At 42.9% G+C, this 72089-nt stretch overlaps 1 long non-coding RNA gene across 5 annotated transcripts; it reads left to right on the top strand.

Moving 5' to 3' along the window:
- The first annotated feature begins 14710 nt into the window (after nucleotides 1-14710).
- LOC144221204 (uncharacterized) lies at nucleotides 14711-61289 on the top strand. Of its 5 annotated transcripts, XR_013331984.1 has the most exons (9): nucleotides 14711-14826; nucleotides 15296-15521; nucleotides 16058-16827; nucleotides 54556-54670; nucleotides 55157-55566; nucleotides 56989-57103; nucleotides 58338-58517; nucleotides 59816-59981; nucleotides 60738-61289. It is a non-coding gene; the product is annotated as an uncharacterized LOC144221204 (long non-coding RNA). The 5 variants fall into 5 exon arrangements; XR_013331986.1 differs by having other exon boundaries at nucleotides 54556-55566; nucleotides 60941-61289; XR_013331983.1 differs by having other exon boundaries at nucleotides 54556-55566.
- Nucleotides 61290-72089: the final 10800 nt, after the last annotated feature.

Genomic DNA, 72089 nt, shown 5'->3' with positions numbered 1-72089 from the left:
GTAGTGTTGTTGAAATCTTCTACATCTTTGCTGATTTTCTGTCGACTTGTTCTATCAATTACTAAAAGAAAAATGTTGGAATCTCCTACTATAATTTTGCATTTGTCAACTTTTGCTTTCTTTTTTTTACAATTTTTAAAGGTTTATTTATTTATTTTTGACAGAGTGAGCATGAATGGGGGAGGGGCAGAGAGAGAGGGAGACACAGAATCTTAAGTAGGCTCTAGGCTCTGAGCTGTCAGCACAGAGCCCAGCATGGGCTTAAACCCATGAACTGTGAGATCATGCCCTGAACTGTAGTCAGATGCTTAAATGACTGAGCCACCCAGGTGCCCCTATTTATTCTTTTTATCAGCTTTTGCTTTCTGTGTTTTGAAAGCTCTATTATTATGGGCACATATTTTGGCCTTCTTATATCTTCTTGAAGAATTAATCTGTTTATCATAATATAGCATCTTCTTTTTTCCCCAGTTTTACTGAGAAATACTTGAGATATATCACTGTATATGTTTCAGGTATATAGTATGATGGTTTAATGTACATATACTGGGAAATGATTACCATGACAGGTTTAGTTAGCCTCCGTTATCTCATATAGATACAAGAACAAGGAAATAACAAAAATGTCTCTTTGTGATGAGAACTCTCAGGATCTACTCTCTTAACAACTTTCCTTTTTATCAATCAGTAATGTTAACTGTAGTTACCATGTTGTACATTATATCCCTAGGGCTTACTTATTTTATAACTGGAAGTTTGTGCCTTTTGACCACCTTTTCCCAATTCTTCCTCCCCTGTACACCTTAACATTCATATTTATCCCTGATAATATTCTTTGTCCTGAAGTCTATTCTGTCTGCTATAATTAGAAACTCTTGAGCTTTTAAAATTAGTGTTGTCTACACACCATATAGTTCCCCAGACATTTACTTTTATTTTAACCTATCTTTGCCAACTTACGACCTGAGCCAAAGTTGGATGCTTAACTGACTGAGCCACCCAGGTGCTCCTATTTAAATTTTTTTTTTTAAGTTTATTTATTTATTTTGAGAGAGAGAGCATGGGAGAGGGGCAGGGAGAGATGGAGAGAGACAATCCCAAGCAGGCTCTACACTGTCAGTGTGGAGCCTGACATGGGGCTTGAACTCATAAACAGTGAGATCGTGACCTGAGCCAAAATCAAGAATTGGACACTCAACCCGCTCAGCCACCCAGGTGCCTCTCAGTAAATTTTATTTACAAAAACTGACAGCAGGCACAATTTGACCTGTGGGTTATAGTTTGTGAACTCTGCTTTAAATAATAAAAAATTGTATATTAAGGAACAAACTGTTTTAAACATTGAGCCCATATTACCATACCTGTTTCTCTCTTCCACACCTCCTTGTATTGAGATTGTGAATTTCATTTGACATCATTTTCCTTCTGCTTGATTAAATTTAATATTTCTCAACACATCATCTCAGCTTTTGCTTATTTGAAAAATCTTTATTTTGCTTTCAATTTTGAAAGACATTTTTGCCTCATATAGAATTCTAGGTTGAAAGGTTTTCTTCCTTTCACTACTGTAAAGATATATCTGCATTGTCTTCTGGCTGCCATGGTTTTAGTCAAGAAGTCAGCTATAATTCCTATCATTTCTTACCTTATTTAAATTATTTTTTTTCCTGGCTACATTCCTAATTTCTCTCTTTATCTTTGAGTTTTCAGTAGTTTGACTGTGATGTGGTAGGTGTGTGTGTGTGTGTGTGTGTGTGTGTGTGTGTATTGGTCCTGCTTTTGGGATTCTTGAAACTTCTTGGATCTGTGGTTTTCCATCACAGAAAAAAATCTTGGACATTATATCTTCAGATATTTCTTCTGCTCCATTCTTTCTTTTTACTCTTTCCGGAATTCCAACTACATGTTTGTTAGACTGTTTGAAATTGTTCTATACTGTTTGGAATTTACCATCATTACCACCACTACCATCATCACCTCCACCACTTCTATCTCCACCTCTTTCTCCATCACCCCCATCACTATCATTACCACCATCACCACCACCTCCATTTGAATTATCTTGACCTCTACTTCTACTTCTATCTCCACCACTGCCTTCATTACTATCACCACCATCATCTCCACTTATATAATGTTTACTAAGGGGCAGCTCTTATTCTAAGCACTTTACATATATTAGCTCTTTCAATCATCACAGCAACTCTGTAATATAATTGTATACATATTACTATTACTCAAATTTTATAGGACCTGAGAAAGGTGTTTGGACTAAAGTGGAGGAAAATAATACAAGTTGTGGAGCACTCTAAAGTATGAGTCTATGAATGATATTGGAAATGTTCCAATATTGAATCTAGTGACTCTGTTTCAGAAAGGTTCATTCAACCAACCATCTCTCATCCAACATGTATGGGATGTCTCCTGTGTGACATGAAGGGACAAAGATGAATAGCCAACAAAGGTTGGTAAGCCCCATCCCTCCCCACATCTCTCTCCTTCCTCTCTCTTGACCAACACACAAGAAGAATTAGAAGAATCCGTTGCCAGCACTTCACCCACTTATCTAAGAATACAAGCTTTCAGCTTTGGGCCTGGGCCCCATAAAGGTCAAGATTGCTTGTGAGTTTCAAAGCTCCTTTGGCTACAGGTATTGCTTCCCTGCCTCTACTTCCTTTCTTCTTCAGAACTTTTCCTGCTTTGGAAGTCCAAATGACAGAGTGATGGGCAAATCGCTTTGTGGTTCCAGGCCTGAAACTGGGCAGCTCAGCCACTTCCTGGAATCTAGGCTTGTGAGGTTTCTATTTTCTGTGTTCCACATTCCAAAGTCCCAAGAAATAAGTTTGGTGGTATTTGATTTGCTAAGAATCATATACATTGAAGTTTTCTCATTCTGGTTGTTCTCTAGAATACAGGTGTTTGTTTTGAGAGAGACAGACAGAGAGACAGAGAGAGAATGAGTGGGGGAGGAATGGAGGGGAAGGGAGAGAAAGAATATCAAGCAGGTCCAACACTTAGTGGGATCTCAGAAAAATCTAGAGCCAAAATCAAAAGCTGGACACTAAACCATAAGCCACCCAGGTGCCCCTGAAATATAGTCTGTAAAGTGAGAATTAATGTGTGCCCAGGATGGTTCTGGTTCACATCTGTTGTCTGAGTATAATTATTAATCGTACTCCCATTCACTCACAAAAGGGCTTATTAGACAAAACGCTATATGGTCATTGGGTTAAGAGACTTCAAATCCAGTGTCATTACAGCTTAATTCATTTTCTCATCTGCTAAGTGTGTCCAACAACAATTCTCATAAATGTTACAAAGGCACGTGAAAGATGAGAAGGAAGTGTTTGAACTTGCTAGAAGAAAGTCACACTAGATATCCAAGGTGGTTTATTATTCTTATTATAATTTTTATTATGCCTGCTGGCTTATAACAGATATGCTCAGATCAGATTTAGACACTCTGCTAAAACTTTAGGTTGGGATCATAATTTGTACATTTAATTATACATTTTTATGATGTTTTTTGAGATGACTTCTCTGTTTCTGAAGATCTTAAATTGTCTTTACCTCTCTTCCACTTGTTTCTCCCCTAAACTCCCTATCTCCCAACCTCTCTGCACCTCTCCTCCAAAAGCAGTGGACTGCTTTTGTAACGTGGGTGTTGGGGTATCTATTAGGGGCCATGTCGGGGGCGACAGGGTGGGCTCCAGCAGCTCTCCACTGTCTAGACCAGGGTCGGCAAACTTTTTCTGCCAAGGGCCAGATAGTAACTATTTTAGACTTTGCAGGCCACATGGCCTCTGTTGCAACTACTCAATTCTGCCTTTGTAGCACAAAAGCAACCATAGACAATAATTAACAAATGAGGGTGGTTGTGTTTCAATAAAACTTTATTTACAAAAAAGGCCTTTGGGTCATAGTTTGTTGGTGTCCTAGTCTAGAGGACTGTTTGAGGGCCCTGATTTAACCTGGGCCCTCATCTCAAGCCATTCTAAACCAGGGGACGTGTTAGCACTTAAAGGAGCCCTTGGGATTCCTTCTTCAGAGGCTAAATAATAACTCCCTCCCCTTTCCTCTTTTGATAAAACGGGGTTTTCTTAGAATGATGATAGGTTGGTATAGGTTTATTCATTATCAGCAATTAAGGAAATTAAGATCTGCAGCATTGACCAGTTGACTGGCAGTCACTAGGAAAAATAAAATCTAAGGGACTGTTTTACAAGGCCACGCCAAACCCTTGCAGCGGGCAGAGAACCCCACTGCGCACACCTCCTGTCACCTGTCCTTTTCACTTTCACACAGCTGTCCACCTCCTTTGGGGAAAAAAGAAAAACGTTTCTGTTTTTATGTGAGTGAGTGTCCCTGCAAGCACCTCCCCACTCGAGGGAGGTGGAAAGGAGGTTTCAGAGATCCAGTAACTGGAGGTAAATATTGAAGCTCTGCAAGAATGAGTGGGAGCTGTCAGTATGGTTTAACTCAAACTAGTCTCCCTCTGCTCCTGGTTATGGTGCTGACCTTAGGAGGGCTTTGCCAGTCAATGCCTAAAGCCTCCTGAGACAATGGCCTCAACGGGGTCACATGGTGTCATCATTGCTGTAGGTGTCTCTGACAAGGTGGTGATTAGGGCAGAGTAAATGGGCCCTTATGTCTACTAGTCTCAGAGGCTGAAAGGTCAGTGAGCATTCATTGATTCTGTTGTAACGAAGCTGTGGATCTTCTTTATAGGCTCTGGGTCCTGTCACAGGGCTGGTGCTGAAGGCTGTAGCAAGAGGTGGCCATCGGAAGCAGGACCTTTGAGAGCAGCTCTTCTTGGAGGGATCCTCCTTGCTGCCTGTGATTGAACAATTCCAAGTCACCAAAAGCAGTAAATTCAAAGTTCTCAATTGACATGCATGCTGGGAGCCAATGGTTGCTAAGAAGTTAGGTGTTAGGAACCTGGAATGCACTCTCACAGAAACAACATCGTGTATTGTGGTGAGTTACTTACACCTATTTAACCCATAGTGAACTGATCTATTCATACTGCAAAACCTGACCGGTGTGTATGGGGAGCATTGGGGGACGAGCAGATGTTGGTCACAGATCACATTCCCCTCAGCCCCCACGAGCACCAGAAGCTCCCTCCCTTCTTGCCTCATCCACCCTTGCGGAGACTAGCTGTGGGTTTTAAGCCCTGAGAGGCCCAATGCGCAGGAGGAGGAAGGGCTGGTCTGGGCCCCAGGGAAGTGGGTCGGGGCAGCTGTAGGTGGGGCAATGGTCCTCCTGCCCAGGAGCCCCACTAGGCTGCATCCGGTTTTTGGCTGACTCTCTTATATTATTAATATATTAATGTTTATTGTTTTTCTTAATCTAGCAGTAATGAGAATTCATTTTAGAAAACTTAGAAAATGTAGATAAGCAGAAGGAAGGAAATTTAAGTATTCCATATTGTCATCAATTTGGTATGTAGACTTCCAGTGTTTTTCTATAAATGTGTGTGTGTGTGTATATATATATATATGTTCTTATATATGTATGCAGTGTATGTATATAATATGTATGTTCTTATAGTCTGTAAGAATATGTATATATGTATATGTCAATATATGTATATAATATATATGTTCTTATATATGTATGCAGTATATGTATATAATATGTATATGTTCTTATACTCTGTAAGAATATGTATATATGTACATATGTGTATATAATATATATGTTCATATGCTTTGCATAACATTTATAACTTGTTCTTCATTTAATTAATTTAATTTAATATTAATTCATTTAATATATTGAACATTTTTCATGTCATTGAATATTTTCCTAAAGCATTTCCAAGTGGATGGATATACCATAATATATTTAACCAACCTTCTACTGTTGGACTATTAGGCTTTTCTATCAAAGATAACCCTGTGATGAAGCCCTTGGTATTGTGATTGTCACATGGGCCCACTATTTTTTCCTTTGGATAATTCTAAAATTGGACAAAGGGTATGTATGAGTTAAGACACTTAATAACTTATTATCAAAATACCTTCTATCCCCAGTTTAGGAAAAACTTACCTTCACCTTTCTAACACTTGGTATTTAAACATTCAAAAAGTCTTTGCTAAATTGATGAACAGAAGAAAATGGTACTGGGTTTGGTTGCATTTTTTTTTTTTTTTGAGTTTTGGTGAACTTGTACATGATTACGTGTTTATGAGCCCTTTTGTGAACTGACGCCTTCCCTCTTTAAATCACAACATTGGTGTTTTTGGATTGTTATAGCCCTTTGGAACAGAAGGGAATGGGTCCAAGTTTTATTATTCTTTGAAATATAAACACGCACAAACTCTCCCAGGGTAACTAATTCTCTGTCTCTACCTCCCAAATCTTGCTCTCTTTCCCGCATCCTCTGACCCAGGCTGCCCTGATGCTGAGAATCACCAACAGATTCACATGGTTTCCTATCACAACTGCTAGGGACCGAGTGCAAACCTTGCCAGTTTGGAACTGTGACCTTTTAAGCAATAGGAATGGAGAATGAAGTTAGAGCAGTAAAGCAACAGAGACTCAAGAGAGGCCTGAAAGCCAAGAAATATCCATCTGCTCTGAACAGACATTTGGGGTGTTTCCAGTTTTGAGCGGTGACAAATAAATTGCTATAAATGCTCAGATATCTGGTGGGCACATGCCCCTTTTTTGTCTTGGGTATTTACGTAGGAGTGGAATTATGGGTCAGAGTGCTGGTGTATATTTAGCTTTAGTAGCTAATGTTAAACAGTTTTCAAAAAAAACAAACCCCAATTTACACTCCAATCAAGCAGTGGGTGATAATTCTATGTGCTTTAAATTTTCACTGACTTTTGGTATTTTCAAACTTCTGACTTTAAGTTATTCTGGAAGGCTTCATATTTCTTTTAATAAGCTAATATGGTGTCACATATAATTTATATGTTTACATTATCCATTTTCTTTCTTTTTTTTTAAAGTTTACTTTTGTGACAGAGCATGAGCAGGGGAGTGGCAGAGAGAGAGAGGGAGACACAGAATCTGAAGCAGGCTCCAGCCTCTGAGCTGTCAGCACAGAGCCCGATGCAAAGCTCGAACTCATGAACCACGAGATCATGACTTGAGCTGAAGTAGGATGCTTAACCGACTGAGCCCCCCAGGCGTCCCTACTTTGTCCATTTCCATTCAGTTTAGTTTTAACATTGACTTATAATCCCTCTAATCTACAAAAACAACATTTTGTAGAACCACCCTACTTTCAAGATTCTATATAACATTTTCTCATTAAAAATTCCGTGTATAGTCCCTTTATAATAATCTGCTCTCTTTTATTTATGTACTATCTATAAATAACCATTGACTTGGGCTCATAACCTGGCCTCACAGCTAATTAGCTGTGTGATCCTGGGCAAGTTACTCAGTCTCTCAGAAGTTTGGGTTCCCCACCCGTGGAGTAGGAATAGCAAACTACGTATCTTAGTCTTGTTGGGATGAGAAATGAGGCAGCGTATGTAAAGTGTCTAACATATAATACATACTCAGTAAGTATTTGTTTCTTCTGTGCTGGAGGCAAAGCCATCAGGTGCCTCTTTAGCCCTCTTGGCTTATTAGTTCACAAAGCTATGAAAGCTAGGCATGGCCTTACTTATCTTCTAACTGTACCGAGCTGCTGGGCGTGAAACCCAAACCATTAAGCATTGCCTTGACTTCATTTTACCCTTGCTTTACCCTGCCCCCCAGAGGAATATAAACACCCTGTAAGATGTCCCTGGATCTTGCTCCAGGACAGAAAGAACTCAATATAAAACTTGATCTTTTGATGCTCAGAAGGTCATCAGACAAAACAGTGATCTTGCCCTTGTGATTTTGAGAGACTTCCACAGATTTGTGGGTTGGAATACTCTCTCTCTCTCACCACATTTTGTGCACATTCCTTCAGCACTTGACAGTTACATCTATCTTCTAAGGGGTAGGACTGCTGGCTCTGAGTTTCCAGTGCAGCTGGCACTTTGCCAAGTCGATTGGAAGAGGGGCCACTTACATTCTGGTGCCAGCTTCATGCCCACTGATCAGAGATCTATCCCCCTCTGTCGCCAGTTGAAGGTCCTGGCGCCCAGTCCACTGAACCTCTGATTCTACGTTGTAAACACTTTAGTTATTTATTTTTGTGCTTCCCTCTCAACATTTTATTTATTATTTATTTTGTTTTTGTTTTTATAGAGTATTGTCAAGTTGGTTTCATTGTAAACACTTTAAAAATGGATGGCTATGCAATGGGGGATGAAAAATTCAGGATGCTCAAGAATGTTAATGATTGCCAGAAAAAAGGGCAGCTTATGCTTATAGTAGGTGCCTTGGAAAGGCTCAACCCTTCCCTCCCAGCAGTATGCACTCACAGGCTAAGAGGGACTGGCACCAAGAAGGTGTCGGCTTGCTTAGTAAGAAGTCATTGTTCATCAAGGCTTCAAATACAGACTCAATAGAAAGAAGGAACACTTATTCTTCCCAAGGTTAAGCACAGTGCCATTTGGAACAAGGAATCCCAGTGGAGAGTAGGATTTAGTTTCTTTTTGGAAGCCATTTAGGAACATCCAGTACTGTAATTGAAGCCCATTAAATAGTCCCGGATAAGGCAAAGCCTTCTTAGTCTCTTTGGAAGTCTCTTAGTCTCTGCCATCATGACTGTCACCTAAGTTTCCAACTCCCTTCCCTCCCTGGAGCTATGGTGTCAGGTCTCTCATGGCCCCAAGCCAGTGTTCCTTGGAGGGCTCATTAAAACATTCCAAGATGAATTAATCATCTTACTTCCCCTGCTGGGCTTCCTCCTCGTTCCTCTTGTTTCTGTGAATGGCACCATCATTTTCTTGGGCAATTCTTTCCATGCTGCTCAAAAACAAGTGTGATTTATTGCTTTAGGTGAAGTACTTCTGTAACAGCAACTGCAGGTGAATCCCTAATATCCATTCACTTCTTCTTTCACAGAAATAGGATTTTCCCCAGCGTTGTCCAGGTTCAAGACTCCATTTCTCTTATTTATTTATTTATTTATTTATTTATTTATTTATTCATTCAGCCATTCATTTATTCATTTATTTATAATGAGCAGGAGAGGGGGAGGGGGGGGAACAGAAGATCTCAAGCAGGCTCTGTGCTGACCGCAGAAAGCCCGATGTGGGGCTCAAGCCCATGAACCATGAGATCATGACATGACCGGAAGTTAGATGTTTTACTGACTGCACCACACAGGGGCCCTGAGATTTTCATTTAGATTCCTTTGCCCCTGGGTGTAGACATACTACGTTGTGGCCGAAGGGCTGTGCAACTTCAAGGTCATATCCTTAAAGAAGGAGAGTGATTTCCTTCTACCCCTTCCTCCATCATGCTGCATAGGAAGGGGTGGAGCAGGCCAGCTGGGAGAGCGCCAGCAAGGACAGCGCTGTCAGGGTGACAGCAACTGGAAAGAAGAACCCTGGTGTTAGGGACCCAAGGCTGCCCCAAAAGGCTGCCCCAAAAGGCACATATTGCAAATATGTGCAAACTGTTATAGGAGGGAGAAATCAATGTCTACTTTAAGTCCTGATCGTTTTTGGTCTCTGCTAGAACACTTGAAATGTATCCCAATGAAAACAGCCACCAGAGAGGCCCAGTGACCCCCAAGCTCTGCCTCAGAGCTCAGTCAACTCCTAAGACGGGGCTGATTTGAAGGCAGGATTTGGATGTTGACAATAGCGGCAGCTGAGGGGGCTTTGATGGAAAGTCCTGCCATGTTAGATGGAAATACAGAGCCTCAAAATCTCCACCTCATTTTTACTTCCCCTTCTGTCTTCTACAGTCACCCAGACACTAAAGTTTTCCTTTTCTGATGTCGCTCTTACATCACCAGCTCCTTCCTGTCTCCAGTTCCTCAGGGCTTTGGGTCTGAGTGATATTAGGGGCTTTCTAGAACTTTTCTCTGTCTTTCTTCTTTCTGTGTCCCCCACCTCCTTTCTATATATATCTTAAGTGCTTATTTATTTACTTTAAGAGAGGGAGAGAGAGAGAGAGAGAGAGAGAGAGAGAGAGAGATTGGGGGAGGGGCAGAGAGAGAGGGAGTGAGAGAATCCCAAGCAGGTTCCACGCTGTCAGCATAGAGGCCAACATTCACTTTCTATATTTTGATATCAGTTTAATCTTTGTAAAATAGTTGTTCCAATATTTTGATTTCCCTCCAAAGATCTCTAATGACCCCTCCATCATTTGTAACTTTATCTGAGCCCCTCTGCCATCTTCCTTAAGTGCACTTTCCTCACCTACTGGGTTCATGACACGGTCCACAAGAAGCATGTTAGCTCTGTTGCCTCACGACTTCACTCTTAGGGCCTCCTGACTGTGGTGCCTTTCCTTTTGCTTTTCCTCTCCAAGTTTGGCTCAGCCCCCACATGGAGGAGGCCAAGCCTGTTTCTGCTCACTTTGACCTCTGCTTTGTCTGTAGTTCCCATGCTGCCTGCAGCTGGTCGTTTAATTATTCTTGGTATGATGTGTCTCTTGCTAATTCCACTAGTTCTCAGAGCTGTCAGAACTTCAGGGGTGTCCATGATTCAAAGGTATTTTACTCCAGCTAGATGTAAACTCAAATAGTCTTTTTTCTAATGTGGGTTTTAAAAAAATTTTTATTACGTTTCTTTATTTTTGAGAGGCAGAGAGAGACAGAATGTGAGTGGGGGTGGGGGAGGAGCGCGCAAAGAGAGTAGAGACACATAATTCAAAGCAGACTCCAGGCTCCAAGCTGTCAGCACAGAGCCCGATGCAGGGCTCAAACTCACAAACCGTGAGATCATGACCTGAGCAGAAGTCAGACACTCAACCGAGTCACCCAGGTGCCCCTAAACTCAAATAGCCTTAATCAGACACTCTTTCTTACAAGGATCCCTCCCCTACTACTGCTTTGATTCTATTAGAATAAAACTCAAGGTCAAACTCCATCGGGGGCAATCGAGTTTCAACAGCACTTATAACGGTGTTCCTCATGCAGAATGTTTTACACCTTCACTTTCAGGCAGTGTTAGGGCCCCCTGTGCCCTTTGAAGTAAATCACAACCCTCACTTCCTGTTTGGAATTTGGAGGTAAACAGTGATGTGACAGCTCACTGTACGGAAAGTGAGTAGGAGGGCATCCTGGCCAAGATCACAGGCTCCTGAGTTTTGCCCTTGAGTTGAATCACCATATGACAGTCTATCCCTGGCCTCCACGGGTCAGAAACAGAATTCCTCTGTCACAAGAAGCAGGACAAGAAAGGCCACAGAGGCAATCTGGATGATTTAACTTGGGAAAGGTGGATTTCTTTCTCTGGAAGAGCCTGGCTAAACTCAGAGACGACTTCTAATTCCAACACAGTGGGAGCATACTAAATGCTTACTGGCTGCCTGCCCACTGAACGAATGGCTCGCCGTACCTTCAGCGGCAGAAAGGCGCTCTGATCTCAGAGATGAAACCATCTGCAACTTTCTCTTCTCCTTGTCACATTGCTTCCTAAAGCCTTTCTCCAATTTCTAGCCAGCCTGGTTTTCATTTCCTGCCTACTCTGCTTCTACCTGCTTTGTGTTTTGTGCGCTCGACTATAGTTCCCATATGGAGAGGAAGCTACTGTGGTACCCTCAAAAATAATAAAGCTCTCTAGTGTGTTGTGGTTTTTATTTTATTATTATTATTTTTTTGCAAGAGGCAGTAGACTTCAAAGGTTTAGTCTAGCATTTAAAAGTGGGGTGGAAATAATGGGCATTCAGATGCCTTGGGCAACTGGAAAACTCCTCTAGCAAGAAGTAAGTTGCATGGGTAGAATCTGTTTAGAAAATGAACTTAGGTATCTTAGTAATTTCGCACGTATTCGGTTGATGGTAGCAGGTGTTTGCTTTAAAGCTTAGCAACAATACCAGGTAAGGGTGAGTCATAACGTCACTTTGGTTTTTTTTCTAACTTTGGCATTTTTTTTTTCCAGATAAGCGAGCTCCCAAGTCAGTGAAAAGAAAGTCACTGTTCTGCTGTTTATCTGATTGAGCAGAGGGCCTGAGAGCCCCAGGAGCTGGGAGGGAGAGTGGTTTGGAGCAGGTTAGGGAAGAGGGTGCAGTGAGGGCCCGCTGGGGGGGCACGAGAGCAGCGTGCCAGCCTGCAGGGCCCCGCAAGCCCTGGAATGGTCAAAGCGCCTGCGGGGCCGTCACCGTGATTTAAAGCTCTGAGAATATAAATTAGCAGGAGGTAGGTTGACGGTGGATGGTGTCATTCTGGCCCTGAAAGGCCTTCATAAATCAGTGACAGCGGAGCCCCAGCCAACTCCCTTCCAGCTGGTTTCCGGAGGCCCTCCCTCCCACTCTGCTCAGACAAGTGGGAAGAAGGGATTACTGAGTGGGTAGGAGACTGCAGCGTGGCCGCGCCCTCCCCCTCACTCACAGATCTGAGCGCTTGACATTGAAACCTCAGAATCCTGGGAGCACCTGGTGGCTCACTTGGTTGAGTGTTGCTTCAGCTCAGGTCATGATCGCGCCGTTTGTGGGTTCAAGCCCCGCGTCTGGCTCTGTGCTGACAGCTAGGAGTCTGGACCCTGCTTCTGATTCTGTCTCCTTCTCTCTCTGCCCCTCCCCCACTCACACTCTGTGTCTTTCTCTCAAAAACAAATAAATGTTAAAAAAGAAAAGAAAAGAAAAGAAACCTCAGAATCCTTGCTCCAGGGGTAGGATTCAGAGTCTGACCTTGGGAAGGATTTGCCTTCGACAGTGGTGGTGATGCGAGTCTAATGAAACAAATTCTGTCCTGTTGGATAAACACAACGGAGCTCTGGTGGACAAGAATGGTTTGTTCCTTCCTTCTCTATCCTTTGTGCTTTGTTAACAGAACGTCCCTGGCACATCTGTGCTCCAGCGTGCTGCCAAAAGCTTGGCTCTGTCCCCCCTTACTGGGGACACTGTCAGAAGGTCAGCAATCAGCTGTAAGTCCCTCATCTAAAGGCACAGGGAAGCGCTAAAACCCTGCCAGGATCCCTGGGATGTTTTCAGCTTTAAAGTTTAAACTTATTTCCCTGAAGCCACCCTCCCACCTCCACGCCAGCCCATCAACTCCTCCCTCTTGCTAGGGTAGAGTTCTGGGATTCAGGGTGTCTTTAATGCCCTTTTGTAAAGCAGGAGCACCCAGCCATTGACACCAGGAGCCACGTTATTTCTCTTTAGTCTCCTCAGTTCTGAGCTCCAGCAGGCTGTATATTTTACCGAAGAATCAAGAGTCACACCGAGGTCAGCTATCATCACCTTTGCCCCTGAACTCACTTACCTCTCCTGTTAAGCAAGTAGGCACAACGTCATCTCCTTAGTAGAAAACAGAGTGGGAAATATGACCTCTAAGCGGCTCTAAAGAACCGAGGAATAAGATTCAGATGTCTCTCTACACCTCGGCCAATTTGCCTTCTTTTCTTCCCTGGAATGCCAAATCCCTTTTACAAACCAGGAAAGTAACTTACTAGATTGCAGTTATCCTAGGCTGGGGTTCGAGGAGCCCCGGCTTGCCCCCTTTGTCCCTGTGGGCTGTTCAGCTCAGGGGGTGAGCTGATCTTTTCAGGTTCAGGGGCAGAATGTCTACTTCTGGGAGGGGAAGTGGATGAGGCTTTCTCTTTACTGTGGCCAGACATGAACCACCTTAACTTTTGGACTCACAAATGCTTTGTTTGTTTGTTTGTTTGTTTGTTACCAAGGATATAGAATAAAGACGGAACAACAGACGGACCAAGTACCTGGAAACACTATTTCTGTACACACAGGAGGGCAGAATTGATTTGTTCCTTAAGCATAAAATCTGTCTCCCACAGAGGTTTTGCCTCTTTAAAAAAAAAAAAGTTTGTTTATTTTGAGAGAGAGCGAGTGCAAGCTGGGGAGGGGCAGAGGGAGAGTGAGAGAGAGAATCCCAAGCAGGGTCCCCACTGTCAGCACAAAGCTGTTCACAGGGCCCAGTCCAACGAACTGTGAGATCATGATCTGAGCAGAAATTAAAATTGGACGCTTAACCAACTAGGCCACCCAGGCAGCTGGGGCTTTTGCTTTACGTATCTGCCCTTGCTCTGATCTGCCCTTGCTCTGCTACTTTCTGGCTGTGTGACCTTGGACAAATTACTTTCCATCACTGTGCCCCATTTTCCACATCCGATATATTAATCATAATATTATCTCATAGGATTGCTGTCTAGCCTCAATGAGATAATAACGGTAAAGCTCTTAGAACAGTGGTCAGCACACAGTAAGTGCTCAAACATGCTAACATTTGCCGTATGTCTATGAATGGCTTTTCTGATTTTTTTTTCCGTTTAGCCAAGCAGCTCTCATTTCTTGCCTTTTCTTTGTATTTGAACTCAGACTGCGTGAGTACAGTCTACCCGCCTTTGGGATTTCTCCATCTGAAAGAGCGTTTCCATTTTAGGGACAGCCTCTCAGGATTCCTCTGGGAAAGCAGCCGCTGGGAACCGCTCCCCTCTGTCTTCTGGGCTCCAGAATGACACATTCCAAGCTAGAGCCATCTCGGCATGGCTGCCGCGTCCCGGTTTTCTTTGTGAAGCGTCCTCGATGCGGGTCCCGTTGCCATCCCAACGTGCTTTCTGTGCTTTGGGAGTGGCCAGCAGGGGGAGCTACTCGGCCGCTTCGAGCCTCAGGCGGAGCTTCGAGACCGGCCAGGGCTTCTCCTAAGGACGGTGCCTGTGGATCTTAACGTTGGGAAGATAGAAACCGTCCTGGGCGTGGAGATTCGCTGTGTACTATGCAGTTAGAAGTTTATAAGACAGAAAGCTGAATGTTACAGCTGTCGAGAGCTTTGCCGGCATTGTACCTGTGGTGAGATTTCCTAGCTACCCTACCTTGAGCAAGTGGCTTAAACTCCTTCAGGCACAGTTTCTTTATATGTAAAACTGGAGAATCCAGCCTGGCCCCCGGGGGGGGGGGGGAATGGGGGGGGTTGCTGGAAGAGTCTGTGTGGCTAATCGAGATTTCAGCCACGGAGGCATTCAGGGAATGCTAGGTGTTGTTACTCAGTGAAGGCTGAGCCGATTTTGAAGCACCCCACCATTTCTCTCGGATCTTTTCTCTCTCCAGGCCCGACGGCCTCCTTTTCTCTCCCTTCAGCTCTGCGTTCTCTCCCTGCCTTTCCTTCCTGTAACTGAGGCCTGGAACCCATACCTTTGGTTGTGATGGAGCCTTCCCCTGCGAGAGCCACAGGGCCAGGGTAGCTGGAGGAGAGGATGGGCAACAGCAGGTTCCGACGAAAGTCGGTGTAAACCTTTCCCTACTTCTCTTCACTTTTTAGGTGCATTCTACAAACCTCACTGGGGGCTTAATCATGAAGAAGGCAAAATGAACCGCAAGCCTCTCACCATACCCGCGCTTACTGCATCTACCCTGCCAGAGATATGGGATGTCAGCAAGAAGAAAACCCCAGAAGATCATTCTTTATGGACCCATGCACAGAACTGGCAGTGCTGTGTGGACCTTATCCTGGGTGGCGTCCATCCTCCCCATCCCTGGGTACCTGGGTAGGTGTGATCAGGGCTGCTCTGGGGTCTGGGAGCCTGGTGGTGGCCGCAATGAGGGGCACAGCCCCAGCTGGGGCCGAGGACGTCAGGCTTCTAAGGGTCCACACTCAGCTTCACTTGGGGACCCGGTTCAGGTCTGGGTTGACCCGGGTGGTTTGGTTTGGGGCACAAGTGGAAGTCTCCTTGCATTCTGTCCTCTGAATCTCAAATGAGGCTGGTTTTGTTCTGCAAATGGAGGGCCCCTCTCTATGCTTTCTGTCCTCAGGGACAGATTTCCTTTGTTTCCAAAGGAAACAGCATCTCTTAGGAGAGGGGTAAAAAGCTCTGTGCGCGGAACAACTAACTTTTAGCCCTGGAAGTCCTGTGTCCCTGCAAAGCTCTCAACCCATGTGGGGCCGGCCAGTCTGTGGGACAGAGCGTGTAAGTGATCGCAGGTGGGAGAGCCCCGCAAGAGAGCTCCGTGGCCCCAGGAGTCCCAGGGAAGACAGTGTCTGTCGCTCAGGAAAAAAAAATGTGCCATTTCCTCCCACCTCCAGGATCGATGTTGTCCACACTCAGACGTTTCTCACAGCACCTGATGGATGGGGGATCCGAGCCAAGCAGCCATCTTCCTGAGTTTGTCAATGAGAGGCGCCAAAAAGCAGACTCAATCCAAAAGAGGACACCTTGGAAGGGCCACCAGCCTCTGTCCAGGAGCCCCCTGTCCAGGAGCCCTCAGGAGTGAGGACTGGAGCCTTGGCCTTCGGACCCCTGAGGCAGGCTGCAGCAAGCCCTTCTGGAGAGCAACTCACAGACCTTTGCCTCTAATTGGCCTCCATCTCTGCACTCAGCCATTTCCGCTGCCTGCGGCACAACTCATAAAAAGCCAGGCTTTCTTCCATACCTTTGAAAAGTTCAAAGGAACCCATATCCTAGGGAGATCTGGCAACACAGGCACCTGGATCTGAAGGGACTGAGGGCTCTGGCGCCCCCTCCCCCTGCTTTTTACTGCTTGTCAGTGTCAGTGTCCCATGCTCCCAGGGAAGGGAGGCTCAAACCCACCAAGGCCAGCTCTGCTCTGTTTTATGGGATCAGGCTGTGCTCTTTAACCCTGTCCTGCATTTTGCAGCAGGAGCCCTCATGGCCACGAAGCAGGTCACGAAACAGATGTCAAGCCCATCCTAAAGCAAGCGTGTGATGAAGCCAGATTCACTGCTGGTGCATTGGTCAGCCCTGGTCTGTTTGGATGCTGCCTCCCTGGCCTTGCTCCGCTCATGCTTCTGCCCTTCTGTGGGAACCCCGTGTTGCAGTAGGAGGTGGAGCCCAGGTGAGCCCAAGATGTGAATGTGTTCAGGTTGGGGGTAGGGTTTGCAGGCTCTCAGGCACAGCTTTAAAACTTGATTCTTCCCTAGTATCCAAATTGGTGATTTTTCTGCATAAACATCTTAAGACTCTGTCCTCAACTTCAGACCAACAGAAAGTTTCTAGAGGAAAATGAAAGAGCTCTGTGCTCTCTCTCCCAACCGGTGGCACTTAAAAGGTGTTCAAGAAATGCTTGTTAATTGCATGAATCAAGTCGGCTATGGAACAGGAAACTGGGATCTTGAAGGGGACCCCAGTTTAGTTACTTACAGAGGATGGGGCTAGATTGGAAGGGGAAATTTTTATCTACTTGCCTCCCTGCAATGACCTTCATTCTTTTACTACCTATCAAGCCAACTGGTAGATGAATATGGTATGCCTTTCTTTTTTTTAGTTTTTTTTTAATGTTTTTTTATTTATTTCTAAGAGAGAGAGAGACAGCGTGAGCAGGGGAGGGTCAGAGAGAGAGAGGGAGTCACAGACTGAAACAGTCCAGGCTCTGAGCTGGCAGTCAGCACAGAGCCCGACGCGGGGCTCGAACCCACGAACCGCGAGATCATGACCTAAGCGAAAGTCGGACGCTTAACCGACTAAGCCACCCAGGCGCCCCTGGTATGCCTTTTCAATTGCACTCCTGTGTATGGTGGAAGGCTCTCCATTAACTTCTCTGTTCCCTGCATCCTACCTTTTGTCCCTCAGCCATTGGTCTCGATCCTTCAAGGATCCGATCACCTTGGGATCACTCAGTTTGTCAGAGATCCAGAACATAGGCCCTCTGGGTTTTCCTTTCTTCTAGTCTTTGAACTCCTCCTGCAGCCCCAGTGGGCAAGTGTGTGGCTTCATAATTTGTGGCACCTGGGATGGAATGTCTGCCTTTTGTTGCACACCTACAGCCTCTAGATCATTTAGGGTGAGGTTTGTAGAATGCACCTAAAAAGTGAAGGGAAGTAGGAAAAGGTTTACATGGACTTTCTTCAGAACCCTCTGTTGCTCATCCTCTCCTCAGCTACCCTGGGATGCTCTGTTTTCCTGATAACGATAGCTTAATGCTATAAAAATAGAAGGTTTTTTTTTTTAATGGTTTACAGCTTCTGAAACATGGTCATCTGCTGCACATTTCAAGAGTTTGAGGTCCCAATAGCTCTGTTGGCTTTCCTGCTATGGCACATGTCACCCCAGCTCCACCCAGGTTATGGATGTCATTGCTGAGTTCCACGCAATGAGGTTGGAGTTTGGTTTGTCCGGCAACACTTCTGATTGTAATCCGTTCTGTGCAATGAGTCACCAAGCTCAGTGTCTCTGAACAACAGGGCTTTCCGTGTGGGGCTGGTTTGTTCTCCTGACCAGCCTCTATCCCTTCTGAATGCTGTGAGCTTGGAATTATTGTGACAGCTGCCTCGTGGCCCTCCAGCTACTTGGACAGAATACTGCCTGCCTTTCAGGACTCTTGTGAGGAGCAAGAGAGATATCATAGTAAAACGTCTGATACAGGTTTTATCAGCTGTAGCTGTGACCCGCTGGTGAAATAAATCTGAGGGGTTGTGACCAGCGCTAAAAAAAATAAATAAGTAAATAAAATAGAACAGGTATTGGTTTTTCTTTGCACTGATGAAAGTGCTAAATGTTCCAAGATTAGCTTATGGTTATGGCTGCACAGCTCAGGAAATGTACTAAGAACTTTTGAGGTGTACACTTGAAATGGGTGAATTTTGTGCTGTGTAAATCATATCGTAATAAAGGGATTTATAAAAAAAAATTAGGAACCCTGAAAAAAATCCAGCAAGCTATATGTTTGAGATCTGTACACTTTATTGTGGTGTGCCAGACCTCAATTAAAAATTAAATATAAACAACGGAATAGAAAATATCAGAGTACCTCACAGGTAGTAAGGACAAGCATGGGTTTTATGAAATACATGTGTCCGTGTATGTGTTTGGCATAGATCTGCCCAGTCAAAGTAGGCATTTAGCAATGGTTATTTACCCCCTTCCTTCTTTCCTAGAAACCCAGATTGTACCTATGTTCAGTCATTGGCCTTAGAGTGTGGCCTGTTTCTGCCCCTGAGAGCAGAAATTCTGCCTAGCTAGAGAAGCCCCTCCTCACCTCTGCCTTTCCATGTGCACACACACACACGCATGTGCACGTGCACACACGCACACACGCGCGCACACACACACACTCAATTAAGTCAAGCTGTCTTTTCCAGTTAAACAAACATCACACTCCTGGAAGGCAGAACAAATAGCTGGACTCTCCCCAAAGAAAATGTGCCTCTGGGCTTCTGGTTTGGAAAGTTTTGTAATGTTTACTTTTCAGTGTTCTCTACTTGACTCCTTCTCTCTTTCGTTTGGTTTTAAATACCGCGGTTTCAATGAGCTGTCTTAGTGCTGTGACCCTGGGTGGGGGGCTGTTCTGACAGGCGTGTGGCTCCCCCAACCCCTTTCTCCTTCCCAAGTGTGAGTGGTGGAGGTCAGAACCTGGAGATACAGAAGCATGGCTGTTGTGTGGGTAAGTGTGGGGCAGGGGTCTCAGCCACTGCCACCACCAAGACACGTGCAGACAGTTGTCCAATCTGGGTAAATGGACTAAGTCATCAAGTACCCAGTGATCTTATGAAGATGACCAATTTGCAGGTAGCCTTCAGTTGACTCCATTTCACCAGGGATGAAAAGATCTGCTGCTTTTGGACAATTCTGTTTCCTTTGTTTGTTTGCTCACGTGACACCTTCCATGACCATTGAGGGGGCTGGCACAGAGGTGCTGGATGGAGAGACCAAGTTGGGAATGACAGATGGCAGCTTCTGTCGGCACAGGGAAGGCGCTAAAGTCTGGGAAATCAGAGAATTATTAGAATTTCCTCTGGTTCGGTGAGGTTTGGTTTCAAATTCCACGTCATGTTATAGAGCAAGATGACTACTAATTCGTGGTCACTTTACAACTGGTTTGGGATAGAGGGTTAGTCTCTGTAATTAGTGCTCTGAGGAGAAGGTCATGTCAACTCTTTTAGCCGCTTGGGATCCCTGAGTGCCCAGAGCAAGAGTGGATATTTTTATTGTTTTTACTTCTTATCTTCTGGTTGTCTTTTGTTTCCCACCAAGTAGATGATCTATGGTAGATGGTAGATAGTGGGTGCTGGATGGTCAGTGGTCGACAGTGGTGGGCGGGGGAGGCTAGATCCCAGACCTTGAGCCCTACCTACCCACTGAGAATCCTGGCTCTGCCTCTTTGCAGCATGATTTTTGTGCTACAATTGTTACATCAGCAAAATAACAGCACTTCATTCATGGGATTTTATTTTTGTTATGGTAAAATATATACATATATAATTTACCATCTTAATTATTATCATTTAAAAAACATTTTAATGCTTATTTGTTTTGGGGAGAGAGAGACACAGAGCATGAGTGGGGGAGGGGCAGAGAGAGAGAGACCCAGAATCTGAAGCAGGCTCCAGGCTCTGAGCTATGAGCACAGAGCCCATGGTGAGGCCTGAACCCATGAACTGCGAAATCATGACTTGAGCTGAAGTTAGACACTCAACTGCCTGAGCCATTCAGGTGCCCCTATTATTATTTTTAAATGTTTATTTATTTTTGAGGAGGGGGAGAGGCAGAGAGAGAGGGAGACAGAGGATCTAAAGCGGGCTCTGCTCCGACAGCAGAGAGCCTGATCACAAACCATGAGATCAAGACCTGAGATGAAGTCGGAAGCTTAACCACCTGAGGCACCCAGGCGCCCCATCATCTTAATGATTTTTAAGCATGCTGTTAAATACACTTACATTGTTGTGCTACCATCACTACCGTCCACCTCTAGAACTCTTTTTATCTTGCAAAACTGAAACCCTGTCCCCATTAAACAACAACTCTTCATTCCTCCTCTCCTCCCAGACCCTGGAAACAAACCACTGTTCTACTCTGTCTGTATGGATTTGACAACTCTGGGTACCTCATATGAGTGGGGTCATACACTCTTTTGTCTTTTTGTGACTGACTTGTCTTATCATGGTGTCTTCAAGGTTCATTCATGTTTGCAGCATGTGTCAGGATTTCCTTCCTTTTCAAGACTGAACGGTATTCCAATGTGCACATTTTGCCTGTCCATTCAGCCATCGATGGATGCACACTTGGGTTATTTTCCACCTTTTGGTTATAGTGAATGATGCTGCTATAAACATGCAGGTACAAGTATCTGTTCAAGTCCCTGCTTTCAATTCGTTTGGGTGTATGCCCAGGAGTGGAATTCCTAGGTTATATGGTAATTCTGTTTTTAATTTTTTTGAGAAACCTTTATACTGTTTTCCACAGCAGCTACACCATTTTGCATTCCTACCAGCCATGTACACACATTCTAATTCCTCTTCATCCTCATCCACAATTGTTATTTTCTGTTAAAAAAATTTCTTTTAAGTAGTAGCCCTCTAAGCTTTTATTGTTGAGAGCTAGATGACAGAATGTATGAAAAGTACTTAGCAGAGTGCTTGGCTTAGTAAACGAGGTCTGGCTTTGGTAGCTCAGGCTTTACCTCTCTTTCTGTGGAAGTAGAATAAGTGATAACTTTCTCAGAAGACACGTAAAATGCTTACTTGTCACCTCACAGATCATTGGCCTCAGAAGGCCAAGGGCATGCAGTTAGACAGGAATAATAGATTCAGCTGTCCTCTGGAGGGGCCCTCTATGGCTTGGGGTCATGTGAAGCTTTGAGATTCTTGAGGGGAACAACGTGGCTTTAAGGGTGTCCCTGGATGGGGAGTCCTTTATCTGTGACCTCTTTCCTTGTGAGTCTTTCCTTGCCTGCGTCCTCACTTGTTTTCACTGGCTGGCCTAGTAGACACAAGATCGGTATATAGAGAGGAGCAAGGACAATATCTTGCCATGTTCCATGGAGTCTTCTGAAAGAGGGTATGGTGATAAAACTCAAGATTTTTCTTTGAATTATCATGGAAATGCTGAAAAACAACTTTATTCATGCTGGATCATTTATTTAGCAAGAGAATATCTGGAAAGGGATAACTAGCAAGATGAAAAATGGTCTTTATTTTCTAGAATGAGTCTGCATATCCGGAAACAAAAAGGACAAAATGAACATGGTCTTAGGTAGGATGACAGTTGACTACAATTGCATTTATTCTATGATTAGAACATTCCAAAAGAGGGTCAGGGACATGCTCTGTGTGTACGCCATTTCTCCGCGAGACATTGGGCTCTGTCCTCTCCTTCTTCAGCAAAAGGCTACAGATTTCTGTACCACATTGACCATATGGGTTTATACTTTCTGGTAAAGAGAAAGCCAGAGAAGTGATTTTTTTGGATTAGAAAAGGAGGAAGAATCCAGTAATGTTTAAAAAAGAAGAAGAAGAAGAAGAGGGGCACCCGGGTGGCTCAGTTGGTTAAGCATCCGACTTCAGCTCAGGTCATGATCTCACTGTTTGTGAGTTCAAGCCCTGCATTGGGCTTTCTTGGAGCCTGGAGCTTGCTTTAGATTCTGTGTCTTCTGCTCTCTCTGCCCCTCCCCAGCTTGTACACACACTCTCTCCCAAAGATAAATAAACATTAAAAAAAAAAAAAAAAGAGGGCTGCCTGGGTGGCTTAGTCAGTTAAGCGTTCAGCTCTTGGTTTCAGCTCAGGTCATGATCTCATGGGCAGTGAGCTCAAGCAGTGAGTCAGACTCCTAGCTGACAGTGTGGAGCCTGCTTGGGATTCTCTCTCTGTCTCCCTCTCTCTCTGCCCCTCCCTACTTGCTTTCTTTGTCTCTCAAAATAAATAAACTTAAAAGAAAGAAAGAAAGAAAAGAATAGANAAGAGGGCTGCCTGGGTGGCTTAGTCAGTTAAGCGTTCAGCTCTTGGTTTCAGCTCAGGTCATGATCTCATGGGCAGTGAGCTCAAGCAGTGAGTCAGAGTCCTAGCTGACAGTGTGGAGCCTGCTTGGGATTCTCTCTCTCTCTCCCTCTCTCTCTGCCCCTCCCTACTTGCTTTCTTTGTCTCTCAAAATAAATAAACTTAAAAGAAAGAAAGAAAGAAAAGAATAGAAACTTTTTTTGGTCTGGAATTTTGCTTAAAAGATTCAGGGCAAGTCTCCCCTCCACCAACCCCCACCCCCACTGCAAGGGAAATTTTTAGTCATGTTTCCATCAGGTTGATAGTTCCTTTCCCCTCAGTTTAAAAACCAATCTAAATGNTCTTTGCTGAGAGCAAACTGAGGGCTGATGGGGGTGGGGGGGAGAGGAAGGGGGGTGATGGGCATGGAGGAGGGCACTTGTGGGGATGAGCACTGGGTGTTATATGGAAACCAACATGACAATAAACTATTAAAAAAACCCAATCTAAATGTAAATAGCTTTAATTTAAATTGTGATTCTCCCTAAAAGAATTCATTGGAGTATTTTTAATTGTTACATATCATATCATGTATCTATATACCCATTTATAGCTATCTATCACACATACACACAGATATTACCTGTGGACACAGGAATGGATACCAGTTTCATACGGCGGTAGCTTATAAAATTTCGATGGCCTTTTTAAAGAAAAAAATACAAATGATCTTTGCAGAATTTTCCAGGAACACAAGTGTGTTGACCCCTCCCAGGTTCTGAGTTTCAGTCGGCTTCCCATGAGATTCCCTATGAGGTCTACCGCCCTTCAGAGGCTCCCCGAAGGGTGCTCCATTATCTCCGACTCTGCGGGGCTGTGCCTGAGCTCCAGTGGGAAGGAAACATGGGTCATGGTAACTAGCGGCTGGAACTTGATCCTGACTCCAAGCCCCTGGACCTTCCCCATCTTTACAGGCCTACTCAAAGGCCAGGGAAAGCAGTGTTCAAGGAGCAAATCCAAATGCTTTAGTCTTGATGTAGGGAGATGAGAAAACCAGCAACAGTGGCCGGGGAGGGAAGGCAGAGAAGAGGGTGAGAGCTGGCGGCTGGGCCGGGGCTGCCTAGTGGTCTCCGTTGGGCTGTTCGAGGACAGGGACATTAGTTGTTTCCAGCTGAGCCAAAAACGGCCTCTTCGCAAGAGCTGGAGGCTGGGAGGCTGAATTATTCCTGAGCAGGAAACTGGCCGGCTCCCTTCTGGGACTGCCACTGGAGTGAAAGGCACAGTTTAAGTGAGCTGAGCTGTGTGGGTGCCTCCTATTACTCTGGGCTCCAAGGTCTGTGTCTTTCCCCAGAGCCTGGGAAGCAGCTCCTGGCCTCCTGGGGCCACAGCGTGCGCTCAGAGCGCAGCAATGACCCAAACAGCCAGATATCCAGAGGCTCAGCGTCTTGTCTTCCTGCTATTGTCTTCTGTGCATCCATCACCTGTCCCCAGAAGTGCAGGGTCTGTCGCTGGGGAGAGGACCGACAGCAGATGGACCCAAAGGCGGGGGTCCCTATGAGCAGAACGGGGAGGGACTGGGGAAATGTTCCCAGGTACAGGGACACGGTGTCTCCTGGGTCAGGTAGAATGGCTGTAAAGGACACCATCGGAGAATTGCAGAAGTTGGTACATGGGTTGTAGGACAGATAATTGCATCTGTTTAAAATTTCTTGAATTTGGAACAGTTATACTGTTGTTATGTAAAATCATACATTTGTTCTCAGGATAAAAATGCTGAAATATGTAGGGGTGAAAGGCAATGTTGTCTCTGAAACTTTCAAATTGTTCAGAAAATAATAATTATAGTTTACATCAATCATATATACATATATATGTATATATATACAGTGTGCACAAACGTAATAAAATGTGATTGCTGAATAAAAGGTATAAGGGAGTTCTCTGTACTATTCCTAAATTCTCTGAAGTTTGAAATTATTTCACATCAAAAAGTTACAAAATAGGGGCACCTGGATGGCTCAGTCGGTTGAGCGTCCGACTTCAGCTCAGGTCGTGATCTCACGGTTCATGGGTTCAAGCCCCGCGTCGGGCTCTGTGCTGAGGAATAGCTCAGAGCCTGGAGCCTGTTTCAGATTCTGTGTCTCCCCTTCTCTCTGACCTTCCCCTGCTCACGCTGTCTCTATCTCAAAAATAAATAAAACATTAACAAAAAGTTACAAAATAAAAAAGCAGAGGTTATGGAGTTCTTAGGGCCATGTACTTTGGGGTGTTTCCCAGCTGTCTATGTTAGAACTCCACGGGGTGTTTAAGGTCCAGGTTCAGGGGTTCCACCCACAGACCTCTGTTCCAGTGGGTTTGGGGGAGCCTGAATGTATGCATTTTCTATAAACACCCCAGAGGATTCTGGTTCTGGCGACCAGCAGCTGCCACTTGAAGAAACACTTCCTCCTCCGGGAAGATGTGCTTACAACCCAATGGGCAGAAGGACCCGTGAGCCTTGTCAGAGCCTCTCCCTGGCCTGCCTTCATTCTTGCTGGCTACTTGTGCCTACAATGGGCAGACAAAATTCTGACCTAATCCTGTTGAGGCAGGAGCCGGGACTGGTTTAGGACTAAGCCACTCACCCTAAGCCAGTGGTGGTCCCATGTCTCCTGGACCCCAGCTCTTCCCTTTGTACCCTTGCTATCACAGTGTACATGGCATCCCGGGAGATAGTCTCCGAGTCATTCAATCCTCCCAGAAACCCAGAGGTAATATTACTGACACCAAGGGAGCACTCCATAAGAAGTGGTGGGGATCATCAGGATGCTGGTGTTGCCTACACTGATATGACGTAACCACCAGTAAATGACGTGCTGGGGCAAAGACAGGGCTGAGGATGAGGACGTGCATATAAAGAACACAGATAAAGGGCAAAACTGGTACAAAGCAGGAGAGTAAAACATGTGTTTGAAGTTATTGCTTTGCCCACCGAATATGTTTTGGATACACATGCGCCAGGCAGTATGTGAGGTACCGCGACCACGGGCAAGGGCAATAACAGATACAACCCCCTTTTTGTCGTGAAGCTCAAACTAGAGCGAGATCTCACGAGGAGCCAGGAAAGCAGGAAGGCTAGCCCTGATCTGCAATAAAGCCTTCAGGAAGGGAACGAGTGAATGGGGGATAATACTGCTAAGAAAATGTGACACCAGATAATGGGGGGTGAGAAGGGGGTTCTCAAGTATCAGGGAGCCCATTTTTCTGCAGGTCCCGTCAAGGTCTGACAGATAAATATTAGACTGTGTGTCCCAATAATAATAATTATTTAAAAACTCAAACTTTTGTCCCAAGCTCTTGCCAGCGGCTTTTGGAATCATTAGAGTTTCCAGAACAGGTAGGTCCTTCCCCTCTTCTGTCCCAATGTGGTCCCTCTCTGACTATGTGAGTGGTACCCACCACCGGGTTCCTTATTGCCATCGCCTCCAAGCTGCCCCTTGCTGCTCTGAGTAGGTATGATCTCAACCGTCTCTCTCTTCTCTCCAGAAGGAGGTGTGCTTCTTTGTTTCTTATTTACTTACTTGTGTTTAGCATATTTTTTGAGTAGGCAAAACACAGAGCTGAAAAATAAATTGTATGCAGAATACATAAATGACACCTCTGCCATTCCTGCCTCACCAGCCCTTCCAAAGGCACACATCTCTTTCCAGAGATAATCTCTCTATGCTAAGGAATAGATTTTTCTTCCTTTTAAGAGAAATTCTATTTTGTACTTTGCTTCTTTCACCTATTTAAAATTTGTAGGTGGATTTAGGAGATCATGTCCCATCAGTCCACAAGAAAGTTCCCCATTCTTTCTGTGACTACACAGATTTCCATTGTGTATATGACCTATGGTCTAGTTAATGGATCTCCCTGCTGCTGGCCATTTAGGTTGTTTCCAAACTTCCCATTTGAATACACATGTGACCTAATGTAGGCTAAATTTCTAAAGGTAGAATTGTTGAGTCAAAAGATATGAGGTTTGGTAGTTTTGATACATATTGCCAGATTTCCTTCTATCGAGGTACCGATTGACATGGCCACTAATCATCCGTAAGTACCTATTTTACCACATAATTGTTACCATAATAGATTGTCAATTTTTTTGACATTTGCGATTTTATATGTGAAAAAAATGTAGCCCATTGAACTTTTAATTTACATTCTTTTTAGAGTAAGTGGATTTGGACATCTTTTCATGTTTAAAATCTATTTTCATTTTATTTTGGAGGCATTCCCTGGCCCCTCCCCACCCCCTACCAATATCCATTGGGGTTTTTTCTACTGGGTTATGTTTATATTGAAAAGGAGCTGTTTATATATTAGCCAGATTAGCTCTTTGTTGGTGACGTGAGTTGCAAAATGTATTGTCATGCAAACCCTGAAATATTTGTCCATACTTGAATGGATCAATCTTTTCTTTCTTTTTCTTTTTAAATGTTTATTTTTGAGAGAGAGACACAAAGTGCGAGTGGGGGAGGATCAGAGAGAAATGGAGATGCAGAATCTGAAACAGGCTCCAGACTCTGACTTGTCAGCACAGAGCCCAACATGGGGCTCAAACCCACAAATGGTGAGATCAGTTCTGAGCCGAAGTTAGGCACTTAACCAACTGAGCCACCCAGGTGCCCCTGGATCAATCTTCTTAAATGGCTTCTGTTTTGTTTTGAACTTAAAAAGACATTCTTTATGCCAAGATTATTGTAAAAATTGTCTCATGAAGTCTTCTAACTCTTCCATGACTTGATTTTTATATAAAAATTTTAGATCCATATTGCATTTACCCTGGTGTAAGACGTGAAGTGTGAATTCAACTTCCTTTTTTTCCACAGGTGGTTATCCAATTGTTCTGACATATTTTCTGTACTGATTTGGTGTGGTGTCTTTTCCATATGCTAAATTTTCATTTGTCCTTGGGTTTATTCACGGACTTTAGTTCTGTCTCATTTATCTGCCTGTCTATTTTTTTTTTAATCATTACCACACCATTTCAGTCATTAATTAGAATATGTCAGTATTTGCCTGTGCTGCCCCATTATTACTCTTCATTTTCAGAAATGTCCCGACCACTTTGTTTCCTTATTTCTATATGTAATCTTTAGGATCAGGTTATCTAGTTAAACAATCTTGTTGGTATTTTATTTGGATTGCTTCTTTAAAAAAAAAAAAGTTTAAATGTTTATTTATTTTTGAGAGAGAGGGCACTAGTGGGGAAGGGGCATAGAGAGGGAGAGACACAGAATCTGAAACAGGCTTGAGGCTTGGAGCTGTTGTACAGAGCCCGATGTGGGACTCGAACTTGTAACAGCAAGATCATGACCTAGGTTGAAGTTCGACGCTTAACCAACTGAGCCACCAGGTGCCCTGGGATTGCTTCTTTATAGGCTATTTATATAGTAAGTAAGGGAGAAATGACATTGTGTTACTTCCCAATCCAAGAGTATAAGGAATCTTTTATTTGTTCAGTGTACTTTTAATGTGTCTAACAGTAACATTTTAATTTTTTATATAGATTTTCACTTAGTTCATGTTGACTTTATTTCTAAGTAGTTTTTTCTTTACTCTGTTGTAAATTACTCATTAATATATCTCCTAACTGGTTATGGGTAAGTGTATGCTGATAGATATTGAGTTAATCATTTTATATTATTACTGAATTTTCTTATAGTTTATAAGAAACACAGAGTGGGAGTTTTAATCAATAGAAATTAGCTTTTTACCTCTTCCCTTTAATATTTATTCACAGAATAAATTCTCGATCACTGGTCAGTTCAAGTTTTCTTGTGCAAGTGACTGATGTTGAGTATTCTTTACATTGACAAAAATCATTATTTTGTCATGGGTATCCTTCCATGGTGCTGGTTTCTTAGGAATTTTATGTTATTTATGTTGATACCATTTTTTTTTTGCCAAATCACTAAAAAAATCCCAATGATTTTATGATTCACTTCTCTTCCCTAGTTGAATTATCAACCAGGACAAGAGCCTATTCATCAAAATCCATTACTTTGACTAGAAATAGATTTCTTCTTATTTAATGAATTATTACTTTGGGTGTGGTCTGAATTTCTTTGGTTTAATCTCATTCCTGATATCAGAACAATTTCTATCAGTTTCTTTGCCTTTATTTCTTGCTTCTGTTTCAAAGTCCATTAATTTATATATGGATTTTCTCTCAGTTTTTTTGATAGATAAATTTAAAGATGAGAAAATAAAATCCTTTTCATGTATGTCCAGAAAAGGAATCTGTACTAATGTTCCAAAACATCTTTCAGTGACAGTTATAATGGTATATTTATGCTTTAATAAGCTTTTTAAAAAAACATTTACTTATTTATTTTGAGAAAGAGAACGAGTAGGGCAGGGGCAGAGAGAGAGGGAGGGAGAATCCCAAGCAGGCTCGGTGAACTCACAAACCATAAGATCATGACCTGAGCCTACGCCAAGAGTTGGACACTTAACCAACTGAGCCACCCAAGCGCCCCAGCTTTTAACAAACATTTGCATTTTGTTTGTATTCTGGGTTCTCTTTCCTGTACTTGAAAATATATTTTAGACTCCTTAAAACATTTACTTGTGTTGTGGGGCTTGAACAGTTCATTTTTGGGACCCTGATGAGAGCTCTTTCAGTTAGGGTTTAGTGGTTTGCAATCACTTCTGTGTGTAATCGGTTATTGTTAGTGTTGTGGTGTGGGCTGGCTCCCATGAATATCTTACTGCCAATCCTTTGGCTGACCGCGAGCATGTAGGAGCCAAGATGGAGTGGAAAGAGACGATGGTCCTAGAGGACCTCAGCTAATATATCTTTGCAAATATTCAGGAACTCTTTCATGTAATTATCACTCCAGAAAGCCTGGCATAGGTTTAGGCTGTTCTGGAACTGACATAGAGTTTAGGGCTCTTTTCTTGTCGGATTCCAAGTGCTTTTGTCAGCCTTGAGGCTGTCCTTTAAAAGCCCAAGGAGTAAGTGTGAGCTAGGTGTGGCTAATCTGAAGGACAGTAAGGTGAGCTCTTACATGGCTGATCTGAGGCCGTGCTAATCCAACAAAGCCTGTCCTTTGTGGCAATTCCAAGCTGACCAAGGGAGGTACTGTTATATTTAGAAACCAACAGAGTGAATGTAAAACTAATATATTTTTCACCTTGGAACTGTAAGACATTATCAGAGTTCAGGTTTAATCAGAACATTGCATTCAAGTACAGAACTGTAGCAGCATTTTTTAAAAAATTATTTTATTTATATAAATAATTTGTACTTATTATAAAAATTAAGCTAAAGGTCAAAAGTAAGTAAATAAAAGGTTCTTCTGAATTTGCCTATTTATAATACTTTGTTGAGAATCCTTTCTAATACTTTACACATAATATATATCATGGCATATATAATATATGATATGCATACACATGTTTTCTTTCACAAATGAGATGAACTCATATATATTATTGTTTTGTTTCCACTCATCCGTATCAGTCAGACATTTTTCCTGTTGGCATATAGAGATAACTCACGTTGTTTTTAATGGATGCAGGGTATTTTGCTAAATGGATGTTCCAGTATTTATTTTAATTGTCCCTTCCTTTTGGACTTTTGTTTTTGGGCTTTTGCTAGTAAAGACAATACTGAAATAAATATTTTTATGTAAATATATCATTGTACACTTTTGAAACTTCATCTGTAGGAGAAATTCCTGGACTTCCAGTAGAATTGGTGGGTCAAAAATATATATATTTATAATTTGGATATGTGTTGCCAAGTTGCTCTCCAGAAAGGTTGTGCTAATTTATACTCTCACCTACGCATTTGAGAGAGGGCTTCATCTTTGGCTACACAGCTAGGGAGAAGATATCTTTCTACCTATCTATATTCTCACACTGCTGCATAGAGTAGTGAAAGAGCATGAAGATGGGACTTAAGACAATCTTGCAGAGGTAGTTTGGTGTACAGAAATCAGAGAGTTTTGGAGTCAGAGGACTTAAAGTTTTTGTTTTTTAATTTTTTTTAATGTTTATTTTTGAGAGACAGACAGAGTGTGAGCAGAGGAGGGACAAAGAGAGAGAGAGACACAGAATCTGAAGCAGGCTCCAGGCTCTGAACTGTCAGCACAGAGCCTAGTGTGGTGCTCAAACTCACGAGCTGTAAGTTCATGATCTGAGCCGAAGTCTGATGCTCAACTGACTGAGCCACTCAGGCGCCCCTGAAAGACTTCAGTTTTAATCTTGATCCAGCCACCCACTAACAGGGTGAATCTGGTGCAATTTACTTAATCTCCTTCAGTAGGAATAATAGTGCTTCTCTTGTAGTGCTGCTGGGGAAGTTTAATGAGATAATATATGTAAAGGTAAATGTTAGAGACTGTTATGTGTCAGTCAAATCTGGTTTCATTTCACTCTTTCTAGCCTACATTTCCCAGCCTCCCTTGCAGTTAACTGGGAGCCATTTTGACTGGGTTTTGGCCAATTAGAGGTGGGCAGAAAGGATGACCACCACCTCCAGGCTTTTTCCTTTCCTCTGAAATAACAGGATCTTGCTGTGAGATATTAGAGAGACAGATGCCCCTGGAAGCAGCCTGTGCCTCTGCACAGAGGAGCTCTGCCCTATGTCCAGCCCACATCAGACTGTAGTAGATCAAAAGTCTACTTCTTGTGCTGTTATTGTGCTAAGTCATTGAGATTTCAGGATCTGTACAGTATGGGCAAGCCTGCTCTCACCAATAAATGTAAGGGCTTAGTTAACACTGCAGTCATTCTGCAAACGTATGTGCTCTTTCTAGGTTCAAGATTGGATCTGAGGCTTATTTAGTAACCTTAAGAAGTTCCTTCCTGGGGCCTGAGCATTCTCATCTATTAAGTTGAGTGCAACGAACCCCGATGTCTCTCCCAGGTCTCATACTCAGTGGTTTAGATTTAGTAGAGGGCGGTGCATACGTGTAAATCCTTGGTACCTTGGGCCCTGATGCCAGTAAACCTCAGCAGCAAGATAGCATAGCATGGGGGTTATAACACAGGCATCAGAGCCAGGCTCCCTTGTTTCAGAGCCTCCCCTCCCTTACACAAGCTGTGCAAACTTAGGCAGACAGGCTACTTAACCTCTCTGTGCCTCAATGTGCATCACATTTTACAATTTTCCTCATACAGATAGATCTTATACATATTTTGTTAGACTTGTACCTAAAGTATAGTAAAACCTTGGTTTACGAGCATAATTCATTCCAGAAACAGGCTTGTAATCCAAAACACTTGTATATCAAAGCGAATTTCCCATAAGAAATGATGGGAACTCAGATGATTTGTTCCATAACCCCAAAATATTCATATAAAAATGATTGCAATACTATAATATAGTACAAAATAATAAAGAAAAATAAATTAACCTGCACTTACCTTTGAAAACTTTTTTGGCTGGTGTGAAGGAGACAAGAAAGAGGAGGGTTATTACATAAGATGACTTTCACTATCACTAATGGAATCACAGCTACAGAACAGTATTAATAAACTTTCTCATATATTGTATTTAATGTAACTGTCAATAAAGCAGCAGAGGAAAGGGCCTATATCTGTAGGCAGTCTGACCTAAAATGATGCAAAGCATTCCTAAGCTTACCCTTGTGTGGAAAAGCAAAGAACTGTCCACAGGGGCTTTGAGGTGACAAAAAATACACAAATGCCAGTTGTGGGCACCTTCCAACATTCCGAAAAATCACTGATTTCTGTCAAATACCACAGCCTGAGACCGGGCATCTTAGCATGGGAGATGGTCACCCACAATTCCGTGTGCACGCACACGTGAGAGAGGAACCATTGACTCAGTTGTGATCATGTGACATCTGGTGTCACGTACTACTTGTATTGCAGGACATTGCTCATTTATCAGGTTAAAATTTCTTAGAAATGTTTGTTCATCTTGCAGAACACTAGCAGAATGAGTTACTCACAATCCAAGGCTTTACTGTATTTCATTTTAATGCAAATGGCAAATTCGACTTGTTCAGTTTTGATATATAGGATGACAATTGACTTTTGTACGTTGACCTTATATCTTGTAACCTTGCTATAACTGCTTATTAGTTCCAAGAGTTCTTTTTTGATTCTTTCAGACTTCTATATAGACAATCACACCATCTGTGAACAAAGATAGTTTTATTTCTTCCTTCTTAATCTTACACCTTTTATTTGCTGCTTTTCTTATTACATTAGCTAGGACTTCCAGTACAATGTTGAAAAGGAGCAGTGAGAGGGATCTATTCAGTAGGATTCTTTTTTAAATTAAGTTTTTGTTTTAATTCCAGTATCATTAACATACAGTGTTATATTAATTTCAGTTACACAATATAGCGATTCGAGAATTCTATGGGCTCACCACGTTATATGTACTCTTAAATTCCCATCACTATTTCAGTCATGTCTCCACCCACTTCCACTCTAGTAACCATGTTTGTTCTCTAGAGTTAAGAGTTTGCTTCTTGGTTTGTTGTTTGTCTCTCTCTTTCTTTTTCCTGTGCTCATTGGTTTTGTTTCTTAACTTTCACATATGAATGAAATCATTTGATATTTGTCTTTCTCAGACTGAGTTATTTCACTTAATGTTATACTCTTAGCTCCATCCATGTGATTGCAAATGGTAGGATTTCATTCTTATTTATGGCTAAATAATATTCCATTGTTTACTTTTAGGGGCGCCTGGGTGGCTTAGTCGGTTGAGCGTCCGACTTTCGCTTAGGTCATGATCTCGCGGTTCGTGGGTTCGGGCCCCGCGTCGGGCTCTGTGCTGACTGCCAGCTCGGAGCCTGGAGCCTGTTTCGGAGTCTGTGTCTCCCTCTCTCTCTGACCCTCCCCTGCTCACGCTGTCTCTCTCTCTCTCCTAGAAATAAATAAAAATATTTAAAAAAAAATTCCATTGTATGTATATACCATTTCTTCTTTATTCATTCATCTACCAATGGATACTTGGGCTGCTTCCATGATTTGGCTATTGTAACTAATGTTGCAATACACATACGGATGCATGTATCCTTTTCAATTAATGGTTTTGTATTTTTGAAGTAGATTCCTGGTAGTACAATTACTGGACCATAAGGTTTTTATTTATTATTTATTATTATTTATTTATTTAATTTATTTACTTACTTATTTAAAGTTTATTTTTATTTATTTTGAGAGAGAGAGAGAGAGAGAGAGCGCAAGCTGGGGAGGGGCAGAGAAAGAGGGAGACAGAATCCCAAACAGGCTCCCCACCCTCAGTGTAGAGCCTGATGTGGGGCTCAGAGTCACAAACCATGAGATCATGACCTGAGCCAAAATTAAGAGTTGGACACTTAACTGAGTGAGCCACCCAGGTGCCCCAAGGTAGTTCTATTTTTAACTTTTTGAGGAACCTCCACACTGTTTTCCACAGTGGCTACACCAGTTTACATTCCCACCACAGTGAAAGAGGATTCCTTTTTCTCCATATCCTCACCAACACCTGTTGTTTCTTATGCTTTTTATTTAAGCCATTCTGACAGGTGTGAGGTGATGTCTCATTGTAGTTCTGATTTGCATTTCCTTGATGATGCATAATGTTGAGTATTTTTTCATGTGTCTATTGGCTATCTGTATGTCTTCTTTGGAGAACTGTCTGTTCATGTCTTCTGCCCAATTTTAAATATGTATATATTTACTTATTTTAGATGTAATATATATATTTAGATATAATATAGATTCTCAGATACATTTAGATATAGATAGATATTAGATATTATATAGATATTCAGATATAGATATTAGATATAAATATATATATATATTTACTTATTTTAGATTTTCTTTTTAAATTAGTGGGGAGAGGGGCACCTGGGTGGCTTAGTCGGTTAAGCGTCTGACTTTCGCTTGGGTCATGATCTCGCGGTTCGTGGGTTCGAGCCCCACGTTGGGCTCTGTGCTGACTGCCAGCTCAGAGCCTGGAGCCTGTTTCAGAGTCTGTGACTCCCTCTCTCTCTGACCCTCCCCTGCTCACGCTGTCTCTCTGTCTCTCCTAGAAATAAAAACAAAACAAAACAAAACATTAAATTAGTGGGGAGAAGGGGAGAAGGAAAGAGAGAGAAAATCTTATGCAGGCTCCATGTTCAGCATGGAGCCCAAGTGGTGCTCAATCACATGATCCTGAGATCATGAACTAAGCCGAAATCGAGAGTTGGAACTCAACCAATTGAGCCACCCAGGCACCCCTTCTACTCATTTTTAAATTGGACTATTTGTTTTTTTGGGTGTTGAGTTGTATCAGTTCCTTATACAGTTTGGATACTAACCCTTTATCAGATATATCATTAGCAAATATCTTCTCCCATTCAGTAGGTTGCCTTGTGGTTTTATTGATTGTTTCCTTTGCTATGCCAAAGCCTTTTATTTTGATGTAGTTCCCATAGTTTATTTTTGCTTTTATTTCCCTTACCTCAGGAGGCATATCTAGAAAAATGTTGTGGCAGCCTATGTCAGAGAAATTACTGCCTATGTGTTCTTCTAGGATTTTTATGGCTTCATTTCTCACATTTAGGTCTTTAGTCCATTTGAGCTTATTTATGTGTGTGATATAAGAAAGTGGTCCAGTTTGATTATGTGCGTGTTGCTGTTCAGTTTTCCCAATACCATTTTTTGAAGGGACTGTTTTTCTCCCATTGGATATTCTTTCCTGCTTTGTTGAAGATTAATTGACCATATAATTGTGGGTTTATTGTTGGGTTTTCTATTCTGTTCTATTGATCTATGTGTCTTTTTTTGTGTGAGTACCAAACTGTTTTGATTACTACAGCTTTGTAATATAACTTGAAGTCTCAAATTGTGATACCTCTAGTTTTGTTTTTTCTTTTTCAAGATTGCTTTGGCTATTCAAGGTCTTTTGTGGCTCCACACAAATTTTAGGAGTGTTTGTTATAGTTCTGTGAAAAATGCTGTTGGTATTTTGATAAGGATTGCATTAAATCTGTAGATTGCTTTGGGTAGTGTAGACATTTAATCATATTTATTCTTCCAATCCATGAGCATGAATGTCTTTCCACTCCTTTGTGTCATCTTCAATTTCTTTCATCAGTGTTTTATAGTTTTCAGAGTACAGGTCTTTCACCATTTTGGTTAAGTTTATTCCTTGTTTTTTTTTTTTTTTAATGTTTTTTTTTTTTTTATTTCTAGGAGAGCGAGAGAGAGAGAGAGAGACAGCGTGAGCAGGGGAGGGTCAGAGAGAGAGGGAGTCACAGACTGAAACAGGCTCCAGGCTCTGAGCTGGCAGTCAGCGCAGAGCCCGACGCGGGGCTCGAACCCCCGAACCGCGAGATCATGACCCAAGAGAAAGTCGGATGCTTAACCGACTAAGCCACCCGGGCGCCCCTGGTTAAGTTTATTCCTATACATTTTATGTTTTTGGTACAATTGTAAATGGAATTGTTTTCTTAATTTCTCTTTCTGTTGCTTCATTATTAATGTGTAAGAATGCAACAGATTTCTGTACATTGATTTTGTATTCTATGACTTTACTGAATTCATTAATCAATTCTAGTAGTTTTTGTGTGGAGTCTTTAAGGTTTTCTATATATAGTATCATGCCATCTGCAAATAGTGAAAGTTTAACCTCTTCCCTACCAATTTGGATGCCTTTTATTTCTTTTTGTTTTCTGCTTGCTATGGTTAGGACTTCAGTACTATGTTGAATAAAAGTGGTGAGAATGGATGCCCTTGTCTTGTTACTGACTTTAGGGAAAAAACACTCAGTTTTTCCTCATTGAGGATGATGTTAACTGTGGGTTTTTCATATAAGGCTTTTATTATGTTGAAGTATGTGCCCTCTAGACTTACTTTGTTGAGGGTTTTTATCATGAACGGATGTTATACTTTGTTGAATACTTTTTCTGCGTCTATTGAAATGGTCATATGGTTTTTATCTTTTCTCTTATTGATGTGGTATATCATATTGATTGATTTGCAAATATTGAGCCACACTTGCATCCCAGGAATAAACCCACTTGATCGAGGTGAATGATTTTTTTTTAGTGTATTGTTGGATTTGGTTTGCTAGTATTTTGTTGAGGATTTTTTCATCTATGTTCATCAGAAACATTGGCCTGTTGTTGTCCTTTTTTGTGGTATCTTTATCTGGTTTTGGTATCAGGGTAATAGTGACCTCATAGAATGAATTTGGAAGTTTTCTTTCCTCTTCTATTTTTTGGAATGGTTTGAGAAGAATAGGTATTAACTATTCTTTAAATGTTTGGTAGGGGGTGCCTGGGTGGTTCAGTCCATTGAGCATCTGACTCTTGGTTTCTGCTCAGTCATGATCATGGTTTTATGAGTTCAAGTCCCATGTCAGCTTGGGATTCTCTGTCTCCCTCTCTCTGGCCCTCCCACACTGATGCTATTTCTGTCTCTCTCAAAATAAAGAAATAAAAACTTAAAAAAAATGTTTGATAGAACTTACCTGTGAAGTCATCTGGTTCTGGACTTTTGTTTGTTGGGAGTTTTTTCATTACTCATTCAGTTTGTTTGCTGGCAGTAGGTCTATTCAAATTTTCTATTTATTTGTGCTTCGATTTTGGTATGTTATATATTTGTAGGCATTTACCCATTTATTCTAGTTTGTCACTTTGTTGGCATATACTTTTTCATAATATTCTCTTGCAATTGTTTGCATTTCTATGGTGTTGGTATTTCTCCTCTTTGTAATTTTATTTAGGTCTTCTCTCTGTTTCTCTGTCTCTGTCTCTCTCTCTCTCTCTGTCTTTTTTTTTTTTAATCTTGCTAGATGTTTATCAATTTTGTTGATCTTTTCAGAGAACTAGCTCCTAGTTTCACTGATCTATTGTCTTTTTAAGTTTCTATGTAATTTATTTCTGCTGTACTCTTTATTATTGCCTTCCTTTTGCTGGTTTTGGTTTTTCTTCCCTCCCCCCCCTTTTTTTTTTTAGCTTCCTTAGGTGTAAGATTAGGTTGTTTATTTGAGATTCTTTTGCTTCTTGAGGTAGACCAGTATTGCTATAAAGTTCTCTCTTATAAATGCTTTTGATGATTGGCTCTTTTTTTTATCTCTTTGTTAGGGGTCTCACTGATGTCCTCCACTCTTTTCTCAAGTCCAATAAATATCTTTCTAATCATTTCCTTAAATTCTCTATCAGATGAATGGATCAAGAAGATGTGGTTTATATATACAATGGAATACTACATGGCAATGAGAAAGAATGAAATCTAGCCATTTGTAGCAACATGGATGGAACTCGAGGGTGTTATGCTAAGTGAAATAAGTCAGGCAGAGAGGAACAGATACCATATGTTTTCACTCATATGTGAAACAGGAGAAACTTAACAGAGGACCATGGGGGAGGGGAAGGGGAAAAATAGTTAAGGAGAGTGAGGGAGGCAAACCATAAGAGACTCTTAAATACTGAGAACAAACTGAGGGTTGGTGGGGGTGGGGGAAAAGGGGTGATGGGCATGAAGGATGGCACTTTTTGGGATGAGCACTGGGTGTTATATGGAAACCAGTTTGACAATAAACTATAAAAGAAAAAAATTCTATATCAGTGAGGGCACCTGGGTGGCTCAGTTAGTTAAGCATCTGACTCTTGATCTCAGCTCAGATCTTGATCTCTGGGTAGTGAATTCAGGTCCTGCATTGGACTCCATGTGGAGTCTACTTAAAAAAATAATAAATTCTCTATTAGGCAAATTACTTATATCAATTTCTTGTAGGTCTCCTGCTGTGGTTTGGTTCTATTCTTTCACTTGGACGCATTCCTCTGTCTCCTCATTTTGTCTAACTCTCTGTGTCTGTTTCTGCATGTTAGGAAAGTCAGCTATGTCTCTTGGTCTTGAAGGCAGTGTCCTGCAGTGCAGTGTCCCCTGCTCCCCAGGGCCTGGCACTTCAGGGAGCATCTCCTCTGTGCTATGTGTGCTCTCCTGCTGAGTCCTGGCCTCTTTTTAATTTAGTCCAGTTGTCTACCAAGGCTTTTCTTGCCTGTTGTTGGCAGTGTTTGGTCCCTGGCTGGGTGGTGCTTTTTAACAAGGTGTGCACTAGTCTGCTTGTGAAATGAGACCTGCCACCACGGCTGCCAAAACTGAGGCCACACAAAAGGTGTGGGTCAGGAGATGCAGGGCTGGTCTTCTGGGGGGAGGGGCTCTGTAGCACAGGGATTAAGTAAACTGTGACTGGAAAGGGTGGATCCATGGAAGTACAGGAAGCGGGGCTTGGTGTAAGCAAGTTATTTAGTAAGTGTTGGCACAGTGCTGGTTCCTGCAGGTGGCCATTTGTTTATACTGAGGGATGGGGGAGGAAAATGGTGTGTGCCAGCTACTTTGTTCCTAAAGGGGTCTCCTCATGATCCCAGGCTTTCCAGGCCATGCTCTGAGATAAGTAAATAACTCTTCCTCCCATCTGTCCCTGGTGTTTTTCAAACTGCTGCTTCCAGGCTGTATCTCACTGGCTATTTGTCTGCTGTCTCTTTAAGGGCGGGGACTCAGCTTCCTAACCGGCTCCTCCAGAGCCAAGCATGCTGAGTTTTAAAATTCCAGGCTCTAAGTCCAGATGGTTGTAAGAACTCACAAAGTTCGGCCCCTCTCGCTTTCAAAGCCGAATGTTACAGGGATTCGTCTAACCCGTGTGGGCTTCCCAGTGGGATAATCTGTTTCTTGCCCTTCTCCACGAATCCTGCTCCCTCCTGCTACAGATGGCCAGGGTCTGTGTCACTTCCAACCTGTGTCTTTGCCCTTCCTACCTTCTTCCCAATCGTTACTTGTGGAGTTAGTTCTGGCAGTTTTCAGGTCATGTTTTCGGTTATTTACGGTTATGTGGGTGTTATCTAGTTGTATCTGTGGGATGAGGTCAGCATGGGGTCCTCCTACTCTGCCATTTCCCAGCCTCCTCCCCCAGTAAGACTCTTGAGGCTTAAGGAACCAGTGCGTGTGGAGTGCTTAGATGAGATGTGGAAGTCAGTAAGTGCTAGGTAAATGTTTATTCCAGAAATATGTTATTTAGGGGCCCCCCTGCCTAGATGACCCTCAGACTGGTTAAGTGGATTCACCACAAAATGTTTCAAGCAGGGTGCTCAGGCCAGGTGAGAGAGCTGGGATTTGGGGACAAGAGAGTTAGATCCAATAAACTGTAAGTAGCATAGTTGCTTTTCTTGACCAACAGGTTTCTTGCCAGACCTAAGTATCACAAGGCCAAGAAATGACACAGGCTCATTATACAAACTCTCTATTGTTTCCAGTGTAATTACAGCTGAGAATGGAAGCCAGGGCTCCTTTCTTCTCTTCCTTTATTGTGGTTATACCAGCATGCCCTGTTTTACCTTCAAGCCATAAGGTCAGACTCCAAGTACACCTGAACCACCCCTTTCTTGGAAATGATAACCCCAAAACTGCTTGGAAGGCAATGTCTATACTAATCTTGCCCCAGTAGGAGCCTTGGGACCACAAAGAGGAGGAATTGAGGGAATAAGAGCTGAGTATTGGGATAAACAGACCTCAGAACTGCTTTTATACTCTTATTCGGTAGCAGTGGTATAGGGAATGATGGCTCAGCTATCAAGAACTTGGTGCTCTCTATGACATCAGAGAGCTAGAGATCCTCTCTGGAGCTCCCCTGTGAAGGGCCTCAGCCCTGAGTACTGCCTGCAGTCTCTGCCTTGGGGGTGTTTGGCAAACTCAGTTCTTTTAAGTAAATCCATCTTGGATGGAAAGAATGGTGCCTTGGCCTGAACTAGGACTCCTGGACTTATTTCTGGAATCACCAACTGTCTTTCTTTCTGATCTTGCAATAGTTATTCAACCCCCACCCTGGCCTTTTCTTACTTATCTCTAAAATAGCCATTCAGGAAGCCACTAAGTCTCTAAGTCACACTGAGGAGTTGATGATACTCAGGAGTGGTTCATACTCATGCTGCTGAGAAAGGGAGAATATTATTCAGTCTCCCTCCCTCTTCTCCTCCCTCCCTTGATAGGAAGGGGCTGAGTTCATCTTTGGGACATAATCAAGAGATGTAGAAATTGATAGAAAAAAAAAATCTTTACCTACTTAAGAAAAAGTCTTTAGGAAGGACTTGCTTATGAAGTCATGAGATCTTTTTTTTTTTTTATGTTTTTTTATTTATTTCTAGGAGAGAGAGAGACAGCGTGAGCAGGGGAGGGTCAGAGAGAGAGGGAGTCACAGACTGAAACAGGCTCCAGGCTCTGAGCTGGCAGTCAGCACAGAGCCCGACGCGGGGCTCGAACCCACGAACCGCGAGATCATGACCTAAGCGAAAGTCGGACGCTTAACCGACTAAGCCACCCAGGCGCCCCTGAAGTCATGAGATCTTTAGATATTCTTTGAACTCTGCCTTCAGTTTGCATTGTCACTGGGCAGTCATGTGCCACTTCTGTTACTGGGGAGTCAAGAGGGCTATTAAATTAGAAGTCTTGTGTGTAGAACTGTATAAGATCCAGCAAAAATGTCTTTACAAGCGTGCCATTTATAATCTGATACCTTAATGGCAGCAGTGATTTTTCTGAGATTTAGTAGGAATCTGACCAGGAATAAATTGTTGCAGCCTCTCTATAGGGAAAAAAAAAAATTCTGCTCTAGACCCTTTGGCATCACAAGTGCCTGCTGGTCTGACCTGACCATCAGCAATAAAGCTCCTTTGAAAACAGAACCTAATTAACTGGGTAGAAGAGAGGACAGGATCGGTGTTCCATAGTAGTGCTGTAATAGATGGTAAGGGAAAGACAGTTCTTTCATGGTACACAGTGCACAGCCCTCTGCCCTGGAAGTGATCTCCTACTGCATATTGTTTCCCTCTGTGATGGAGAAGAATGTCCGTTTCTAGAGCACTGTCCACCCTGGCCCGGAGAGAAGAGCAGGATTGCAGCCCGATGTCGGAGGAGACATCACCTGCAGCGAGTGTAGAGCCAGACCACTCAGAAGCTCACTTGTTGAGGGCCTGCAGAGAACCCTACCATGTGTGATTAGCAGTCCACATGCTCTCAGTGGGTGACATCTCAAATTCAGATAATGGGCCAGTTGAGGATCAGTATATGTACTGTGCAGCATTTAGCACATGATTGATATTTAGCAGAGGGGTGAGGTTTTGTTGTTTGAGACTCTATGACCTCTTGCCAGAATCTGCAAGGATCATTCCTGGAAATTGTTCAGGGGAGAGCTGCTCAGGGTCCAGAGAAGGTAGGGGCCAGATGCCCCCAGAAGGAATCTGCCCTGCTTCTGGGGTCTGACTTGTAGGAGTCTTCTTATATCCTGTCTCCAGGTATGGTGACCTGTTTCTCTGTCCCTCTTCAGTTCATTTGGGTGGAGGGGAGAGTGTGGGTGCTTACTTCTGCCACAAAGTGCCAAGGAGGGCTTTTTTCAGGTTATCCACCTGTCTTTGAGTTATGGAATTCAAAACTAGGTTTAAGACTCAGTGAAGAGTCTGCCCACATTGGGACGCCTGGGTGGCTCAGTCGGTTAAGTGTTCGACTTCGGCTCAGGTCATGACCTCATGGTTTGTGAGTTCAAACCCCACGTTGGGCTCTGTGCTGACAGCTCAGAGCCTGGAGCCTGCTTCAGATTCTGTGTCTCCCCCTCTCTCTGCCCTTCCTTTGCTTATGCTCTGTCTCTCTTTGTCTCTCAATAATAAAAATGTTAAAAAAAAAAAAAAAGTCTGGCCACATTGAGCACTGCAGGAAACAGCCAGAGGAGGCTTAGTTATAGTGAATGGATTTGAAGACCTCAGGAAAGTTCAACCAAAAGATGCCCAGTGGGAAGTTTGGACGGGAAAGGAAGAGAACAGGTGTTTCAGACTATCTGAAGGGCTCCTCACTTACTACTGAAGCAGAGGGGAGGGCACATCAGCTGCCAGTGGACTCACCTAGCTGGTTCATTTTTTTGGTGCCTGGCTACCACCTACCTAACAACAGTGCTAAAGCATGGAGGGGGAGACAATTTGCAATTCGTGGTTTGCCCATCATCACCGCAAAGCCAGAGGGACTGTTTTAGTGTCCTCAGACTGACCTCATTTGGAAATGGGACTCTAGCTCTACATGGATGCTGACTGACACAGTATGAAGTACCCAATGATAGCCCTGCCCCCGAATTTGTGACCAGTAGGAGAAAAACACTCGGGTGTGGAACCAGGCAGGTTAGACCAAAATCCAGGTGCCATCACTTAGCATTTGTGCAGCTGTGAGAAAGTCCTCTTCAAGTATCAGAGTTCCTATTTGTGAATGAAAAAAAAAAATTCCATTGATCAAGATGGTGGCCATTTCGAACCTGCGTGCTCAGAAGGGCAGGGAGTGAACTGTGGCTTTTATGATGGAAGAGAGCTCCTGATCCTGTGTCTTCGTGTCTCTTCTGAGCAAGAAATCAAGTCTCCCAAGTAGTAAGCCTCTAAGAGAAACATTGTTAAAGGCAGAAGTCACGAAAATATGCATGTGCCAAATGCTGGGAGAGCTTGAGTGTAAGCAGCGTCATAAATTGGAAACAGTCTCACGGCGTAGCGTGACTAATTTTATCACTCGGGGAAGTTATCGAAGCTCCTCCGTCTCATCCAGACGACTGTATTAAAGAGAACATCTTGGAAATTTCAGACGAGCTTCTGATGCCAAGCGTGACATGCGATGGCTCCATCCTCACTGGTTTGTATCCCCTGAGGTGTGGTACTGCAGTGTTCACAAGCTCACCGGTGGTGGCCAGGGCTGAATGCTCTACCCAATTCCTACTTCACCTCGGGCATAAAGCTGGCATTGTTTTCTGTTTCTGAGGTGATTCTGTGATTTTGGCATTTTTTGTTCCTTTTGCATGAACTGGCAGAGGACTGGTGGGCAGCCTTCTTGGTAGATGGGGAGGGGTTGTCGAGGGAGGGCAGATGGGGGAGAGGTGGGGGAGAGCTGAGAGCTCCAGTCTTTGATTTCGGGTCCCCTTCCCTACCCTCTGGACACACAGAAAGCACACAGGAACTGGTGCTTTCTGACTTACACACTACTTCTCTTGAGACTGTTGTGTCCATTTGTCCTCATACTATAGGGAAGATACAAGTCCAGCCCCCGTCTGCCTGATGTTTTTGAGTATCCAGATCTAAAACCACACTAAACCGAAGAAGCGTAATTTTTGGTCACAAGAGATCAGAAGCATTTTCTCCCTTTACTCCTTTTCCACTCTTCTCAAAGCACAGGCAGTGCCTATATGTGCCAGGGAGATGTCTCAAGCACCCAGGGTGATCTGGCTCAGTGAAGCTCCTGTTGGCACATTCCTGAGTGAAGACCAGTTTGTTCCATGCACAACCTTTGTGGGAAGTGTGACTGCCATGCTGGCGAGGCTCTTTTGTTTTGGGGACACTGTGGAAGTTCACATGGGCAATGCTGAGTCTATGTTCCTGGAAGAGTGGTCTTCACTCTGTGTGAGGCCTACCTTGGGCACCCAACCCTGGTTGGCACCAAGAACTTGGCTAGTCGCAGCCTCCTGTGGGTGCTCCCTGAACCCTCATCACTGACAAGCTGAACCCATCCCTCCCGTCTTCCTGGAGCACATTGCCTGGAACAGACACCATTTGAAGCCAGTCTGCTGTTTTCTGAGCGCCAATTTTGTGCCAGGAACTCATGTATAACCTCCTCTAATCCTGACAATCATTCTGCCAGGGAGACATTGGTCAGCTCGCTTTATAGTGTGGAAGCTGTAGCTCACACCGGCATATGGACTCGCTCAAAGTCACATGGCATCTGGGATCGGAGACCAGCTCAGCTGGCCCATTCTCTGCTGGGTGTGGCAGCAGGCTGCCCAGTTAATGCACAATGAGAAATAGGATGCCTGCAGGTGGGAGTGGTTGGATTGACAGCCCAGAAAATATTGCCGGAGCCACACTTGGATTTATGGCTCCTTTCTTTCCTTTCTGCTTTTAAAATCTGTATCCTGGGGCCAACAGTCCTCACCCCTAGAATCAGTGCAATTGGGAAGATTTTCTGTTCCCAGCTCTCTGTTTCCATGGATAAAATGGAAGTGATAAAAATAATAGTAGGACTCTGAAAAGTATGGAGCATTAATATCCTGAAAATATTCACTGCTTTGGAAAGTCTTTTTTACACAAATGATATTAAAATGCACAGAAGCCCAAGAAACCCACAAGCAGTGTATAATTTCAGAAGTGAATTGTAGGAGAGGAAGACAGCAGCAGAGTTCAACCAGAGCTTCGCTGAGCCTCTCATTATGGGAGAAAACCCTGGATTCCACAGATTTCATCCCTGCAAACTTTGGTGAGTGAGTGACAAGTCCTTCACCCACTAAGATTCCATATTGGAAACATTACATCATGGAGGCAAAGGCTCATTGGTTGCTGGCCTCTGAGATCCAGCCCCAAGCTGCTGGCATGTGTAAAGACTGCTTCTTGTTGGACCAATGCTTTACCCAGCTTCTAGCATCCGTCTGTTTCAGAAGGCACATATGTGGCCTTCCTTGTACCCAGCTGAGTGGTGCTGCATGCATTTGCAATGTTACCACCACTGAGGACTGTGATGAACATCACAGCTCATGCATTCTAGAGTCGGGTTTCCCTGGGACTCCTGTTGCACCGATTGTGGTATTTCTAGTGTCACCACAGGACAGAGAGGTTCTATCGGATCAGGAACTGGGAAGGACAATTTTAACAGTTGGCTCATTTGCTTAGTGACTGGGGTTAGGTATATATTCACTGCTCAAAGCAGCTGGGGTCCAGACTACTGCAGTTTCAAGTTCGTCTTCTCCGTAGGGGAGTGTTGTAGGGCTACCTCTCTTTGGCCTGACAGAGAAGGGAAGAGCCCTATGGACTCTACACATAGGATGGGGGAGGGGCTTCTGGCCTCATGGGAAATTCAAATTCCTGCTTGAGGAAAACATTCCCAGCTGGGAATGGAATCATCTTTGTCTGGGAAGGGTTTTGTTAGAACTGGGAAGAAGTGTTACGTGTACTTTTCTTTTTGTTGTTTTCACATTTGAAGTCGTGGGGCAATAAATCTTGCAGAGAGAGAGACAACCTCAAGGACCACAGATGGACTTTCTTTTCCTCTTGCATTGTGATATGAGGAAGAGACCATGGGGCTTGCAGTCAGAAGAGCTAGATAACAAACACTAGCTCTAAAGTTATCAGATGTATGACTTTGGGCAAGGCTCCAAGCCTCCTAGGGCCTTGACTTTCTCAGACCTAGCAAACTGTTGATAAAAACACATTTCTTACATGGCTGATACAAGACCCAAATTAAGTAACTTGAGTTCCAGTGTCTATGCTCTTAACCACTAAAGAAGAGATGTGGTGCCAGGCCAATGCAAAAGCCCTCCTGGGAGATACGGTTTTGTATTCTTCTGGTTTTAAATATCATAACTAGTATCACGAGATGGTTGTCAGAGAATTGTAAATATGGCTTGCTATAACTCAAGGGTTGCCTGCATACAATTGTGAAATAGTTTGGCACCAACTCTCAGTAAAATTGCAGTTCAGAGCAGAGAAGTTAAATTGTTTTAGTAGTGGTAGGTAAATGCTATAACAAATGCCTTCAAATAAAAACATATTTCTGTCTTACGCAGTAGGTCAGTGTGTATGTGTGTGTGTGAATGTGTGTGTGCACATGCATCTGTATAATGTTTGCAGAGACCCAGGTTGCTTCCCTCTAGAAGCAGCAATTCCCTGGGTCCCTGAGTCCTCCCTTGGGTACACTGCATATGGGCAGCTAGTGGGGGAATAGAGGGCAAGAAGAAGGGCTCAGAAGGCTTTTTAGGGGCCAGGCATGGAAGTACTGTGGATGTTTCTGCCCATATTCCCTTAGTCAGAACTCATGCAGCTTCACCAGCTACAGAGAGACTGGGAAACAGAAGCTAGCTGTATATCTAGGGGGAGCAGAAAAATGGGACTTGGACAATACCATTTGGGAAGAGTATTATCTTTGCCAGGGTCTATCCTTCTGGTCACCAAATACTTTTTTTTTTTTTTTTAATTTTTAATGTTTATTTTTGAGAGAAAGAGACAGAGAGAGAGTGGGGGAGGGACAGAGAGAGAGGGAGACACAGAATCCAACGCAGGCTCTAGGCTCGAGCTGTCAGTGCAGACCACAGCTCAGAGTCCCATGAGGGGCTCAAACTCCTGAACTGTGAGATAGTGACTTGAGCTGAAGTTGGACATTCAATCGACTGAGTCATCCAGGTGCCCCATTGAACACCTGTTTTTACCTTTCTCCCACATTCATCCCTCCCCAAGAGAAACACATCCCATAATCCCATCCAGTCTCTGCATCCCGTTTAATGGTTGTACTCAGATGGTGTGCAGTTTCCCCCACCAGTCGACATGTGGCTGCTTAGGGTGTAACACCCTAAGAACTAAAATGTGTATGTCTTCCCATGTCCTCATAAACTGAACATAAATGGTGGAACAAGAACAGGATAACCACAGTACAAGTCCATATTTTCCAAGTTCATCTTTGTAAAAAATATTTTTAATGTTTGCTTATTTGTGGGAGAGAGAGAGAGAGAGAGACGGAGTGCAATTGGGGAAGGGGTAGAGAGAGAGGGAGACACAGAATCTGAAGCAGGCTCCAGGCTCTGAGCTAGCTGTCAGCACAGACCCTGAAGCAGGGCTCAAACCCACAAACACTGAGATCATGACCTGAGCTGAAGTTGGACACTTAACCGACTGACCCATCCGTTATTATTTTTCTTAATTACTTTTCTTAATAATTATTTTTCTGCTATACCCTCACTGATCTTTCTTTGTCAACTTAATGATGGCCATTTTTATATTATTCAAGAAAATTTTTAGGAAAATACTAACATTAATTTGATCATTGATGGAGGGCTGAATTATTTTATTCAGCTGAGAAATCTCTTGGACTTTTGACTTTAGAAATAGTTGGATTTTCCAACCCTTCAACACCCACATTTCTAGACTGTATTTCCCTTTATTCGGCTTACTCATTGGTCAGGTCTCTTTTGATCTCTTATCTTACTTATAAAGCTTGCCCCAAAAAGCCAGGAGTGGCCAATGCATACTACTGTACTGGCTTTTTCTAATTATTTCCCCTAGAACCCCCTGCTTGGGAGGCAAATGGTTTCCAAATTATTGCAGGTGGCAGTTTTACCAAATGTTTTACCACCACATGGCTTGGGGTGCCACCTTTCCAGACTCTGATCCTGGTTTCCTCATGCCCGGCACACAAACTGTTAAGATAATGTCATAGTTAGTTTTCATGGTGGAAACTCATTTCAGCACTCCAGTGACCATATCATTCAGGGTTTGGTCTAAAAGTACTCAGTATTTTAGTAGAAAAAGGTGTAATATAAGGACTTATATGCTTATAAAATTGAGGTTACAATGGTCAGAAGTGCTCCTGGATTTAAGAAAATTAGGAAGTGCTGGGATTATAGGAAGTCACTACTTGGAAGTCAGCTATGGGCTGAATTGAAGTAGGTGGTTTTGGGGAGCTTGCCTAAACACCATGAACCCTGTGTCTGCTGTCAAACTATACACCTACCAACTGCTATTAGAGAAGAATAATACTTTATTCTTTCTCTTCCATCTTCCACATTTCATGTTCCAGTGCCTCTCAATGGCATAAGCTAGTCCAGAAACTTCCTGGGATGAGAGAATAAGACATGTAATTTCCAGAGTTTCAGCCCCTGTGAAACAGGAATGATCAGAGGTAAGAATAGTGCTGAGGGTCAGGAGACAGTAGGAGAAGGGCTGCATTCTGGAGAAAATAATACTTAAGTCAGGAAGCAGAGATAGGGTTTGAGTATGTAAATAGAATAGATGATGCCTTTGCAAGTGAGTGGAACCATATGAGTAGGTCACATGTATGAGAACCTGCTTAGTAGTTTTTAGCCTAAAGGCACTCCGTAAATGTGTGACAAATATGTAAGCAGGAACGAGTGTACCATATTCATGGAAGGAGACATCTCAATGGAAAAAAGGAGTGGATGAAGTCTAGAAGGGTGTGATGCCATCTCCTCAGTAGTTTATAGTTTTCAAAGTTCTCCTATGTTACCTTCGATCCTTTCAAGTAGGAGTAGGGTGGGGTGGATTATCAGGGAGCTTGACAGGTGTGAGAATTCAGGTCTGAGGGGTGGGAAAAGATAGCTGGAATTTACTGAGCACTCGTTTCATCTAGGCTCTTCACATACCCCTCCTTGTTACCTTTGCCTTGTCTGGTATGTAGCTTCACCTTGTTCACTCTCACCTCAACATGCTTACCTTGCTCACATTGGCCCCAAATGTTCACCTTGTTCATTTTTACCTGCACGTGCTCACCTTGTTCACCTCACATCTACACCCTCACCTTGTTCACCTTTACCTGTACATACTCCTGGACAATCTTAGCTGAATGCAATTTTATTGTTTACATTCCAGTGAAAAGGACCAACGTTTAGAAAACTTTAGGGCAATGCCTGAATTTGAACTTAGATCTGCCTCACTTTTGGTCCCAATGATTTAACCTTTAAACAGAATTTCCTCTTGGGCAAGAGAGAGCCAGGAATTCCATGTGTCAGTAGCAGGATTTAACTTGGTAGAGAACTCCTGTCTTCAGGTAGCAGGAGTGTCTTATCTGGCCAGCAGTGATTCCCCAGGGGACTTGACTATCCTTCCCTCTTCCGGACAGCAGTTTCCAAATCATAAAAAGAGGAGATTGGACTAGAGTGGGGTCAGTCAACTATGGCTAGCAGATCATGTGGCTCCTACCTGTCCTTGTGGATGTGGCTTTATGGGTATAGCCACACCCTCTCATTTCCTTCTGTCCATGGGCCTCCTGCTGTACCACAGCGGATGGAGTTGTGACAGGGAGTGTGTGGTCTGCAAAGCTGATACATTGTCTCTCTGGCCCTTTACAGCCAGTGTTTGTGATCCTTGGACTGGAGGTCTGGAAGGGCTCTCTCAGGTTTGTACTCTGAATTATATGGGCAGTTCTTAAATTCCCTGATTAACTGTCAAGCCCTTGCCAGTTGGACCCATTTGCCTCAAGAAATATTTGTCCCAATACCAATTCTCTTTAGAGAGGTTCCCTTGCAATTTGTGTGATGGGGTATGGCCCACAGAGCTGCCGAACACCCTTGCTGCCCACAGCCCACTGCACTCAGACAAGAGGACACAGAAAACCAAATTTCAACACGGGGCATGCTTCTCCTCTACTGCGTGTAGAAATCGCAGCCTTTGGAAAAGTAGCAGGTCCTGGAAAATGTCCAGGAAATGCATTCTCTACTGTTGGGCACAGGGGAGTGAGGTCCCTGATGTCCTCCTGATTCTGGTGCAGCTGAGAAGCAGGGGAGCTTGCTGGGCCGAGGGGTGTGAGCTGGATGGCGTCAGCCTGGGCCCATCCCGGGTGGCACTATTGCCATCCTAGCAGCCAGGTGTGGCCTGGGACATGAAAAAGTGGACCAGCTGGTTTTGCAGCTGCCTATGGTCTACCCTGTGGCTTCCAGTTGCCTCACCTGTGGCAGTGACCGTCCCTGCTGGGTTGTTGCTAAGCTGTATCCCCTTTGGTGTTCATAAAGAGCTTCTCTTTCCATCAGTGTTGCTTTTGGCTTATTTTTCCCTCAGAGCAGTGGCTGTCATGCTTTTTTGAAGATGACCTCAGAAAGAAGGCATTTTTTAGTAACCCAGTAGTTAAATATTCAGTGCTGATTAGACACGTATGTATTGCGTGTGTTTGTGTGTATACAAAAATGAAACAATGGTTTGTGAAAACAGTGCTTACCTTCACTCTTAAGTAATGAATTTGGATTTCTTTATGTTTATTTTATTAAAATTTTTTTTAACATTTATTTATTTTTGAGAGATAGAGAGAGAGACAGAGCATGAGCAGGGGAAGAACAAAGAGAGGGAGACAGAATACAACCAGTCTCCAGGCTCTGAGGTGTCAGCACAGAGCCTGACGTGGGGCTTGAACCCATGAACTGCGAGATCATGACCTGAGCCAAAGTCAGATGGTTAACTGAGCCATCCAGGTGCCCCTTAATGTTTATTTTAATGTTTGTTTTGTTTAATGTTATTCAATTTTTTTAATGTTTATTTTTTAATGTTTGGTTTTTTTAAATGCTTTTTTTGTGTGTGTATTAGTTAATGTTTAATGTTTTGAGAGAGAAAGCACAAGCATGAAAGGGCCAGAGAGAGGGAGAGAGAATCCCATGCAGGTTCTGCACAGTCAGTGCAGAACCCAACTTGGGGCTCAAGCTCACAAACTGAGAGATCATGACCTGAGCAGAAATCAAGAGTTGTTTGCTTCACAGACTGAGCCACTCAGGCGCTCTAAGTGACGTACTTCGATGGATCCTATTCTAGTCTGTACTTTATCCTGGTTTCAATTTACTAAAGAGTTTTCTCAGGAATTTCAGGTCATGACTTACAGTTTGAAAACATTGCTTTAGATAATATGTGGCATGGGGAAAGGTCTTGATGAGCTATTATTATTGTTCCACAATTCTTTTTTTTTAATTTTTTATGTTTATTTTTAAGAGTGAGAGAGACAGAGGGTGAGCAGGTGAGGGGCAGAGAGAGAGAGACACACACACACACACAGAATCCGAAACAGGCTCAGAGCTCTGAGCTGTCAGCAAAGAGCCTGACCCTGGCTCAGACTCACAGAATGTGAGATCATGACCTGAGCTGAAGTCAGACACTTAACGGACTAAGCCACCCAGGCACCCCTTTCCACAATTCTTAATTACAGGCCATCTCAGGAACACTGGCTTGTATCATGTGAAATTTCTTTTGTGTCTGTGCATCTGTGTGAACTGGGCGCATCACTCCCCCATCCTGGTCCCCCACTGCCCTTACGTGTAAAATGGGAGTTAGCACTGGGTAATGGCTGGGTTTCCTTCTGGCTCTGATAGTGAGTCTATGTTGTGTGTGTCCCCAGTGTGTCAGAAATACCTGTCCTGTAACATCGGAGACAGCAGGAGAGGACACTGCTGGCTCAGGAAGGCATGAGGTATCCCGGTTGCTTTTCTTTTTCTTTTTAAATTTTTAACGTTTATTTATTTTTGAGAGAGAGAGAGAGCGAGCGAGCAGGGGAGGGGCAGAGAAAGAGATACACAGAATCCAAAGCAGCTCCAGACGCTGATCTGTCAGCACAGAGCCCAACACCAGGCTTGAACCCACAAACCGGGAGTTCATGACCTGAACCGGAGTTGGACGTTAACCAACTGAGCCATTCAGGCACCCCCATATGTTTTCAATTCTTATCAACACATACTTAACACTGCAGCTATGGTCATACGGTAACTGTGTGTTTATTTTCTTAAAAATGTTTTAAAAATGTTTATTTTTGAGAGAGAGAGAGAGAGAGAGAGAGAGAGAGAGAGCATGATTGGGGGAGGGGCAGAGAGAGAGGGAGACATAGAATCCAAAGTAGGCTTCAGGCTCTGAAGCTGTCAGCACAGAGTAACTGGAAGGTTGTTTCCCAAAGTGGCTACACCATTTTGCATCCCTACCAGCAACTTGAGGGCTCCAATTTCTCTACTTTTTTTTTTTTTGCCAACTCTTATTACTATATTTTTTTATTACAGCCTCCCTAGTTTGTGTGAAGTGGTACCTCATTGTGGTTTTGATTTATACTTCCTTAATTACTAATGATGTTATACATGTCTCCATGTGCTTATTGGACATTTGTGTATATTCTCTGGAGAAATGTCTGTTCAAATCTCTTGCCCATTTTTAAGTTGGGTTGTTTACTTTTAAGTGTTCTTAGTATGTTATATGATATCAGATATATGATTTGCAAATATTTCCCTCCCCCCCCATCCTTTGGGTTGTCTTTTCATTTTCTTGATGTTTCTAAGTTTTTAAAGTGTGTAGACACCAGGATTTTTGTTAAGTGTCACACTTAGGTTGCACAATGACGCAAACATACCCAGACTTCGATTTTAATAATGCCATCTCCAATACACAGCTTTGTTTCTAAAAGAGTTCTTTCTTCACTCTTAGTTACAGCTTTACTGTTACCTTGAAGACTTTTTCATTTACATATCTTAATAAAATCTGTTGTCAGGCAGACTATTGCGTGCCCCTTGTCATCAGAGAAAACATCAGCCAACTTGGAACATCTTGTACAAGAAGAAGGGTTGAGTTCTCAAGTCTCTTAAGAGGCAACCATTGTGGTACAAGGTTTAACGATCACTTGCGATGAAAGTTGAAAGGTCTTGGTTTATTTATTTATTTATTTTTATTTATTTATTTTTTTACAAATAGTTTATTGTCAAATTAGTTTCCACATAACACCCAATGCTCATCCCCACAAGTGCCCTCCTCCATGCCCCTCCCCACCCCCACATCCATCAGTCCTCAGTTTTTGTCAGCATTCAAGAGTCTCTCATGGTTTGCCTCTCTCCCTTTCCCCCACCATTTCCCCGCTTCTTCTCCCCCTTGTTCCTCAGTTAAGTTCCTCCTAATCCTCCTATACGTGCAGACATATGATATTTGTCCTTCTCTGCCTGACTTATTTCACTCAGCATAACACCCTCAAGAAAGGTCTTGTTTTTATAAAACTAACATCAGAGACATCCAGCGACACTTACCCTTGCATTGTGACATCCACTTCTATGCCACAGTAACTTGTCTGCAAATGAATTGCAAGTGAGGTGCTTTATTTGTAAACCTAAGCCCAGAATTTGTTACATTAAAAAAGAGAGAGAGAGAGAGAGAATTCTGGTTAAAGCAGTAGCTCTCTCCATGGCTACATTTTACATAGTCTTCCCATAAGACTTTATTTTTATTTAAGGATATCATTTAATGGTGAGTACATCTCCAGGGCTTCTTTCAGCAGCTCATTAAAAAAAAAAAAAGACTTTTTAAGGCACGTTGCATTATTAATAGAATCTAACAAATACTGTAAGTCAAGACATGTTAGGGACATCTGTACTTTCATCTAATTGTATAATAAACTTCCTCAAGTAATTAATTTGCTTTGATGCCTCCTCCTTCAAATGCTCACCAAGATTTGAACTGCTGTTTTTCAGCAGTACCTGCTAACAAGGATTATGTTTTAGTCTGTTGCTATTGGCTTTCATATTTTATTTCAGTCATATTTTTTCCTCAGCAGGAAAAACAATGTTTCCCAAGTAAGTGAGTTTGTTAGTCTGTTGCTATGAAATGAGAAGACTTGAAAGAAGTTTTAAAATTTATCATGAAGTTCAGTGAGCTTTTCAAAAGTGGTGTGTGGGCGCCTGGGTGGGTCAGTCCGTTAAGCGTCCAACTTTGGCTCAGGTAATGATCTCATAGTTTGTGACTTTGAGCCCAGCATTGGGCTCTGCACTGACAGCTGATTGTGGAGCCCGCTTGGGATTCTCTCTCTCTCTCTCTCTCTGCCGCTCCTGCTCTCTCTCTCAAAATAAAAAAGATTAAAAAATATTTTAAAAATAGTCAAAAGTGGTGGATTAAATATTTTCTTACCTTAAACACTGCTGAAGACCAAATAGAGGTCTGTCCTTGCCTCTAAATTCTTTAGATATGAAACAACAATGTCTGACTCATCATGATGGCCATGAGCCAGTATCTCAGCAAAAAAAGCACTTCGGGGAGATTAAGAGTGGCTGTAAATCCACTCTTCAAATCATCTCCTTGATTACTTTAATATTTGTGGCTGATTAGATTGTCACTGTTTTTCTTGTGAATGTGGCTGATGGAGCGTTTGTATCAGGGATGGGAAAAGGGTCATCTCTGTCATTTTCTGGTTTTCTACTGGGCTTGCATGATGAACTTCATCTGCACTCTGTAGTTTTCTTGCAAGAATCTCTTAAGGTCATTTTGTAAGAGTGGATCCAGTTCAAGCTAGATGATCTAGTTGGGCATATGTCACTGCATCACACAGCAGCTATTGCAGAAGAAATGAGTGAATGAGAACCCCACGTTGCCTCTTCCAGGGTCGCTCAGGACTCCTGTGCACTACTTCCAACCCAGGACAGTCTGATGTGTCAAAAAAGCAAGAGCTGCAACTTCAGTCGTGGAGCAAATGGCATAAAACAATTTCTTCATGTTGTAAGATAAAAATTAAATTTCTAACCTTTCTTTCCATCCCCTAGTAGATTGCTGTGACCAGTTTTAAGGCACCTGTACCCTACTTTGGAGACCAACTGCTCTAAACATTAGACCGAAGTAACTTTTTAGGACAAAGATAGCAAATAAATCTGATATATATTTGTTTTTCAAAAAGAAAAAACCCAAACCTCCCTAAAGGCATGCCCTGCAGCCCTATTTGAAAAATGTATTATTTAATAGTTTTACTGGAAACCTAATTTTTAAAACAAAATAATCTAAGTAGATAAGGGAAGCTTGTGACCCTCTGATGGATGAATCCATTGTGTAAAACAAATGATCAGTCCCTGTGTTTCATAATTTTGGACTTTATTTTTTAACCCCAGACACGGAGGGCTGAGTCAATCACATTTCTTGGCTCAGGGCACTTTATCTTTGCACAATTTCTCACACTGCTTTCTAATTTTCATTATTTATTCCTTTTTACAGGCCTTTCCCACTTCCAATTCCTTCCTTCATAGGCAATTATTCCCTATTTTGGATTTGTATCTCTGTGTTTTTGTTTATAAACAAACATATAATGTATAAAATATATAGTTCATGCATAAACTATGTATAAGTGTAATTTATAAAACATGTGGTATGGTTTGCATGCATGCGTTTTAAAAATTTACATAAATGGTAATGTGCTTTAGATCTAATTCTGTTTCCTTTTTTTACTCAACATGATGTTTTTGAGGTCTGTTTGTACTGCTGTGTGTGCATCTGGTGTGTGGGTCTCTCACAGCTGCATGGGATTCCACAGCGCATATTGATCTTATGATGTATGTTGATTCATCTGGAAGCAGACGCCTAGATCGCCCCACTTTCCTGACTCCACAACAAACTGAGATGAACATGTAAATATTCATTCCCTTCTAGGACATTTAAGAGAACTTGCTATAGACTGAATGTTTGTGTTCTGAAATTTACATGTTCAGATCCTAACCCCACTGTGATTAGGGGTTAGGTTCTGACCTAATCGTGATCTAGTCACCTCCACCTCCAGAGGGAGATGATTAGATCATGAGAGCAGAACCCTTGGAATGGAATAGATGACCTTATGAAAGAGACCTTGCAGAGTTCTCGGAACCCTCTGCCATGTGAGGACATAGGGAGAAAACAGCCATCCGTGAACCAGAAAGTCAGCTCTCCCCAGGCACAGAACCAACTAGTGCCTTGATCTTGGACTTCCCAGCCTACCAAGCTGTGAGAAATAAATTTTTGTTGTTTATAAGCCACCCAGTTTATGGTGCTCAGTTATAGCAGTGCAATGGACTATGGCAGAACTACTCAGGTGCTGCATTGCTGGGTCATATACATATGTGGAATTACAACCATGAGGTTGTTCGCCACATGGCCACACCAGTTTACGGTAGAACAGTTAACCCCCTGCAGTCTCCCGTCCCGCTTTTCAGTTGTTCCCAATCCAATAGGTATAATGTGATATTTTGTTGTTTAATTTCCATTTTTCTGATAACGAATTTGAATATCCCATTCATATGCTTGTCAGTCCTTTTGGATCTCTTCTGTGAATTGCCTATTTCTATACTTGGCACGCACATTATTTTCTTGTTGGGCTTCCTTGTTCTGTGCTTGCTGATTTGCAGGAGTTCCTTACATAGTCTAAATATTAGTCCTTTGTTTGGGGACATGTTTTAGACATACCTTAACAAGTATCTTGTCCCAATCCGTCTCCACTGTATGGAGTGGCTGTGTTGCATAGTAGTTAAGAAATGTGTCTCTAGAGGTACCTGGCTGGCTCAGTTGGTAGAGTGTGTGACTCTTGATCTGGGATCATGAGTTCAAGGCCCACGTTGGGTACAGAGCTTGCTTTAAAAAAGAAAAAGAATATGGCTCTAGATGTTTGCATCGAGATGTCCTGAGTTTACCTTCTGGCCATGCTCGTTACCTATGGGATACTGGGTCAGTTAACCTCTGTGCAGCTCAGCATCTTATCTGTAAAATGGGGATAATAATAGTACCCAGTTCATAGGGCAGCTGAGAACATTAAATTAGTCAGTATTTTAAAGCACCTAAGTCAGTGCCTGGCACACAGTATGCAGTGTATGAATATTTGTTATATAAGCACAAAATATTAACTTTGCTCTAGAGTTCTTGGGTTGAACAGAACTCCTTAACTGTGATACAATCCTTTTCAATAATACTTTATGTTTTGTGCTTTTGGGATTCTGTTTAAGTTATTCTCCATTCCTAGCATACAAAGTTTTTCTTCTGCATTATCTTCTATAAAACGTACTGTCTTACCTTCCACGTTGCAGTGTTGGACCATCTGGCTTCCACCACTTCATATGGTTTTAGGAAAGTATCCAGTTTTATTTTTTCCCATGCTGGGAGTCAGTTTTCCTGAGATCATCCCAGGAGGTCCTGGCCTCCGTGAGTACAGTTCTACTTTATCATAGCCTCGAACACCCTCTATCATGCTTGTGGCCATTATTGCTGTCAAGCTGTTAGCATGCAGATTCATTAGTGGGGCTTTAGGGAAGGTGGTAATATCTAGTAGGTTATGTTCCCCTTCTATGCTCTTCTTTTTCCATGTAGATTTAGCTGTATATAGATCTTATTCTTTCATCAGGATTTTATTTTAATTTTATTTTAATGCTTTATTTCTGAGAGAGAAAGAGAGAGAGAGAGAGAGAGACAGTGTGAGCAGGGGAGGGTCAGGGAGAGAGGGAGATACAGATACAGAATCTGAAACAGGCTCCAGGCTCTGAGCTGGCTGTCAGCACAGAGCTCGATGTGGGGCTTGAACCCACAAACCGAACCGCGAGATCATAACCTGTGCCGAAGTTGGACGCTTAACTGACTGAGCCACCCAGGCGCCTCCTTTCATTAACATTTTAGAATGTGTTTATTAAATTCTCAAAAGGATCAGCTATAATTTTTATTGGCATAGCACTGAATTTATACATTTATTTGGGAGAAAATAGGTATCTTTAAAATACGATGTTAACCTACCTGAGATCATGAAATGTTACCCTATTTATTCAGCTCTTTCAAAATGTCCTTTAAAAGGGTTAAAGTTTGTTTTCCATGGAAGTCTTAGATATCATTTAAATTCATTCTTGGATATAATTTTTGCCACTCTTGTGAATAATTTAGTACTATTATCATTCTCATTGATTATTGGTGATAAAGAGAAATGCTGTAGTGATTTTTAGGAAAATTTTATGAACTCCATTTGGTTTCTTGATATAGATGATTCCATTGTTGGCAAATAATGGTATTTTTTTTCTTTTCCTTTCCAAATTTTATGTTTTTCCTCTCTTATTTAATTTTTAATGTTTATTTATTTTTGAGATAAATAGAGTGTGAGGAGGGGAGGGGCAGAGAAAGGGAGACAGAGGATCTCAAGAAGGCCCCACACTGTCAGCACAGAGCCTGACATGGGGCTCAAACCTACAAACTGTGAGATCATGACCTGAGCCGAAATCAGGAATCAGATGCTCAACGGACTGAGCCACCCACGTGCCCCTATGTTCTTTCTCTTAAAAAAAATAAATTCCTGTTGGCTGAGACCTCTAGGACTTGTTAAAGGATGGCAATGATGGGAGAGCATTGTCTTACTTTCAATATTTTTTTTAATGTTTTATTTATTTTTGAGAGACAGAGAGAGAGAGAGAGAGACAGCATGAGCAGAGGAGGGTCAGAGAGAGAGGAAGATACAGAATCCGAAACAGGCTCCAGGCTCTGAGCTGTCAGCACAGAGCCCGACGCCGGGCTCGAACCCACGAAGCATGAGATAATGACCTGAGCTGAAGTTGGATGCTTAACCGACTGAGCCACCCAGGTGCCCCATTACTTTCAATATTAATGGGAGTGAGGGTATAGTTTTTCCCTTCAGCATAAAATTTGCTATAAGTTTTCTGATATATAACTTTTTCTCAGTTAAGGCATTTCCTTTCAATTTATAATTTGTTCAGTTTGTTAAGAGCTTTGTAAAAATATATTTATAGATATTGAACTTTATCAACTGTTTCCGCAAAAATTGAGATAATCATAGAATTGTTCCTTTTATTCTAGTGAAGTTAAACTAAGGGTTGAGGGAAGGAGGTGGGTAGGAATGGGCTAGAAGGGGGATGGGTACCTAGAAGGGCGCTTGTGATGAGCACTGAGTGTTGTACGTAAGTGATGAATCACTAAATTCTACTCCTGAAACCAATATTGTACTATATGTAAAGTAACTAAAATTTAAATTAAAAAAAAAGCTACATTGACAGATTTTTTTAAACAATGAACTATTTAATGGCTTCTTCAGATGCATCCTAATTAGTTATAATTTTTCTTAATATACTGTTTGAGTCAGTTAGATTTTGAAACATATTATCTATTCCTTGAAAATTTGGTAGAACTTCCTATAAAGCAGACTGCTTTATAGGTTCTGATATGCAGTGTTTTCACAGTTCACTGCTGAGTATTTTACAATTTCTCTTTTAATTTTTAAACTCAGTGTTATTTATTAGCATATGGGATTTTAAAACATACTCATTTGATATTGATTTCTAATTTATTGTTACAGGGTCAGAGAATATATTATATATAAATATGTATTTTAAATATATTTTAATATAATATAATATTAATTTATGTTAATTATATTAATATGTTATAATATATTTATATATATATTTATATAGAAACATATTCCTTTATATTCCTTATATATAAATATATATATTTATTAGTTACTAAATATAAATATTCCTTAAAACCCACTGAGGTAAATGGTCACTCTTTCTAGACATTCCACACATGCTTGGAAAGAATAAAAAGAGTTACCTTTCCTTCTGGGTGTTGAATCACATCTACAGCTGATAGCTCAAGTGTATTCTACATCTTTGCTTGTGGCTTTTGTCTACTTGCGCCACTAGTGTTTGAGAAAGGTGTGCTAAATCTCCATCCACAACCAGAGATTTACTGACTTCTCACAGGTTTGTTAGTTGTTCCTTCATATATTTTGATGTTATACGATTTTGAAATTAAGTGACCATGGTTTTTGGTTCTATTATTCTTTTCACTTAGTAATCTATGATACCTCTTGCTTTGGATTCTATTTTGAATATTCTTCTTAAAAATTTTTTATTTTAGAGAGAGAGTGCACAAGCAAGGGAGAAGGGCAGAGGGTGAGAGAGAATCTTAAGCAGGCTCCACACTCACCATGGAGCCCACGACCCTGGGACCATGACCTGAGCTGAAATCAAGAGTTAGATCCTCAACCAACTGAGCCACCCAGGCGCTCCTGGATTCTATTTTGGTAAATTGTTGAGATTGTTGTCCTGGTGTCTGGATTTGACTGACATTTGCCTGGTATATCTTTATTCACCTTTTATTTTCATAAAAAAAAATCTTTTTGTTTTCCGTTTCCAATGACTGTGTTTTTTTAAAACACATTTTTAACATTTATTTTTAAGAGAGAGAGAGAGAGAGACAGAGCGTGAGCAGGGGAGGGGCAGAGAGGGGGAGACACAGAATGACTGTGGGGTGCCCCACAATGACTGTGTTTTAAAGGTTAGGATATTTGCATTGTGTGTTCTTTAAGGAGAGTCTACAGTACCTGTGAAGCAGAATTTATTCAGGGCAGCAGGAGCTTTCTCTGAGGGTGGGCCTGCCCTGCTGTCTCTCTCTCCCACTGTCTTCACATCTCCCTGGCTGCAGAGCATGTCTGGTGGTGTGGTTTTCCAGAGTCACACTGAGACCAAAAGTAAAGGCCGGATCCCTCAGCCATGGCCTCCCAAGCCAGAGAAGTCTGAGCTTAGCTGGAGTCAGCGTTGCTCCCACAGACACCAGCTGCTGTTTATTTGCAGCAGGATCCCGGTCCTAGAGGAAGAGGCCCGAGAGGAGGCAGGAAGGTTCACTGGAGGATGAGCCTAAATAATTCTATTGAAAAGACACTAAAACGGTTTGAATTTTGCACCATCTGGGGCCATTCTTCCCCCACTTCCTGCAATGAGAGCTGGCCTGAAGCCTTCACCTCCTCAGCTCTGATAACAGGCCTCCTCCTCTCTTACAGCTCTCATAGGATGAACCTGTTGCTGTGTGTGGCCTGTGGACACTGTCTTTTTCTTCATTGGCCCTGTCCCCGTTCCCCCCCTCCCCACCCTGCAGGGCCTTTCCATCCCTCCCTGCTCTGCTCTTCACAAGTCATCTCTCACTCCTCAACCCAATTCCCTACCCACCTTCAGAACCTAATTTCCTCATTTGATGGATAATTAGATTTCTGAGCAGAGTTCCAGATCACAGGGATCTTAACTGTGAGGACCCAACCAAGGAGCGACCTTGAGAGGCCAGCAGGCACACCCACGCCTTCGTGACCGAGCTTGCTACTCCATCACCATGGAAACAGTGGCTGTGCACTTGGCCCTGCCTGGCAGGGACTTCGATCGCAACTTGGAACCATCGGCACACAGAACTTGGGACTCAGCCTGGCCCTCACCTGTCCTGGGGTGACCTGGGATAAATGTTTACCTTTGTGAACCTTTGATTTCCCCCTACATTTAAAAGGTAGAAAAATCAGCCTTGGTCTCTACTCATTCCTCCTGACTCTGGTTTAAACTTATTTATTAAAAATTCTTTTGTCCTAGTCCAATGAATCATGCTTTTTTTCTTTCTTTTTAAAAAATTTTTTTAAATGTTTATTTTTGAAAGAGAGAGAGAGAGCAGGGTAGAGGCAGAGAGAGAGGGAGACATGGAATCTGAAGCAGGCTCCAGGCTGTCAGCACAAAGCCCAACACGGGACTCAAACCCATGGACCCAATCACTCACACGAAGATCATGACCTGAGCCAAGTTGGACTCTTAACCGACTGAGCCACCCAGGTGCCCCTTGTGCTGATTCAGGTTTTAATGAGCTAGGTGTTTTGTGTTCGGCCTCTCCCTCTCCTTGCAATGTTTGCCTTCAGAGAATTGCTAACCAATTCAACTTGAGACCAAAGTTGGGACTTATCTGACCATTTCCTGAATGTATTTTCCAAGAGGGCTGAAGGCCTGGCCCTGAGGGCCATGTCCCAGCCCCTTCTCAGGGTCCTGTGAGGGTGGGATGAGCAGAAGGGACCCTGAAGAGAGTCAGCTTGAGCTCTAAGCCGCAGGACCTGGCTGAGTGGGCCTCGCACAGGTGAAAGCATGTGGCTATGCATGAGTGTGTTTGTGCATGAAGGTAAGTCAAATCTGAGTTCTAGGTGGGGCGCCTGGGTGGCTTAGTTGGTTAAGCATCCGACTTTCACTTAGGTCATGATCTCACGGTTCGTGGGTTCGAGCCCCGCATCGGGCTCTGTGCTGACTGCTAGCTCAGAGCCTGGAGCCTATTTCAGAGTCTGTGTCTCCCTCTCTCTGACCCTCCCCTGCTCACGCTGTCTCTCTCTCTCTCCTAGAAATAAATAAAAATATTGAAAAAAATCTGAGTTCTAGGTATTCTATGAATATATGTATTTTTAATGTTTATCATTTATTTTATGAACATTAATCATCTAGAGAGGAGCTGGTGAGCTGGTTTATTGATGGTTCCTGGAATATGCTTCATGTCTTGAATTCCTCTTGGTGCCCCTAACCTGTCGCCGCTCAGATTGGGCTGCATTTGAGAGTGATTGGACGCAGCTGGAAAGGCTGATTAGTCACCCCCTGGCTCCTGAGGTTTGATCTGGAAGCAGGTCGGGAGGACTGCTCGGGAGGACTGCCCTCCGGAGGCTGCGGCCAGGGGTTCTGTGCTGCGGTGCCTGGGGCCTCCTGAAGTCCTGGTAGCAAACTGACTAAAGCTTGGTGTTCTTTTGCTCACTCTTTGTCCTTGAAGAGTGGGCAGTTGGACACCTCCCTGGGCTTCTTTTTGAAGCTGGAGCTCCGGTGACTAATCAAATGACTTAGGGACTTGCCTTCTGAGCTGAGTCCGATGAAGACAGAGGCAGAGTTTGGGTCACCATTTGCTGGTGCGGCTGAGGCATCGGCCCTGTTGCTCTGGCGGTATCAACCGCGACAGTGGCTTCTCTGTGTGGGCAAGAGGTTGGGGACGGGGAGGACAAGGCAGGGGCGGCTCTTCGCCATTCTTGGAAAGCCAGCCTAGCGTGTGTTTCTTCAGCTGTAAACCATTCACTGTCCTGTGAGAAATCCCCGTGCTGGAACCGGCTGGTGTAGATGCTGTGCTGTACAGCCAAGCTCTGTGTGATACAGAGAGAAAATGGTCACTAAGCATGCCTATGAGGGAAAAGGGAAGAGGAAGTATTGAGGTCGTGGCCCAAACAGGCAGGCAGTGGGGGGATGTGGGGAGAGTCAGAAGAGAGAGTTGGAAGGTAACTGGGCAACCCAGAGCTCCACATGTCAACCTTGACCACTCCCCACTCTGGCTTATCTGGCTCTGAAAGCTGCCTGGGAGAGGGTTCCTGCATGTGGTTGTCCTTGTGGGCTGTGCATGATTTCTGCCAGGTGTGGCTGTGATGTCTGTGTAGGCACGGGCCATTTACCCTGTGATTTAGACACAAAATGTAAGAGAATGTCACCAGTTTTGAAAGCTCTTCTTCTGGCCACACTATGTTCTCGCTCATGTTCTTGACTACTCTGTTGGCTAATCTGTCTAATGGGGTCATGGTACTGACTTCATGGGTTGTTTGTTGAGAGGTTAAATGCACCCTCACCCCATATTTGTGCACCCGGGAAAGAGTGCAGATGAAAGTCTACTCCTCCCAAGTCACCTGGGTGGCTCAGTCAATTGAGCATCCAGCTTTGGCTCAGCTCATGATCTCGCGGTTTGTGAGTTCGAGCTCCAGATTGGGCTCACTGCTCTTGGCAAGGAGCCTGCTTTGTATCTTCTCTCTTTGCCCCTCCTCTGCTTGCACTCTCAAAAAATATATATATATATTAAATCAAAGAAAGTCTCCTTCTCCCTCAGCCCTGACTCTACTTTGCATCCCAATGGCCTTATGTCCATGTGGTAGACACCCTAATTTCATGCTCCTGCAGACAGCCATTCAAGCCCAACAGTTCACACACCTACAGGGTGTTCTGTCCTTTGGAAGAAGGACCGAGGGAAGAGTCTGTGTGGGTTGAGGGGATGGCCCAGGTTGAGGCAGGAGCTTCTGGAGTCTGGCCTAGAAGGGAAGGTGGTTCCCTGGACTCTTCACACCACAGGGAGGGGGGATGGCCAGATGAGAGCCCTCTCAAGTGGGAGACCCAGGGGCTGCAGTGGCTCAGGTCTAAGGGTGACAAACCATACTCTATTAGTGAGGACACTTTTTAATGCAAGGAAAAGCCTCCCTCAAACCAGCTTAAGGAAAAGAGGGACTTATTTGTCTCAACTGGGAAAAACAGAAATGGAGTGGCCTTGGGCATGACTGGATCTAAGGACTTAAGGGTAGAGGTTGGGACATCTCTTTTTCCTCTTGTCCTTTCTCAGCCGGGGTGGACTCAGCTCCTTGTACAGATGGGCCTGTCCCTTGTACAGCAGAAGAGGGACCCACAGATCACATCAGTGTAACACTGTAACAACACAGCAAAAGAAAGAACTTTTATTGTGCACATTGAAAATACCAGGTCACATGGCCATCTCTGGGCCAGTCGTGGTGTCCAAGCATAAGGTAATAGAGTGGGCTGGGCCAAGGCAAGTCTTGGGGGGAGGGGGGGATATTGTAACAGGTGAAAGCATTTGGTGAGAGGGAGGAGGACTTCTCCAATGGAAGGAGGGGCTGTGAGGAGAAGGTTGTGTGGTGTGAGCAGAGGAGGCTGGACAGCAAAACAGCATGTGTACCCCTCTTCACCCCCTGAGCCCTGCCCAGTGCAAATCTGCTCAGCCTGGAGGAGGGGGCAGGTCAATCCTCCATTCTTCCCGTTTTCTCCTTGGAAGGCATTTATCATGGATAGTTCTTGTGCAAAGGAGTCACTAAAATTTCCATATCTGTCTTTGCCATCAGTAGAGGTTTGATGCTCTTTATCCAAGTCTCCATAAAAGTGGGAGCCTAATAATATATGAGACTATAGGAAAATGCTGAACCTATGGATTTTAACTCTGATCTGGCTCCCACTACCCCCCAACACCCCTACCCCCAGGGTTCCCCCTCTCCTCCTCTTTTATCCTCCCTTCTGGTCCCCTCCATCTCCCTTCCACTCCACTCCCTTCTCTCCCTGTCTTTCCCTCTTCACCCCAATTCCAGTCGATTTCTGTCATTTCTTGTTCATCAGCTAGATTCACATGTGAACAGATGTTTGATCACTGACTTTGTCTAAATGCTAAAAGTATACAGTGGGCTTGTAAAAAGCCCCCAAAATACAAAGCAAAGGTAAAATTGTCTTTGATTTATCTGCTTGTTTGTCATAGCACTGTTTTAAGATCGCTTTCTCTCTTGCAGCTGCAGGCTATATTTTCCTTGATATATAAGTTTAAGGGATTTCCTCTACCCACATCCAATATACGTCTTAAGCCTTCAATCCAATTACTTCCTGATTGGATTTGCATGCTTCTTCCTCAATTAGTAAATGAGCTTTCATTTCATCCACGGAGCATGTCCTTGGCTCTTTGTGTGTGTGTGTTTTGATTTTCTTTTTAAGGTTTATTTTTTGAGAGGGAGACAGAGCATGAGCAGGGGAGGGGCAGGAAGAGAGAGGAAGACACAGAATCTGAAGCAGGCTCCAGGCTTTGAGCTGTCAGCACAGAGCCTGAAGTGGGGCTTGAACCCATGAACTGTAAGATCATGACCTGAGCCAAAGTTGGACACTTAACTGACTGAGCCATCCAGGTACCTCTTTTTTGAAAGTAACCCTGAAGTTCTCTGTTTTTTCTCTGGGTGGGGGTATCAAAGCTAAGCCTACAATTTAAAGCCTGCTTCTGTGGACAAGGAGCTCCCTCCTGGTATGTGGGTGTCAGCCCGCCATGACACAAGATGCTGGATGAAGCTGGTGCTGGTCAGTGCTCAGATGGTGTCATCTCACGGTGGAGCCAGTGGACACCACTGAATCTTGAAGGATAGAGTTCAGGACTGAGAAGAAGGAAGAACTGCAGTTAATAACTGAAGTTATTATATGAAGCTGACACAGCGTGGAAATATTAATCTGTTTGTCTAGAGTCATAGATAGCAGAAATGTAGACAGACATCAAGGGTATCTTTTGGTATTTTTATTAAGATACTCTATTTGAAACATTCCTAGAATCATCAAATGCCATGCAGGGCACCACCTAGCTGAGTGCTTTAGCACGGGGCTCTCTTGACCTGGAGAGTCGCTTGTGTGTGGGACTAACATCTGCATTGCAGGGCACTTAGCATCCTAGGTCCCTGGGCCCTGAAGGCTAGAAGCACCTTTCCCATCCAGGGTGTCAATCAAGAATGTTCCCACACAATTCCATAAACCCTCTATAGTTCTAACTTTCTGGACAAGGAACCTAGTTTAAGAGAATTGAAATTTGCTCAAGAACGACAGTTTGGTGGTGGCTTGAGTCCTCTCTGATGCTCTTTCTACTTATACCAGGTCAATTTGCACAGAGTGAGGGGCCCTGGGCGAGGCAGAGATGCCAAGGAGAAACATCTCAGTCAGTGTTGGAAGACTGAATGTATGCTCATGCGTGTGCTCCCTCTCACACACCGTTCACTCATCCATCCACACACACAATTACCTTTCTCGGAGGATCTTTCTGTGTTTCCTCTGATGCTTTACCCCTCCCCAGAGTGGCCTTGAAACACAAAGGCTCCTTGCATCAAACCACAGATTGAGACATGGATTTGTTATTCCTATTCATTTCACTGTTGGACAAGTAACTTGGAGATTATAGTGAGCCTTTTTTCTTTCTTTCTCTTTTTTAACCCAACACTGTTGGGTTAAAACATGAGCTTCTTTACGGCTGGATCTTGTCATCCCCACATTTGTGTTTCCAGGGGCAACCAGAGTGACCAACACACCACACGAGAGTGAGTGTGCTGAATGAATGGATGTGTGCTGAATGAGCGGGGGGTAGGCAGACCTCAGGCGGTACTGATGGGCCATACAGTTCCTATCAACACTGATCCCATGAGGTCAGTGACATAGAGCATTGCCTGAAGTAAAGGGCACAGAAGTCTTAGAGGTAACCTTGAATAAGCTACCATGAGGTGTTAACACTGTGAACACAGTCTGTTGTTGGGGGTCATGAGTAAGCAGCGACTCGTATATTAGATCAAACAGTCTCAGGAAGTTTGCTACTCAATATTAATGTTGATGAAGCACATTGTAGACCCTTTCCTAACCAGAACTTAACTGACTCGACCCTTGAGGTGAATGATGTTTTCCTTCCTGCATTCAACTTTCAGGAGAAAATATTAGCCAGCTTTTTGCTGAGACAACAAAAACCCCACATCGTTCAGTGATTTTCTTCTCTTCCACGTCATTGGCAGGGCAGTGGTCTGGCTTTGCTCCAGGTCAGGTCAGGTCTAGGAACTCCTAGGTGAAGAAGCCTGGTCTCCTCCCAGCAGTGCATGCAGGGACCAAGCCAACCCCTGGGAATATTCTAAAGCTTTGCCTGGTCTTGGCACGGTCATGGTCACGCACATTCTCATTTCATTGGCAAGTCTCATGTTTAAGCCCAGTATTTTGGGGCCAGGGTGTGTGTGTGTGTGTGTGTGTGTGTGTGTGTTTTCTTGATTCCAAGATGTCATCAATTCTAAGATACATCTTGACCAATGAATAGCCTTTTACAAACAAAAAGAAGTGCTTTTAGTGGAAAGGTGAATCCATTTCAGAAATAATCAGATGTGATAAAAGAGCATTTTTAATTTGTGAAAATATCTATGTCATTCCCAAAGTGGGACCATACTGTATATACAATTTTATAACACTTAAGATTTGTATTTGTAGCCATCTCTCCTTTCCATTGATGCAATTCTACAACATAATTTTAAATGACTGTAATCATTAACTTAATTCACTATATGGATAAACATTAAATATATGGCTAATTCTCTGTGTTAAAACATTAAAATTTTTTCCAGTTTATTCTGCAACAGACTTTTCGGTCACTAGTGTATGTGCATACCTATGATAATTTTCTCAGGATAATATTGTAACATTGTTAATGATTGTTATACGTTAATGATTTCCTTGGAGTCTTTGGTTTTTTAGTGGTTGCCCTAGGGCCCAGCATATACCTCTTTACTTCTCAGAATGTATTTCAGATTTACTAACTAAGTATGATTTTCTAACTTAATTCCAGTGAGATATAAAAACACTACTCCTGTATAACTCTATTCTCTGGGGACCCCTGTGTGGTTCAGTTGGTTAAGTATCTGACTCTTGATTTCAGCTCAGGTCATGATCTCATGGTTTGTGAGTTCGAGTCCCGCATCAGTCTCTGTGTTGTCAGTATGGAGTCTGCTTGGTATTCTTTCTTTCTCCCTCTCTCTCTTCCCCCTCCCCTGGTCTTTCTCTCTCTCTCTGTCTCTCTATCTCTCTCTCTCTCAAAATAAGTAAATAAACTTAAAGTTTATTCTCTCATTCCCCTTTCTATACTACTATTGTTATACACATTACATCTATGTATGTTACAAACCTAATAATACATTATTGTTATAATTATTACTTTATATACTTTATGCCTTTTAGACAAGTTAGGAAAAAAAAAGAAGAGCAAGTATAAGCACATATTTATGGAGTTGATTGTATTAATCCTCTTTCTATTTATTTTTGTTCATTTGATTTTGTGGACTTGTGTTACTATCTAGTGCCATTTCTTTACTCCACTATAAGTTTGTTCCCACCCACCTCCTTTGTGATGTTATTTTCAAATATTTTACATTTCTATATGTTATAGGTTTCACAGTATATTATATGTAGTATACATATACAACTGTTTCTATAATCAGTTCAGAGAAGTAAAAAGAATGTGTATTTAAAATATCTTTTATAATTACATATTACCTTTATTGGTATGCTTTATTTTTTCATGAGGATTTTAATTACCATATGGAGTCCCTTGCTTTCAATCTAAGGAACTTCCGGTAGTATTTCTAGTAAGGTGGGTTTGCTAGCAATGGATTCTCTCTTTTTGTTTATGGGAATGCCCCTATTTCATCTTTGGTTTTTTAAAAATAGTTTTGTAGGATATAGAATTCTTGATCAATGGTTTGTTTTTCCCCCAACACTTTAAATATGGCTTCCAACTGCACCTGGCTTCCACAGTTTCTCATGCAAAGTCAGCTGTTAATCTTACTGGGGTGCTTTGTATATGATGAGTCATGTGTTCTTACTGCTTTCAAGGTTTCTCATTGTCTGAGAAAATAATTGTCTGTCCAATTATTATATTCACAATAGATTCCAGATAGATAGAAGGCACAATACTTAGTGTGATAGTTGTTACTTTTAACTAATTTTACATATAAAACTATATATAAGTTATAGTTTGCATATATAATTTAACATCTACTACATTTAATAGATGATTGCACTTTGCTATCTAATTTAATTCTCTTAACAACTGCAGGAGGTTGCAATCTTAATTTTACTGCTATGGAAACTGTGGCCCAGAGAAATTTGAAATGTACCAATATCACAGAGCAACTAAGGATTCTTCCTTCTCTCTGTCCTTCTTTTTCTTCTCTTGAGACCTAGAGTAGCAAGAAAGAGCAATAAGCCTGTGAGTTTATGTGAACATTGGGTGGAGAGAAAGGATTGGAATGGAAGGGAGATGCCCTTGGTGATATATCAGGAAACAAAACAAAGACCTGCCAGATGGAAGTTTCACACTAGTTGGGGAGATGGCCACACCGTGGGAGACCGGCCCCTGGGCAGGCAGCTCAGTGGCCCCTGCCCTGGGCCCAGATGTTATGTAAGTCTATAGCAAATTTATCTTGACTCTCACCTTCTCCCTCCACCATGTCTTCTTGCTCCTCCCAGTGGAGTGCTTCTCCATGTTCCTCTTCCTTTCTACCTCCCTCTCTCCCTCCTTCCCTCCCACTCTTTTTCTTCCTTTCCTTCCTATCCTTTCCCTTCCCTTCCTTTTTTTCCTTCCTTCCTTCCTTCCTTCCACAACTGGACTTCAGACACTTAGATCTGTTCCATGACCTTCTTGCTGGCCCTGGTCCTGTCTCTGTGGTCCCAGCCTGACCTCTACTACAGAACTTTTGTGAGGTCCTACTGCCGTATTTTCCAAGGCCAGTCTCCCCTGATAGGTCTTCAAGATGGTCCATAATTGCCCTTACCAACATATTTGACCTCATATCTTTTCCTCTGCCAGTAGACCCCTGCTGACTGACAAGGGCACCCTTCCCTCTGTCCCCTATGCAGATCCTAGGTTTGTTAACCTCACCTTCCCTTTTGCCTTTATGAAAAGCACACTTCCTCCTGCTTCCTGCCTACCCTAATGTGTAAAATTGGTTTTTAAAATTTTTTTTATAGTTTATTTATTTTTGAGACATAGAGAGACAGAGCATGGACGGAGGAGGGGCAGAGAGAGAGGGGGAGACACAGAATCTGAAACAGGCTCCAGGCTCTGAGCTGCCAGCACAGAACCCGATGCAAGGCTTGACCCCATGAACTGTGAGATCATGACCTGAGCCAAAGTCGGATGTTTAACCAACTGAGCCACCCAGGCGCCCCTCTAATGTGTAAAATTGTAATTTGGGGCTTCAGGGTTAAAGAGACCTGTGTTAAAATTATGTAATCACCACTTGGCTGGCTGAGTGTGACTTTATTTAATGTAAAGTCAGAGTTGTGTCATATAATATGAAAATATTAATGGCAATTTCCAAGTGTGGACAGAAGAATGACATGGTGGAGAGTCACATGCAAAGCACAGGGCAAATGGAAAGGACTCACACATGGTTTATGGTCATTGTTACCAACCATTCTTTAAAGTCCATTCCTGATCTACCTTCTTCATGAAGCTTCTTTCATTTCTCTAGTTGCATAGCAAGTCCTAGTGCACTGTGGGCACCAAATTTGACCATGAATTGTTTCCCATGCAGTGCATGTATGAGACCTATCTTCCACACTAGACTGCACGCTTTTGAGGACACAGGCTGTGGTTCTTCTTCATATGCCTTTTGTCTGTCGACAGTACTTATGAAATCTTTTGTTCAGAGCTAAGGGAAGCATGGAATGGTTTCTCCATCCATGTCTTCTGAATCTAGGCTACTATGGGCCTGGAACCCCCCTACAATTTAGGCTGGGTCACCCTCCTGGGGGGTTGCTGAAACTGGGAAGACATCCAGGCTGGGTTTGAGCAGAATTGGCCTATGGGCAGTGGAGGGGTTGGACCAGGGCCTGGGTGCCCAGCGGCATGTCAGCTTGCTAGGTGACAGAAGGCATGGCTCTGGTCCCCAGGGGCCAGTGAGTTTCCTGCTTTGTACACCTTGAGGAATCTTCATGGGCAATATATTGAAATAGGAAGAAGGATTTTTATGTGAAACAGTCAGGAGTTCTATTTCATGAGAAGAATTTGAGAAGCAAGCGAGGGAAATCATGTGAACCAACTTCTTGACAATGTTATTATAGGCTATTTTTCACCACTAAATTAAGATTGGTTAATAAGGCACTGGCCCTATACTGGTGAATGTAAGGGAGCAGGGGCCTGCCTCTGCCTTTCAGCAATGGACTGAGGCTGTCTTTGATGCTGAGCACCAGGGAGATACATCTGTATTGGACTGACTGCTTGTAGTAAGAATATTCCCCAGAAGCAGTGTCTATATATTTTTTATAAATATTTCACCTTTGGCTGATAGAATTGTTTCATTTCTAATTGATAATCAAACACCTTGAATACTTTACTTTTTAGTTTCCTAAGTAGTAAATTGTCCATAAATGTGTGAAGGAGGGGCTCTCTGTTTAAAGCAATAAGCTATTTTAAGTGCATCTTTTTATATAGCATAAAATCCCATTTTGGTGAAGAAAAATCTTCCCCAATCGATCTAATAAATGGCATTTTTCTTGCCATATATAATCACTAATGTACTAGAATTGGCCCTTGTCTCAATGGCTCTTGAAGGACATACATGTGGGCAGAGCAGTGTGGTGGAGAAGGGAGATCAGAGGTGAACTGAGCACCTGGTGTTTCCCACTCTCATGTAATCCACTCAGAGTCCTGTGAGGCTGGTATTATCATCCCCATGTAGCAGGTCAAGAAAGCGAGGCTCAGAAGAGGTCCATGACCCAAGTTGTAGGCAAGCGTGGGCAGGGCCAGGACCCAGTCCAAGGCCACTTCACCACCTGGCCCAGAGGGACCTCCCAGCACTCACGGTTCTCTGCCTGGTGCCTCAGCTTTTCAATGGGAAGCAACCTGGGTGAGTGATTTAGGCTCTGGGTTTTGAAGCCACCCTTACCTGCAGTTCTTTGAAACTAATGTCAGGATTAAGCCCCCTTATTCTTTTTTTTTTTTTTTTAATATTTTTATTTTATTTCTAGGAGAGAGAGAGAGACAGCATGAGCAG

Source organism: Crocuta crocuta, unplaced genomic scaffold, assembly GCF_008692635.1.
Source record: "Crocuta crocuta isolate KB4526 unplaced genomic scaffold, BGI_CrCroc_1.0 scaffold59, whole genome shotgun sequence".
Classification (NCBI taxonomy): Eukaryota; Metazoa; Chordata; class Mammalia; order Carnivora; family Hyaenidae; genus Crocuta; species Crocuta crocuta.
Note: the sequence above shows the minus strand (reverse complement) of the source record. Positions and strands in the feature narration are given on the sequence as shown.